The sequence below is a fragment of the Haemaphysalis longicornis genome, unplaced genomic scaffold, assembly GCF_048455015.1.
Source record: "Haemaphysalis longicornis isolate Haplotype H1 unplaced genomic scaffold, Haemaphysalis longicornis Haplotype H1 scaffold_1, whole genome shotgun sequence".
NCBI lineage: Eukaryota > Metazoa > Arthropoda > Arachnida > Ixodida > Ixodidae > Haemaphysalis > Haemaphysalis longicornis.
Genome location: NW_027526203.1, coordinates 148,337,056 through 148,409,144, shown reverse-complemented (window position 1 = coordinate 148,409,144; position 72,089 = coordinate 148,337,056). Strand labels below are relative to the sequence as shown.

Sequence of the window (72,089 nt, the reverse complement as noted above, 5' to 3'; positions counted from 1 at the left end):
GGGCGGGGGCGGGACCAGGTCCGACTCGCGGTACTGGGTCCCTGCCGAAACTAGACGCCGCTCCGCCCCCCGGCGAGCTGCGTCGGCATACCTCCCCAGGGGGAAAGAGGCGAACCTCTTTCGCGCCTCTGGGAAGGTAAGATTCTCAGTCACTTTAACCTTGATGATCTCCTTCTCCTGTTTGAATTTCTCGCATGTTCTAGAGTAGGCCCCGTGGGGTCCCTTGCAGTTCGCACAGATGAGGGTTTGCGATGGGCAGTTGTCAGATGCATGATCATGTTGTGCACACTTGGCGCATGTTAGTCGACCACGACAAGCATTAGTGCCATGTCCAAACCGCTGACACTTGTAGCAGCGGCGTGGGTTCGGCACGTAGGGTCGGACCGGACATCTCAGGAAACCTGCGCTGACCGACTCAGGAAGTGTTGAGCGGTCAAATGTCAAGATTATGTGTTTAGTTGCTATTATTTGGTCGTTTCGGCGTATCGTGATTCGCCGCACTGCTGTCACGCCCTGATCACGAAGGCCGTCGAGCAGATCTGCTTCAGTCTCATTTATTAGATCTCTATCAGAGATGACGCCCTGGCAGCTATTCAGACTGCGATGGGGCGTGATCTTGATGTCGACATCGACCATGCGCGTTTGCTTCAAGAGGTTACAGGATTGTTGTTTGTTTTGGACTTCAATTAGGACTTCTCCGGTTGTGAGCTTTTTAGCCTTGCACGATTTGCCTACAAGGCTTTCAAGAAACTTGGAAATGAGAAAGACAGACTGGGACGTGACGGGTTTTGATTTATCTAGGGATTCCATTACCAGGAAGCGCGAGAAATTATCGGGCTTTGGAATGGAGATCGAAGACAAAGGAGGAAAAGATACTTCGGTGCGGCCCCTTTTCAGGGACCGATCACGTTTGGAGGGGGGGGTTTGAAAATGCCATATGATACATTGGAAAGCAGGGGACGGGGGTACTTTCTTCCACAACCTTACCCTGATAGCTGAGGAGGTCCCGGAGCTCCCTGCCTGGTAAACAGACAGGGAGCCCATCCGCCGGAGCTTGACCTGGGCTCCGACGGCCACCGTTCGTGGTTTCTAACCCTCCACCTATAAACACATTGCCACGGTTGGATCCAGCGTATGTTTGGGGGCTCGGGGTCCGCGGTATCGCCAGTACCGTCACCAAGATTGCTCAAGGTGCCCCGTGCGGGGCACTAGGACAAATATTTTGTGATATTCACCAATACTTCCGATTACTTATGACGGCGCCTGTACACTGATGAATTAAGCTGCACTACTCGCCCTAGTTCTGCACCTGAGAAATGTTTTTGCGCTGTGTGACTGTACCACGAAATCGAACTGCTGTATAGGCAGATCATAATCGCAGATCGCTAACACCCGTTCTCCACTCATATGCTTATCTGCTATAATGAAAAAGAAAAAAAAATGACCGCTCACTTCGCTACCAGTGCCGTCAATCTGCTGACTTAGTTTCAAATGTCTTTGAAATATGAAATTCTCCTGCCGGCCCTGCCACGTAAATTCCTCCCTTCTGTTTTCTGCCTACCTTTCCACACCCTTTCCCCCCTGCCTCGCTCCTCCCACGATAAGGTTCGGCCACGAGCCCTTTTTGTATGTTGTGGTTAAAACATGCTTTCTACCGCTTTTCTGACGGAGGCGAAAAGCAAAAACGCCCGTGTGTACGAGATTTCGGGGCACGTTAAAGGAGCCATGAAGAGAAAATACAACTTCGTTTAATTTGAAAGAACTAGGATTCAGTATCTCACTCAGCTCCATCACAGCCCCAAAAGGTGTTTTTTAACGAAAGAAAAAGCAAGAAGTATTTAAAAACTTTCAAATTTTGCGCCACAGTGACGTGTTATGAGCAAGAATGACGTCATACGGGCCAACAATAAAACAATTTTCAGTGCGTTAACTGCACGTTAGCATTCAAGTGATGCGGTCAAATGGAACTAGAGGCCCCATTACAGACGTACAGTCATGTGTCGTCGCGACAGGTCAGTTAGGCGGCCGCCAATCGCACAAACAAGGTTCCGTGACGTCATAGAAAAGTTGCGGGAAATTGGCTAGGGCGTCGCGACTGCTTCACACGTTTCCTTTAATACCTGCATTATTTGTTCGAAGATTGCGATGATATTGGTATCATTGTTATCGGGACTAAGCAGTCTTTCTAATAAACCCAACTTGTATTTTGTCTTCATGGCTCCTTTAAAGATCCCCAGGTGGTCAAAATTAATCCGGAGCCCTCCACTACGGCGCGCCTCATCGCCTGCGTTGCGTCGGCGCGTTAAACCCTACAATCAATCAATCTTCACTGCTATAGTACCAGCCAATTATCGGAGGAGCGCGAATTGTACTCCTACCTTAGCGTTCGGTTTCGCCGCGTTGTTCTGCTCCTCACGGGGATTGCTTGGTTAGATAGCGGGGAGAAAAACCTGCCTCTACTGCGAGGGAGAGCCTTGCGGCCGGCGAGGGCGCGCAGGATGCAATCGGGGGGATTCCAAAAGGACTTGTCTGCCTATCTCCTTCCTTCAAATGTCGGGCGACGACGACAAAGGCCGCCGTCAACCGTGAGCGGGTCCCGGATCTGGCTGTTGTCGCGGTGAGTCGAACTCCTCGATTCCCAGGCGGGGAAATTGATCCTTGCTGTCAACCAGACAGCGTTCATGCTCTTTGGATGTTCATTATTGAGCAATAAATACCACTGAGCCGGCGCATATAGACATATACACAGACTCGCTCAGTGCGGTGAAGCACCTGAAGCAATTAGGTGAAAAAGACTCTCCTAATCTGCCAGCAGATCCACAGCCTCCAAAGACAGCACAGCTAATGATACGCGTACATTTGGTACAGGGGCGCGGTCAGAATTTTTTAACCAATTAGAGGACAAGCTTTCGCACTCCTTCCCCACCTGAATCTGAATCCACCTCTAGCCTACTTTCTTGTGATCCACGCTCCCGTCTTTTAGCGGGGAAATCTCTCCTGAGAAGGGACGCACGGGCTCTAATTCCCCCGTACGTGTCTGCTCCCTGCCCCCTAATCTTTCCCGGGCGGAGGAAGTTTCTCAGGAGACTTCGGGCTGGGGTGGCCCTCACGCCTTCAGTCACCTGGACTTGGGAACCTGCACCACAAGGCCCAGGAACTTGTCCCAGTTGAGTCCCGGATGTCAAGCTTCTCATGTGGATGTGCACAGGAACAAGGGCAGCTCGGGGCAATGCGCTCAGAGTGGTTGGTCTTCGGTGGAATAAACCGGGTGACTGCAACCACTGGGTGCAAGACCGCTATTGCAGGTCGCTGATTAACTTTCTGCACGAAACAGGACTGCATGCCTACCTGTCGACTTGACCAGTGTTATCGATTTCTTGACTACCTGTGGTTTTGTACCCCTTATTTCTCTTCTTTCCTACTTTCTTATCTCTCCCTTCTTCCCTGGCTACTTTGTTGTCTTTCTCTTACTTTCATACTGCCTTCACTCTTCTCATTTTTAGACCTTCTTCATATGCCACATGGCGAAACCACGAAGTAAAAAGAAAAAGAAACCGCTTCTCGCTTCCTTTCTCAACCCACGGCCATTATAGTGCTGGTGCATTATTGTAGCGCGCAGCCGTGGGGTTAGAGATAGCTTGCTGTGAAGGTGGGCAAAACGAGAAAACACGGGCAGATAATGTCTCGTCGCCGGTGTTGGCAGTACTAATACCTACTTTAAAATCCCTTAGTATTCGCCTCAAATATGCTCCTTCCTTTTTTGTCGACAATTGGCATCCTCGATCTACCGGTCCGCGGGCCGTCGGAGGACTGCCCTCGGACCGGAAGTCCCATAGGAAAATTTACGTGGGAAAATCGAGCGCCGGATCGCGTCCCGGGAAATCCGGGGACGATCTGGGACTGATAATGGAGGAGGCCCAATGTTGACAAGTGTGAAGTACGTACCAGATTTCATCATCATCATCGCAATTCTTCGGTCTATTGGACGAAGGCCTCTCTCATTGACATCCAACCGCTCCTGTCCTGCGCTGCTCGAGTCCGCTCTTTGCCCCCGAATTTCTTTATTTCGTCCCTCCACCGAGTTATTGGCCTCCTCCATCTTCTAGATCCGTCTCTCGGTACCCACTCAATTGCCCTTGTGGTCCACCGGTTACCACCAGGTTGGGTAACTTTTAGCCGGGTGGGCGAATAGGGGGAAGGACGGACGGTCGGACAGGCAGATACAGACCGAGACAGACAAAGCGGAATTTTGGGGTTTAAGTAGCTCTTTAAAACTCCCGCCATACACCCTAAATATTCATGCAACAGAGCGTGAGTGGCACGCGCTTTCTTTATTGCGCCACACGGTGCATTATTCCCTACTTGCAGTTCTCCAGTCTTCGCGGTGCTCTTGCCAGGGCTACGTCCAGCCGCTCAGCTCTATATTTGCATCAACGGAAGACGGCTTCACCGCTTTGGCCTGACGTGCTTTTCAACGGACAGAGGAGACGCCCGTTGACGTACTAGAGTACACGCGCACATGCGTACGTGGATGTTTAGCGCGCCGTGGGTGACGAGTGGTTACGGGAGGGTCAGCCTTCCCCGGCGATCGCATCCCGCTTCTTGGGTGCCATTTTTCACGGCGAATCCATCCGCAGAGCCGCGGGTACTTTTCTGGCCCATGATGGCGTAGAAGTAGTTGCTGGGATCCCAGCTGGCGCCCATCTTGACGTAGGGCGTGGCCACACAGATCTTACCCCCGGTCGAACACCGAATGACCAGCTCACCGGAGCCACGGGACACCTGCACGTCACCCCGGGGCGTCTGCTTAATGCGCACTCCACCGACCATCCAGATGTCGTCGCCGTTCTCGGTGGTGTGCGACCTCGAACGGTTCATAAGTTCGACGCAGTCTCTGAAGACGCCCATTTCTCGGTCCGAGTTGGACCAGAAGACGCGCATCGAGTGGTCATAGTTGATAGTCTCGATCCTCTCAGCCGTCGGCTCTAATCCCGATGCGTCCACGAGGTACGCGAGGCGATGGTTCGGGGTCGTGAAGGTGACGCCGCGGCCGGAGATCTTGGCTCGAAAGGGACCAGTGGCCACGTCCGTGTGCATGCGCTTTTGGAACGCGCAGCCGCGCTCGTGACACACGCTGCAGCTCTCGCCCCAGGAAATGATAGCCGCCGAGCAGTGCCTTGCCAAGTTCACGACCCAGATGGCGTAATCCACGGTGATATCGACGCGCATCCTGTGCCTCAGCACGAGGGACAGCGTGCCGTAGTTGGTCACCGCGGGGCCGTAATACACGTCTTGCAGGCTGTCCCAGACATAGCCCTCGTAGAGCCCAGTCGCTGTCGTCAAGGCGCCGTAGGGATCATCGCTCACAAGGGGCACCCGGTCGACGACGGAGGTGGGAATTGCTGTCCCCAGAGGAAACGCTGCCCGCAGCAACTGGGAGTACTCCCGTTCCTCGTCTGTCTGGCCTGGCACGTTGGCTTCGTACCCGTCAGGTACGGCTTGGTTCGGCGGGTTAAACTGGTGACGGTCGCCATACCCGTGGTTCGGGGAATGGCCATAAAAGTCCCTCTGTCCACCCTGTCCATGTAATCTGTTCAGGTACTCGGTAGGGTCGCGATATCTTCCGTCGGCACCAACCTGGTCGTGCATCTCTCCGGGTAGATCAAATGTTGGCACATTTGCCTGCCCATTCCAAGTCTGGTGTGCCGGATGAAAATACGCCTGCTGCTGATGATGACGCCATGGAGACCCGCGGCTGCCTTGATCGCTTCTACGTGTGAGAGGGCTGGTGTTGCGGGGCTGTCGGGTGGCCATCGTCACGTGGTCTTCCTCGTCGCCTGCGGAAAGGAGAATGAGAGGGTTGAAAATCACGCCCATAAATGCGGTCATCAGACACGTCAGGAATGCCTAGATTGAAGGAGTGGTACAGAATGCCTCCTATCATGAGACAGTGGCGGAGACGATAGTAGCAATGTAAAATGAGTCGACGCCACTGTTCCTCTTGAGCCAGCGGGACTGTGAACCTCCTCCTCAACAGGGACAATCTTATCTAGTGAAAGAAATGAGGAGCGGAATTGTGATTCCTCATCCGAGACAATGTCGTGCCACCCATTCCTTAGTGATGCGAGGACAGCAGCGAGGTGCTTGCAAATACACCTGTGTCCTTGCCGACTCCTTTGATACAAAAGTTTATGTCGAAAGGGATGTGGGACGAGGTGGCACAAAAATTAAACATGTGCAACTGGTCGCAATTTCGGTTATTTATGCTATACAAAAAAAAGCAACATAATGACCTGGCACAGCGCCGCACGAGTCAGGTTTCGCTAATTTTTGTTACGGCGGCCGTCACTGGAGCCTCTCCTGTGGTTGAAAACATTGAAAACCAAGACGTCGCATTCACTATGAATAGCAAATGGAGCCAGTTAGCCCCTATAAGTAGTGGGAATTCCTAGATTTCCTGGCCTGTGGCCGCAGGCAGTCCCGCAGCTACCATGCACGGAACTTTCCTATTAAAGTACACGCGACTAACGAATGTCTGATTGAATGCTTACCAGCGTGTGGACACTCGAAGGCTTAGAATCGAAGGAAGCCATTGCTGCAGTTGTACCGGACGCGCGCTCGAGCGTTCTTTGAGTACACAGATGCAGCCACGCGTGCGCTGCAAGGTTAAAGCCGACGCGAAGCGCACTCTAGGCAACACGTGGTATTACGAATGGCACTATGCGTAAACCAGGCATCGGTAGAACGTTGCAGGAACCTTTACGTTTGCGATTTCCCCCACACATTCTGGCAATACTGCTGAAATATGGTATGTCGGCGTTTTCTTGGAGCCACATCGTGCGTCGCAACCAACGGATTTTTATTGCGGCCGATGCATGAGCCTCATATCACTTTCACTTAGAAGGTCTGGTAGGGATGCATAGCTGTGCCATGCACTACTATGCATCACAATAAAAGGTAGTGGACAGCACAGCACGGAACACCCATGATACCAATATTGGCGGTGAGCGCGAACACGGGCGGCGCTGCGGAGCGCGCCTCCATGACGTCAGCTTAGGGATTCTGGCATTTGTCGTCTGCTTCACTCAGGCTCGCTCTCCCTGCTGTTTCTTTGCGCTCGGTCAACGTCCGATGCTTGTCCGCGCCATAATTGGCGTGTAGGTAACTTTTTATCATAATAATAGGCTTAAAGTGTCGGTTAAAGTATAGTTTTAGATACCGCTACGGAAGAAACATTGCCGGCGTCGCCCCCTTCCTTGCGAAGCCGGTCCTGTGCGGAGCGAGACGAGTCGGAGCTAGGCGTCAGCTTCTGTATTAAGCAATCTTTCGAAAAGGGAACAGTCAGCTGCTATAACAACCGACAACAGCGAAAATGAAAGTCCAAAATAAATTCTAGGCCTTCAGGGCTATCGGCTTTGGCAGAAGGCATTAGGATTCCCGGTAATCATATGTAAGGTAGAACAGTTTTTGCGACCTTGCCGAACGCTCGAAAGTATCACATCACATTGTATCACACCACTTTACGTTGCATGGCATGAAAGTTTGCCGACATGCACTATAGGCAGCAAAAACTAGGTTGAGTTCCAAATAACCCACTGTGTGTATAGGCGCGTGCTGGTTTTGTACGAGGCTTCTAACCAGTAGGAGGTTTATTGAGCAAAACGAGTCACGTGTACGTTAAAGATACAATAACACTATTTGTTCAGGCCTGGAGGGCTATTTCGGTAGAATTTCCACAGGCATATCCTCCCGATATTCGGATATATGCGTTATAGGAAAACTGCACTCAAGAGAAGGAGGAGTGAGGAGAGGAGGAGAAAACTTTATTTAACAATGAAAACGAGCTGGTTAGTGGGCCGGGTCCTCAGTCCAGGACAAGAGAGTAAAAGTAATTTTCTTTAATTCATATAACCCCATCCCGAGTAGAATAGGATTTGTTCTTTGCGCCTGGAATTGTTGGAAAACAATAAAGACCTGCCTAGAAATATTCATCGGTTTCGATTCTTGTGTTATTTGCAGGTATTTTATTTATTGCGTTAGTTAGCGAGTATATAATGCCTTCAACACGGTAATCATGTCATCATTGTTCGGGTTGAGAGTCAGTTCGTTATGAAAACAATGGTTACGATAGAAATTCGGGGCACAAAAGCCGCCTTCGTGTACTGTGTACAACGTTGTTTGGGGCGCGATCGCGGTGGCGCAGCACAAACCTCCGCATTGTATTTGCATGTGAATAAACAAAGCACGCTGCGGATACGCATATTCTTGCACGCAGCCGTAGTGAAAGCTAATTTGTGAAGAAGGGAATGTATGCCATACAACCTGAACAAAATATCCACAGTATCTTTGTGAGACTCCCAAACATCCCCAAACCTCCTTATAAGACGTTCGTGATGGTGCAGAAACATTAATGTGTTGGTCACAAAAAAAAAACACGAAACATTCATCTGGTACAAGACAACGACAACAAAAGAAATAGAACACAACCGTTTTATTTCCTGCTGTGCGATGCCCGTGTAGGGGCCGGCTGCTTGGTACGTAGCATAAGACTTTTGAGTCTTCATAAGAGCATCTGAAAAATACTGCAGGGAAGCCTTCGCACTTTGAATGCTTATCGAGGAGCTAAGAGCGCCGATCCTCGCGAATAAGCTAGAAATGGCGAGTTACACGCGATGCTCTGAAGAAAGTTGTTCTCCATCTCCGCGTGTGTTGCAAACTTGTGAAGGAAACAGCTTCAAATTATTCAGATGATCAGATGAGGCAGAAGCTGGCAAAATGACTGAAGCACTAGAAATACGCTTTTTAATGCACTACAGCAACAAAACGGGTGATTTCTAGCACAGACACTGCTGCCCCTCACAAGCGGAGTGTAGCAGACGACAGCGGCGCGAGTCCCTAAGCCGACGTCAGAGCCAGGGGGCGCCACTCAAACATCTCACCGCCAATAGGGTGTTACGTTAAACATAAGCAATGGTTCATCAATCGCGACCGCATGCACGGGGAGAACGTTATTTAACGATGCAATGGAGCACGTTTCTGGGTGCTCGCCTTGACGTGACGAGTGGGTCTCGCAATAATCAGTAAAAAAAAAGATAAAAGCTCATCAAAGAAACATATAGGTCCGTGGTATAAGCTTTGGAGTCAGTCGCTGACCCGCTGATAAAAATTACGAAGCCGCAGTTTTAGAATCCGCAGAGAACCACTCTGGGGCCTCGATCAGGTTCACGAATGCGATCAAGGGACAACATCTGTCGCAAGCGCCTCTCTTCGCGCTACAATAAAGCTGCCCGCGTTCCGAGCCCCCTCCGCGACTCTAGGTAAATGGAGCCCAGCAATTTAAGGCCGCTACTTACAAGGAACTTCGTCGTTAGGGGTCAGAGAGTGCCTGGGCTGCCAGCAACGGACCAGCGATGCTCGCGACCGGCTGCAGTGAAACGATCGAGCCTCGCGTTTCAGCGCGTGCCATGCCCGGCGACCAACGTTAACTAGAACAATGTGACCACTTTAAGCTAACTGAAAATGGGCTGAAAAATTACCCTTATTCTCTTGTTTTCTAGTCAATCTTACTGCATTGCTCGGCTTTTTTTCAGGAAGTTCGTGTAATATTTAAACCATCTCGGGAATTCCGGAAATTTGAGCACGGTAACCTCCTGGTTTTCTTCAAACCTTGCCGTTTTTCTTTTTCTTCTAGGCTCCGAGAAGAAGAAGACATTGTAAACTTATTGGTTTTTGTCACACTTTTAGCGGCAACATCCCCAGTGTGGATTTGTCTTGTATAACAAAACGATGCAAGAATAAAAAAAGTATAATCTCCATGCTGCGGGCATTTATCCAACCCCACTTCGTACATAAGCCACATTTGGTGACCTCTGAATAAAACGTAAATATAAAGGGGTGTAATTTGGATGAACGTGAGTGGAGATTTTTCGCACATTTACCACGTTACAACGAAGCTGTTATGTCACTTCCATTGCGGTCTTACGTGACATGGGCATTCACAGAAACCCTTTCCGTAATCCGCCCATAGGAATCTCAACAATGATCATTGATGACAACGGCTGCCATCAGTAGATGAAGTTAAGCAGTTCACGGCCTGTGCTTCATTCCTCTATGAACATCATCGCCATCATCATCATAATCTTCGTCGTCGTCAGTACACGACGATGATGATCAGAATAACCACTGTATATTTAGTCTGCTCCTGCTGAGAATTTGAAACTTCTTTCCTGTGAATATCGATGGTGGTCATAACAGAGTTGAGCTTCAAGAGGTACAACGCCGATTACAATGCTGGTCGAGTAAGTGAAGAGAGGATGAGTGACGCCCCTTTCCCCCCTCCTTCCAGGTTACTTCACCTCCTCAATCCGACATATACGCACCCGAGGAAATTCCGTTCGTCTCTGGGTTCAAGCCAGGTACTTGCTGTAAGGCCCCTAACTTTAGGGGCCTTAGCTTCCTGCACTCACTAGCGCCATCTGCTGATATAACTTGGGACACTCTTATTCTCTTGAGCAACGGCTAAAAGAGCTTCGAAGTCTGGCTGAGTGACGTAGGTGTAACGTCGTATGTTTAATGCTGACGGCTGGGGTTTGAGCTCCAGCGATTCTAACATTTTTGGGTAGGACACAGTATCTTTTTTACTGTAAAATGTTCTTTTAGGACAATTTAGCGATACTTTTCGAAAACAAGGCCGGTCTGGTATCTTTTACGTTGGTTTCGGGAGCGGGGCGTAGCTTAACAACACGTCTAATTAACGTTCTGCTTCGCACCTGAAATGCCTGCTTGTACGCCTCGGTAAACGGAATGTCGCTTACGGGGATATCCCTCTCTCCAAGAAGAAAATCCACCAGTGAGGAGTGGAATGTCCACCGTTACATCTTATCATTTTTTTTATTGTATAGGTGTAAGAGTGTTTCAAGAGTGTCTGGGTGTAGGTGCTGTATCATGGTATATGTAATCTTATCTGCGCCTGGAGCTGAAGGTTTGCACGTGCTCAGGGCAGCCCTCAACTCATAGAGAGTGAATTCAGAGTTGTAAGAAGTTTTTGATTTGTCTTTGTCGTGTAAGGGCTTTTTTTCTGCAGATGCTTTGTGTTTCATGAAAGTGTTTGTGTAGTGTGCTGAACTAGACACGTGTTCGAAGTGTTGTGCAAGTGTGTTAGCCTGGTCTTCCAGTGTGTCCCTTGTTGTGCTAACCAGGGGCAGGCTGTGTGTCTGTTGTCCTTTGAGCTTGCGTATACGTGTCCAGACGCGTATACGTGTCCACACTTTGTGTGTGTCCGTGTATGAATTAATGGAAGTAAGGAAGGTGCGCCAACTATCTCGTTTTGCCTCACGGCGCACACGTTTTCCAAGCGCCTTGGCCCGTGTAAAACAAATTAAGGTTGCCCGACGTGGGGTACCGTCGAAGGATACCCCACGCGTTGTTCTGGGCCTCTCGCGCCCGCCTACAGTCCTCATTCCACCACGGCCTCCTCTTGTTGCGCGGAGCACCAGAGGCCTGGGGAATGGACTTTTCGGCGGCGTCGAGGATGTGCGCCGTGAGCAGTTGCGTAGCTTCTTCAACGTGTAGGTGTCCTATGGATGTGTGGTGTAGTTTCGATGTCTCTGTAAATGTGTTCCAGTTAGCTCGTGCTTCATTGAACCTATTATGGGAAGATGAACTGCTTGGGCCTTTACCTATATATGTTAGTGAAGTGGGGAAGTGGTCACTGCCATATGGGTCAGTGCCCACTCCCCACTCAAGACATGGAAAGAGAATTGCCGAACCAATAGCCAAGTCAAGATTTGAGTATGTATTGGGTCCTATGTTATGGTATGTAGGCTGTTTCTTGTTGAAAAGGCATGCTCCAGAGGATGTTAAAAACTTCTCTATCAGGCGACCTCGGGCATCCCTGCGAGAAGAGCCCCAAAGAGAATTGTGTGCATTGAAGTCGCCTGTTAAGATGTACGGTTCAGGAAGCTGGTCGACCAGCGCCTCAAAGTCAGAGCTCAGAAGTGCAAGATCAGGAGAGATGTGGATGGAGCATACCGTTATCAACCTATTAAAAATTATCGTGCGGACGGCTACAGCCTCAAGGACGGTGTTCAAGGTGACAGGGTGGCATGCTAAGGATTTGCGGGCGATTATGGCCACACCGCCAGAAGAGTGTGTGCAGCCATCCCTGTCTTTCCTGTATACCAGGTAACTATTCAAGAAATTTGTGTGTTTAAAATTCAGATGTGTTTCCTGGACACACATTAAACTTGGCTGGTTGGCATGCAGAATCTCATGCACGTCGTCAAGATTATTCAGAAGGCCTCTGCAGTTCCATTGAACTATGTTTTCTCTTCCCATTATGATGTGTTAGAGCTACTGGAGTGTGATTATTTATGTAGGGTCTTTCGGGGCTTGGACTCTTGGGAGGGGCTTTCTGGCCTTCTCTACTGACCTGGACGTCGCAGCCCGTTCCTTCCGCTGCGATGAAAGCCGGAAGGGCTCGACGTCCATGTCGTCATCTGATGGCAAGGGGGTGCCCAGCGGACTGGGCCCCCTTGACGTGGTACCCTTTCGGGAGTTCTTTGCCTGCGCTGCCAGTGCCGAAGGTGTGGGGAGCACCACAGATGGCACAGGCAGTGAGGCGGGGGAGGGGGTCGCTGCGACTGCCTCCGTCTCCATCTCCGTGCCCTCGCGTGGGGTTTGGGACGGTGGAGCGGAAGTGGAGGATGCAGCATCACTCCCACCGGACGTGGATGCCACCACAGCCGCTGCTGGCCCAGCAAGCGGTGCGGAGGCGGGTTGGGCTGCAAGAGGCAACCCAGGGGGGGCGGGACCAAGTCCGACTCTCGGTACTGGGTCCCCGCCGAAACAAGACGCCGCTCCGCCCCCCGGCGAGCTGCGTCGGCGTACCTGCCCAGAAGGAAGGAGGCGAACCTCTTCCGCGCCTCTGAGAAGGTGATGTTTTCGGTTACCTTGATGTTTATGATTTTCTTTTCAAGTTGAAATTTTTCACATTTCCTGGAGTAGGCCGCGTGTGGACCCTGGCAGTTTAGGCAAAGAGACTGTTGCACGTTACAATTTTCGGACGCGTGGTCGTGCTGGGCGCATTTCGCGCAGGTAAGTCGGCCGCGACAGGAGTTCGTGCCGTGCCCGAACCGTTGGCACTTGAAACAGCGACGCGGGTTCGGGATGTAAGGCCGGACTGGACGTCGCACGAAACCTGCATTGATATATTCCGGAAGGCTCAACCTGTCAAAGGTTAGGATGAGGTGCTTTGTTGGTATGTGTTTATCATCTCTTCGTATAGTTATTCGCCTGACCGCTGTTACGCCCTGGCCACGAAGGCCCTCCAGCAAGTCAGCTTCAGTTTCATTCAGTAGGTCATAGTCGGAAATCACGCCCTGGGAGCTGTTTAGGCTGCGGTGGGGCGTGACTCGGATTGGCAGATCGGCGATGCTGGTTTGAGCAAGAAGTTTTTTGGCCTGATCCTGGCTACTGACCTCGACAAGAATTTCACCGGTTCGATGTTTTTTGGCCTTATACGACCCTCCAACAATACCGTCAAGAAACTTTGAAATGAGAAATACCGACTGTGAAGCAAGAGGTTTCGATTGGTCTACAGATTCCATCACGATGAAGCGAGGATAGTTGTTCGGTTTCGGAGGACTCAAGTCAGGAAGTGGTGGAAAAGAAACTTCGGTGCGGCCCCTTTTCGGGCGTCGATCACGTCTGGGGGGGTTTGGAAAATGCCATATGATACATTGGAAAGCAGGGAGACGGGGGTACTTTCTCCTTTGACCTTACCCTGGTAGTCAAAGAGGTCCCGGAGCTCCCTGCCTGGTAGACAGGCAGGGAGCCCATCGGCCGGAGCTTGACCAAGGCTCCGACGGCCACCGTTCACGGCTTCTAACCCTTCACCTTTCAACTTCTAGCCACGGTAGGTGACAGCATAAGTATGGGGGGCTCGGGGTACGCGGTGTCGCCACTCACCGTCACCAAGATTACTCAAGGTGCCCCGTGCGGGGGGCATGAAGATCGCTTCGAGACCCAGCGTTAAGATTCTGGGGCTCACCATACAGTCAGACAACAAGGCAACTATGTCCTTGCGCAAGCTCAAGCACTCCATAGAACAGGTCCTGCACATGCTTCAGCGGTACGTGGCAACCAGGCGGAGAAGAATTTCATGAGAACGACACTGAGGCATGGTACAAGCCTGGTATCAAGAATAACGTACGCCACACCTTACCTCATGATGAAAATCATGCACTTCTAGCCACTCTAGTGAGGCGAAACATTCCGGCGATTCGTCATGATGCCGGGGTGGGTGCGTCGTCTGCGGCTCACATCCTTGTTGAATTAATTCCAGACAGCAAACACAGAATACAGAGCATATTTATACTTAACATATACAGCTCTCCTCGAAACGCCCACAAATTCGGTCAACTTTTTCGTAAAACCCTCGAACTGGCCAGGGGAAACACCCTAATAGTCGTCGGAGATTTCAGCGCTCACCACACCGAGTGGAGATATAAACGGGACACAATTAAGGGGCGAAACCTCTGGCTCGATGCGCATAGAGAGGGTCTCACCTTGATCACTGACCCCACACGGCCCACCCACATAGGAAACAGCGTGAGTGGCGATATTACTACTGACCTCGCCTTCACGAAAAACGCGCAAAGATGCCACTTGGTTCAACAGTCAAGAAAACCTCGGCAGTGACCACTACATCGTCGTGATTGGGCTCGAATCCAGAATTACTAAATAGCCGTACGGTAAAAAAACTCCACCTTATCGATTGGGACGCCTTCCGCAAAATACGGGCCGCCGAACGTACCTCATCTGAAGTTGCGGGCAGCCCTGCCATCGAAGAGATATCTGACATTCGGGAATGGACAGAACAACTCTGCAGGGATGCCAAGCACGCTACTAAAGAAATACCGGCAGATGCAGGCCTTTATCAAGCCGATGCAAAGCCCCTTCACATGTGGGAGGCCCAGCACAGTTTTCACCAGAGACTTCGGAAACAAAAGCTAAATCGCAACCTGAGGCGGCGCCTCGCTACTCTCAATCGCGACATTGAAGATTACACAAGTCAACTAACACGTTATAATTGGCACAGCACGTGTAATGGAATGGAATATGAAATTGGACTGTCAAAGACCTGAAATATTCTACGCTGTCTCATCGACCCCGACAATAGTAAAACCACACAGAGAAACAACCTCAACATACTTCTACACAACTTTAAGGGTTCCGACACCGAGCTAATCAAGACAATTAAGGATAGATACTTCGGAGACTCCGCACTTGAGGTCCTCCCTCGCTACACGGGACAGGAAAATGACCTCCTTGATCGACCCATCACGGTAAGCGAAGTACGAAGGGCCATCGTACCCCTACGAACCCGCTCGTCGCCAGGTCTAGATGGCATCACAAATAAAATGCTCCGAAATCTGGACGATGAATCAATTGAAGCCCTCACCCGCGATCTGCTGGGAGCGGGGCCAAATACCCGACATGTGGAAAACGGCAAAGGTGATTATGATTCCAAAACCAGGCAAGAAACTGCAGCTCGAAAACCTCAGACCGATTTCGCTCACATCTTGTGTAGGGAAAATAATGGAGCACGTCATACTCAACAGGCTCAACAGCTACATGGAGGACAGCGGTCTTTTTCCGCACACGATGATCGGCTTTCGACCAAAACTCTCTGCGCAAGACGTGATGCTTCGCCTCAAATACGACGTCATAGACGGGACGCGCTGCTCACCAGTTGACACTCGAGCATGATGATGATGGTTTGATTTTATTGGCACAAGGCCGACATGGGCAAAGAGAGCCAGACACAAAGTTATTTGATGATGAGAGAACACGAAATAAAATCAGTTAAAAACTATGAGCACGGCTGGTGTAAAGGGCCAGGGTGAAGAACAAGAGTGGTTAAAAGATAAATAAGGTGGCTGGTGTATAGGACCAGGGATAAAACTATGGGTGGTATGTGATGAGTTGTAAAAAGTGAACTTCTGATAGGAACTTAAAGGTGCGCTGAACAGAAAACATGGCATCGTCTCCTAAGAAGTATGACGGGTGTGGTGGAATATGTCGTGTGTGTAGTTGTGGGAAGTGTTTGCGTCGTGTAATGTCGAGTGCCTTACATTGTATGAGAATGTGGATCACGGATAGGGCCTCTCCGCACCTGCTGCACAGAGGTCTTGGAGATCCAGTGAGCAGGTGCGAGTGCGTTGCATGCGTGTGCCCTATCCGTAATCTAGCCAAGGCGACTTCTATGTATCTGTTGCGTTTATCGGAGGTGTACGGTCCCAAGTGTGGTTTTAGTACGTGTAACTTGTTGTCTGTTTGTTCACTCCAATGTGTTTGCCATGTTTTGCGAAGTTGTTGTTTGATGTGTCGCTTCACGTCGGTGTAGGGTAATGTGGTTATATCTACTGCATTCGAGAGTGTAGCAGAAGCGGCCATTCGATCCGCGGCTTCGTTCCCGGCTATACCACAGTGGCCAGGGACCCAGCAAAGGACGAGTTCAAATTTGTGGACATACACCGACATAATACCTTTGATGATAAGATTTACAACGTGATTTTTTGAAGACTTTGTTGATGACAATGCCCGCACAACATTGAGTGAATCTGTATAGATAATGGATTGCGGGGTGTGGCTTTGGGGTATATGATTAACAACAAGAAGTACACCATAAGCCTCTGCCGTAAAGATGCTAGTATAACTGTTTAGAGTTTTAGTGACATTAAGGCCGGGTCCATGCGCAGCGCAGGACACAGAGGTGGAAGTCTTAGAGGCATCCGTATAAAACTCAGAACACTGATACTTCTCCTGCAAATACAAGAAGTGCTACTGAATTGCACACGTGGGAGCTCGGTTTTTATCTACATGTGTAAAAGATGTGTCGCATGACACAGGGCGGAGATGCCATGGTGCTATGGAATCTGTTACAGAACTTTGAATGGTGTCTAAAAAGGAGACAGCAAGCTCTGACGCTTCCGCTCCAACTCTGTAAGAGAAGGGCGCAGAGAACGATGGTCGATTTAAAAGGAGTTCACTCATGGATCTATCATAACAAACTGATTTAAAAGGATGGTGAGGCATGGATGAAATTTTAAAAGCATAAAGGAGGTCTGTGTATGCTCGCTGACGTTGAAGGTTCCATTTGTTGCACTCGACATACAGGCTTTCAACTGGACTAGTTCGGAAGGCGCCACACGCCAAGCGGAGCCCTAGATGAAGCACAGGGTCCAGCATTCTGAGGGATGTTTTACTTGCTGACCCATAAACAACACTACCATAGTCCAATCGTGAACCTATCAAGCTGGTAAAAACACGTAAAAGAAGTTGTTTGTCAGCACCAAAAGAGATGTGCGACAGAACCTTCAGGATATTCATTGTTTTTAGGCATTTATGCTTTAGCTGTTTTATGTGTGGGATGAATGTAAGCTTTTCGTCAAAGATTGTGCCTAAAAACTTGTGTTCCTTTTTGACAGGAATCAAGACACCATTGAGTTGAATGTCAGGATCCGGCCGGATACCACGCCTCTTGGAAAACAAAACACAAGTGCACTTTCCCGGATTAAATTTAAAACCGTTGCTATCTGCCCAGCCGGCAAGCTTGTTCACACCAAGCTGGACTTGCCGCTCGCAGACTGACAAGTTACAAGACTTAAAAGGTAATTGTACGTCGTCTACATAAATTGAACATGAAATCGACGGTGGCAATGCCTTCGGAAGAGAATTCATTTTTACAATAAAAAGGGTGCAACTCAAAACTCCACCTTGTGGCATGCCGTTTTCCTGCACATGAACCCTAGAGAGTGCAGTTCCAACTCGCACGTGAAACGTTCTTTCAGACAGGTAAGTGGCAAGCGTGTTCATCATGTTACCCGACATACCAAAGGACTTCAAGTCACTAAGGATGCCGTACCGCCAAGCAGTATCGTATGCCTTTTCAAGATTAAAGAAGACTGTCATACAGTACTGCTTGTGGAGGAAAGCATCTTTGATATAAGACTCTAATGCAACCAGTTGATCGTTGGTAGATCGCCCCGCCCTGAAGCCTGCCTGGCAGCTCTCGAGAAGACCATTGTACTCTAAGAAGTACACAAGTCTCCTGTTTATCATCTTCTCGAAGAGCTTACACAGGCAGCTTGTCAGGGCAATGGGGCGATAACTGGCAGGAGAGGAAGGGTCCTTCCCTTCCTTTAGGAAAGCCACTACTATGGCCTCCCTCCAAGAGCGTAGAAAGTGCCCCGAAAGCCATATTTTATTCTATAGGTGTAAGAGTGTTTCAAGAGTGTCTGGGAGTAGGTGCTTTATCATGGTGTATGTAATCTTATCTGCGCCTGGAACTGAAGGTTTGCACGTGCTCAGGGCAGCCCTCAACTCATAGAGAGTGAATTCAGAGTTGTAAGAAGTTTTTGATTTGTCTTTGTCGTGTAAGGGTTTTTTTTTCTGCAGATGCTTTGTGTTTCATGAAAGTGTTTGTGTAGTGTGCTGAACTAGACACGTGTTCGCAGTGTTGCAAGTGTGTTAGCCTGGTCTTCCAGTGTGTCCCCTGTTGTGCTAACCAGGGGCAGGCTGTGTGTCTGTTGTCCTTTGAGCTTGCGTATACGTGTCCAGACTTTGTGTGTGTCTGTGTATGAATTAATGGATGTCAAGAAGGTGTGCCAACTCTCGTTTTGCCTCATGGCGCACACGTTTTCCAAACGCCTTGGCCCGTTTGAACAAAATAAGGTTACCCGACGTGGGGTACCGACGAAGGATACCCCACGCCTTGTTCTGGGCCTCTCGCGCCCGCCTACAGTCCTCATTCCACTACGGCCCCCTCTGGTTGCGCGGGACACCAGAGGCGTGGGGAATGGACTTTTCGGCGGCGTCGAGGATGTGCGCCGTGAGGAGTTGGGTGGCTTCTTCGACGTGTAGGTGTCGTATGGATGTGTGGTGTAGTTTCGATGTCTCTGTAAATGTGTTCCAGTTAGCTCGTGCTTCATTGAACCTATTATGGGAAGATGAACTGCTTGGGCCTTTACCTATATATGTTAGTGAAGTGGGGAAGTGGTCACTGCCATATGGGTCAGTGCCCACTCCCACTCAAGACATGGAAAGGGAATTGCCGAACCAATAGCCAAGTCAAGATTTGAGTATGTGTTGTGACCTATGTTATGGTATGTAGGCTGTTTATTGTTGAAAAGGCATGCTCCAGAGGATGTTAAAAACTTCTCTATCAGGCGACCTCGGGCATTCGTGCGAGAAGAGCCCCAAAGAGAATTGTGTGCATTGAAGTCGCCTGTTAAGATGTACGGTTCAGGAAGCTGGTCGACCAGCGCCTCAAAGTCGGAGCTCAGAAGTGCAAGATCAGGAGAGATGTAGATGGAGCATACCGTTATCAACCTATTAAAAATTATTGTGCGGACGGCTACAGCCTCAAGGACGGTGTTCAAGGTGACAGGGTGGCATGCTAAGGATTTGCGGGCGATTATGGCCACACCGCCAGAAGAGTGTGTGCAGCCATCCCTGTCTTTCCTGTATACCAGGTAACTATTCAAGAAATTTGTGTGTTTCGAATTCAGATGTGTTTCCTGGACACACATTAAACTTGGCTGGTTGGCATGCAGAATCTCATACACGTCGTCAAGATTATTCAGAAGGCCTCTGCAGTTCCATTGAACTATGTTTTCTCTTCCCATTATAATGTGTTAGAGCTACTGGAGAGTGATTATTTATGTGGGGTCTTTCGGGGCTTGGACTCTTGGAAGGGGTTTTCTGGCCTTCTCTACTGACCTGGACGTCGCAGCCCGTTCCTTCCGCTGCGATGAAAGCCGGAAGGGCTCGACGTCCATGTCGTCATCTGATGGCAAGGGGGTGCCCAGCGGACTGGGCCCCCTTGACGTGGTACCCTTTCGGGCGTTCTTTGCCTGCGCTGCTAGTGCCGAAGGCGTGGGGAGCACGACAGATGGCACAGGCAGTGAGGCGGGGGAGGGGTTCGCTGCGACTGCCTCCGACTCCATCTCCGTGCCCTTGCGTGTGCTTTGGGCCGGTGGAGAGGAAGCAGTGGATGCAGAGGCATCCCCAACAGACGTTGTTGCCACCACAGCCGCTGCTGGGTGAGCGAGCGGTGCGGAGGCTGGTTGGGCTGCCAGGGGCAACCCAGGGGTGGGGGGGGGCGGGGACGGGACCAGGTCGGACTCGCTGAACTGGGTCCCTGTGGACACCAGACGCCGCTCCGTCCCCCGGTGAGCTGCGTCGGCGTACCTCCCAAGAGGGAAAGAGGCGAACCTCTTTCTCGCCTCTGGAATGGTATGTTCTCAGTGACCTTTACATTGATGATTTGTTTTTTCTGCTTAAATTTCTCACAAATTCGGGACCACGCTGCGTGGGGCCCCTGGCAGTTGGCACAGGTGAAACTCTAGGTGTTGCAGTTTTCGGACGGGTGGTCATGTTGGCCGCATTTTGCACAGGTAAGGCGGCCGCGGCAGGAGTTGGTGCCATGCCCAAACCGTTGGCACTTAAAACAGCGCCGCGGGTTAGGGATGTAAGGCCGGACCGGACATCGAACAAAACCTGCATTGATGTATTCTGGAAGGCTCGACCTGTCAAAAGTTAAGATACGATGCTTTGTAGGTATTTGTTTGTCCCCTCTACGTATGTTTATGTGACTGACCCCTGTTACGCCCTGGCCTCGAAGGCCCTCCAGCAGGTCGGCTTCAGTTTCGTTGAGTAGATAGGGATCGGAGATCACGCCCTGGGAGCTGTTTAAGCTGCGGTGGGGCGTGACCCTGATGTCAAGATCACCGATTCGGGTCTGGCTCAAGAGTTTTTCTGACTGCTGCTGCTTGGTGACTTCGACCAGCAATTGCCCAGTTCTTTGTTTCTTGGCTTTGTACGCCTCACCAATTATACTTGTCAGGAACTTCGATACCAAGAAGACAGACAATGAGGCGACAGATCTTTCTGTGTCAGTTGACTCAATTACAAGAAAACGGGAATAGTTGTTTATGGTTGCTGGAAAGACAGTTATTGGAAGAGGTGGAAATGAAACTTCGGTGCGGCCCCTTTTCGGAGGCCGATCACGTTTGGGGGGGGGTTTGGAAAATGCCATATGTTACATTGGAAAGCAGGGAGACGGGGGTACTTTCTCCTTTGACCTTACCCTGGTAGTCAAAGAGGTCCTGGAGCTCCCTGCCTGGTAGACAGGCAGGGAGCCCATCGGCCGGAGCTTGACCAAGGCTCCGATGGCCACCGTTCGTGGTTTCTAACCCTCCACCTATAAACACATCGCCACGGTTGGATCCAGCTTATGTTTGGGGGCTCGGGGTCCGCGGTATCGCCAGTACCGTCACCAAGATTGCTCAAGGTGCCCCGTGCGAGGTTGACACTAGAGCAATTTTGGGTCTTGACCTCACAAAGGCCTTTGACAACGTCAAACACTCGGCTATCTGCACGAACCTGAGCAAACTCGGTGTCGGGACAAGAGTCTACGAGTACATCAGCAACTTCCTTTCAGACCGCACAGCTACCCTTGCTGTCGGGGGAATTGAATCCGATGCGATAAAGCTAGGGAACAGGGGGACGCCCCAAGGCTCTGTCCTATCCCCTTTTCTCTTCAACGTCGCCATGATTGGTCTTCCCGAAATTTTAAACCGAATTTACAGCCTTCAACATAGCCTTTACGCAGATGATATTACGCTCTGGGTCTCCGGAGGCAGCGACGGCCACATTCAGGACACGCTACAACAGGCAATCGAATCAGTCGAAGATTACGTCGGCCCTCGCGGTCTCAACTGCTCTCCGCAAAAATCGGAGCTTTTACTATATCGACCGACCAGTCGAGGGCGGCGCACAGATAAGACTCCTCCGGAAGTCAATCTCTTCGCTGGTGGTGGATTCCAACGCATCCCCATAGTGACAAGCATACGGGTCCTTGGCCTTCGCATACAGGCAAACGGACACAGTTCCGAAACCATCCTCGCTCTCAAAAAGGTCTCTCAAATCACCCGACTCATCTCCCGTATTGCAAACCGCCATCACGGCATGAATTAACGAACTCAATCTAGTAATATTAATTGAAACTTTTGTTCTAAGCAGGATAACGTATATCACTCCGTTCTTAGACATTAAAAAGCACGAAGAACACAAAATCGACGCTCTCATTAGGCGAGCTTACAAGCAAGCTATCGGGATACCGCTTACCGCATCGACCGAATGCTTCGAGGCACTTGGGCTACACAATACGCTAAGCGAACTCACCGAAGCTAAACGCTTAGCGCAACGAGAACGACTTACGTACAGCGCGACTGGACGGCACATCCTCGACTCTATTTGCATCACTTACCCGAGTACTGCCCCAACCAAGGTCCCACTACAACCAGCCATAAGAGAAGGCATATCCATACCACCTATTCCAAAAAAACATGGATCCCGTGCACAATCTGGAGCGAAGACACGCGCGGGCCAAAGCCCTCCACAAACAGTACGAAAAATCAGAGAACGTGGCATACGTGGACTCAGCCGATTACGAAGGCCGCGACGCCCTGGCGTTCGTGGTAGTCGATGGGCAGGGAAATTCCATAGCTTCCGGCTTGATTCGCACTAAGGATCCGGAAGTGGGAGAAGAGGCGGCCATAGCACTGGCAATGACGGCCTCCGCAAATATCAGTCAGTGATTCTAAATCTGCCATTATAAATTTTTCGAGAAGGCGGATCTCCCCAGAAGCGTCTGCAATTATTACATCTGGCTTCCGTCGCGATGCGCGGACCGGCAAAATCTACCTGATATGGGCACCTGCCCACTCCGGCCTTGCCGGGAACGAGTGCGCGCACGATGCTGCTCGAGGATTCACCGACCGAGCTGACATCGACCCTAACACCCCATTCGCCCATTCGCTCCGATGGTCGGGTAGGGATCGGCTCGTGTCCTACAGGGACATAAAAAATCACTATCGTCTGGAACGGGCCCGTTTCCCCCCCGCTCACCCGTCACTCAACAAGAGGCAATCCGTCGTATGGCGGCTACTTCAAACGAACTCATATCCAAATCCGGTTATGTATAGCTACTGCTATCCAGGGCAACATTCGGACAAATGCCATAAATGTAAAGAAAGGGCAGATCTAGCACATATGCTATGGGCCTGCCCGCAGGCGGCTATACCCGCGCGCAGAATCACTCGGGAGGAGCAATGGGAGACCGTGTTGCTCAGCCACGACCCAGCGGATCAAGTCTGGGCCGTCCGGCTGGCCGAAGACGCTGCTAGAGCACAAGGGCTCTTGGCCGACGCCTAGGATAACCAGCCTCTCCCAATAAAGTTATTTCTCTCTCTCTCTCTCTACGTCTAACGACAACGACGATGGTTGAACGCGAAGCTTGTTCGTGAGGGATTGCTCGATTGCCGAATGAGTTTGGACTTTGACTCGCACGCAGTTTGACTTTTAATCGCAGCGGCTTTGACTTTGACCATTCGCCATTTAATTTCGCACGAAGAAGAAAGCTTCGTGCTGTACTATCGTCGTCGTTACACGGAGGAGTGCATCTATTCTCCAGGAGGGAGGCCATCACCTGGTAACTCGGAGTCAATCTGTCCACTGCGGCACAGCCATTGCCCATCGCAGGCAGTCGAAGCTGGCAGCCCCTTGTAGGAAAATTGAGCCCTGGATAGCGCGACATATCGCCTTTTTCCCAAGGGCACATGTCTGCAATGCCGTGTTATACCCGGCCATCTTGTACGTCCATAGCCCGAGTATCGACCTTCGACGCAGGCTCAGTTGCCAAGTTTCACAGGACGTTCTCTTTATTTATCTGGCAATCCACCTACGAGCCTATGCGTCGCACTGACATTTTCTGGAGTGCAAAAGTGCGTGGTCTTGGGCTTGTTAGCGTAGAGCTCAAGCTCAGAGTGCAGTATTTCATGTTCTTCCGTGATCGTCACGACGGTTTCCTCCAGAAGGCCACTTCTGCCCATTAACGACTTTTCACCAGAACCTCTATGCCCATCCCCTTTCCCCTCTACCCCGTTCCCTTCGACTGTAAACAAATGACACCATTGTTGATTTATTATTCAACCTGCTTAATAAATGTCGCATAAACAGATTTACAAACACGGCCAAATGTGCAGATTTTTTACCTCAATATTTGCACGGATGTATGCATAGTATTTCAAAATTTCTAATTGTTTGAACAATTTTGAACAATTGAACATTGAACAATTTTGGACGAGTTAGAATTTGAGCTACATTTATGACATGCTTCTCGGATGTGTACTTCCCCAGTCCAACGTCATTGCCGTTGTTCTGCACAGAAAAAAAGCAGAATGTATGAAGGTAGACAGAAAATTTATTACGAAATCACTGTTTCATACAGCAGTGATGATGATGATGATGGTTGGATGTTTATGGCGCAAGGCCAACTAGGGCAAAGAGCGCCAAAACAATAGTCATATGAGGGTGAGACCTTAACCACTATGTAAAGTCAGCAAAAACAAAAGTAAAATCAGAAAACGGCAATGGGCATGGCTGGTGTGTAGGGCCAGATTTCATTATGCATGATAGGAAATGAGGTTTAAAAACTTGACTTCTGACAAATACTCAAACACACGTTTCACTGAAACAATGGCATCGTCACCTAGAAAAAACAATGGATGTAGGGGAATATGTTGTCTGTAGAGTTCTCTGAAGTGTTTGTGTCGTGTTGTGTGAAGTGCCTTGCATGTTATTAGTATGTGCACTACGGATAGGGCCTCTCCGCACCTGCTGCACTGGGGTCTAGGAGATCCCGTCAGCAGATACGAGTGAGTTGCATGCGTGTGCCCTATGCGTAGCCTACCCAAGGCGACTTCCGAGTGTCTGTTGTGTGAGTCAGATATGTACCGTCCCAAGTGTGGCTTTATTACATGTAGTTTGTTGTCTGTCTGTTCGTCCCAGTGTGTTTGCCATGTTCTTCGCAGGTGTTGTCTTATGTGTGGCTTGAGGTCTGTGTAGGGTACTGTTGCTATGTCCGGTGTATTTGTATGTGCAGCAGCAGCGGCCATCTGATCAGCGGTCTCATTTCCCGCAATCCCAGAGTGGCCTGGAACCCAACACATGATCACCTCGAGATTTAATGCATACGCGGACATAATGGTTTTATAGACTACATTAAGAACATGGTTTTTAGAAGACTTGTTGGATGACAATGCATGTACAACACTCAGTGAATCTGTGAAAATGATAGACTTGGGTATTTCATGTTGCACTATGTGATTTAAAACAAGCAAAACGCCATGGGCTTCTGCCGTAAAAATGCTGGTCTTCGAGTTCAAGGTCTTAGAGACTCTAAAATCGGGTCCGTGCGCCGCACAGGACACAGTAAGGGCAGTTTTTGATGCGTCACTGTAAAACTCTGCACATTCATACTTGAACTGCAGGGACAAGAAGTGCTGCAAAATAGCAGTTTGTGGTACCCTGGTTTTATCAATTTTCACGAAGGACAAGTCACAACACACAGGTTGAAGCTCCCAGGGTGGTAAGACGTCAGTAAAAGAAGATGTGTGAATGTCTAAAAAGGAGATGTCGAAATTTGAAGCTTCCTGTCTCACTCTAAGTGAGAACGGCAAAGGAACAGACGGGCGATTTACAAACAGTGGCGATGTGGATGTATCATTAAAAACACGTTTAAAAGGATGGTCCTTCAAAGACGAAATTTTAAAAGCGTAGAGAAAGTCCACATACGTCCGTTGGTACTCAAGGCACCACTTATTACATTCAACATATAGACTCTGGGCCGGGCTAGTGCGGAACGCACCCGACGCAAGGCGCAGACCCAAGTGCAGTACTGGATCAAGACTTTTTAGCGTTGTTTTCGATGCCGACCCATACACGACACTGCCGTAGTCTAATCGAGACCCGACTAACGCGGTGAAGACCCGGAGAAGCAGTTCTTTGTCTGCACCATAGGATTGGTGGGAGAGGACCTTGAGAATGTTTAGTGTTTTGAGGCATTTATGTTTAAGTGTTTTGACGTGAGGTATGAACGTGAGCTTGTTATCAAATATGACACCTAAAAACTTGTGCTCCCGTTTAACAGGAATAGGTGCACGGTTAAGCGTAATCTCAGGGTCGGCGTTAATCCCGCGCTTGCGGGAAAATACAACACAAGTACTCTTGGCCGGGTTCAGTTTAAACCCGTTAAGGTCCGCCCAGCCAGCTAGTTTCTTAACACCGAGTTGTACTTGACGTTCGCATATTGACAGGTTACAGGATTTAAAAGATATTTGCACATCGTCTACATAGATGGAACAGGAAATGGTCGGCGGCAATGACTTTCGGAGGGAGTTCATCTTAACTATAAACAAGGTGCAGCTTAGAACTCCACCTTGCGGCACACCATTTTCCTGCAAATATACAGTGGAGAGTGCACCACCAACCCTCACTCGAAAGGTTCGTTCGGCCAAATAACTACAAAGAGTGTTCATCATGTTGCCAGAGACACCAAATGACTTGATGATGATGATGGTTGGTGTTTTATGGCGCAAGGCCAACGAGGGCAAAGAGCGCCAAAACGGTGGTTAGGTATGAAGGATGTAACCGTAAACGCTAAAACCGTTCAACAAAAACCAAAGTGAATTCAGTAAAAGACAATGAGGATGGCTGGTGTAAAAGGCCAGGTTGTGATGGTGCGCGGCATGAGATCGGGTTTAAAAGCAACTACGCGTGATATGAAACCAGGTGTAAAAACTTGACGTCTCTAAGAAACTTAAACGTGCGTTGTACAGGAACCATGGGGTCATCCGCTAAAAACAATGCTGGGTGTAGTGGAATGTGTTGTTTGTAGAGGTCGGCGAAGTGTTTCTGTCGTGTTGTGTGGAGTGCTTTGCATTGAAGTAACACATGGATCACGGATAGGCCGTCTCCACACCTGCTACACAAGGGTCTTGGAGATCCCGTGAGCAGGTATGAGTGTGTTGCATGCGTGTGGCCTATCCGTAATCGAGCCAGGGTAACTTCATTGTGCCTGTTATGTGTGTCAGTGGTGTATGCTCCCAAGAGTGTCTTTATAACGTGTAGCTTGTTGTCTGCCTGTTCATTCCAGTGTGCTTGCCATGTATTGCGAAGGTGTTGTCTGATGTGTGACTTAAGGTCAGTGTACGGTATTGTTGTTATGTCAACCGTGTTTGCAAGTGCAGCAGCAGCGGCCATTTGATCTGCTGTCTCGTTTCCGGCGATCCCCGAGTGACCTGGCACCCAGCATACAGTTACTTCAAGACTTAATGCATAAGCTGACATAATGGTTTTGTAAACTAGATGAATAACATGGTTTTTACAGTACTGCTTAGATGACAATGCACGTACTACACTCAAGGAATCTGTGAAGATGATGGACTTGGGAATTTTATGATGAACTATGTGCTTTAAAACCAGAAATATCCCATAGGCTTCAGCAGTAAAAATGCTGCTTTTCGAGTTTAAAGTGTTAGATACCCTAAAATCAGGTCCGTGCGCAGCACACGACACGATACGGGCTGTTTTTGACGCGTCGCTAAAGAATTCTGCACACTTGTATTTATCTTGAAGGAACAAGAAGTGCTGAAGAATTGCAGCTGTGGGTACTCGTTTTTTATCAATTGCTACAAAGGACAAATCGCACGACACGGGGCGCAGCTGCCATGGTGGTAAAAAGTCGGAAAGGGTTGATTTGTAGGTGTCTGAAAAGGTGACCGATAATTCTGACACTTCCTGTCTCACCCTATGTGAGAACGGAGCAGAGATAGATGGACGATTAAGAAGAAGTTGGGACATGGGTGTATCACAAATAAATGGTTTGAGAGGATGGTGGGTTATTGACGAAATTTTAAACGCGTACAGAAGATCTATGTATGTTCGCTGATGATCTAGGGACCATTTGTCGCACTCGACGTATAGGCTTTGTACGGGGCTTGTACGGAAGGCGCCTGACGCGAGGCGAAGCCACAAGTGAAGCACTGGGTCTAGCATTTTCAGCGCTGTTTTTGTTGCCGCCCCATAAACCACGCTCCCATAGTCCAAGCGGGACCCCACCAAGCTTGTGAAGACACGTAAGAGGAGTTGCTTGTCCGCGCCATAGGAGTGGTGTGAAAGGACCTTAAGTATGTTTATTGCTTTGAGGCATTTATGTTTTAGTTGTCTGATGTGAGGGATGAACGTGAGTTTCTCGTCAAACACCACACCCAAAAACTTGTGTTCTCTTTTTACTGGAATCGAGTCACCAAAGAGTTTTATGTCGGGATCGGGCAGGAGGCCCCGCCTTTTTGAGAATACAACGCAGGTACTTTTAGAAGAATTAAGTTTAAATCCATTTTCATCTGCCCAGCGGGAAAGTTTGTTTACCCCAAGCTGGACCTGACGTTCACAAATGGATATGTTACATGATTTGAAAGATATTTGAACGTCATCTACATACATCAAGCAGGATATGGTTGGCGGCAGTGCCTTTCGGAGAGAGTTCATCTTAACTATAAACAAGGTGCAGCTCAATACGCCACCTTGAGGCACGCCATTCTCCTGCACGTGAACGTTTGAGAGTGCCGTACCGACTCTGACACGAAATGTTCGTTCAGACAGGTAACTGGAAAGAGTGTTCAGCATGTTACCTGTTACACCATAGGATTTTAGGTCTGCAAGAATGCCATAACGCCATGCCGTATCATAAGCTTTCTCGATATCAAAAAATACGGTCATACAGTACTGTTTGTGTATAAAGGCATCCTTAATGTAAGATTCCAGTGCAACTAATTGATCGTTTGTGGATCGCCCTGCCCGGAAGCCTGCCTGGCAGCTCTCGAGAAGACCATTGTACTCAAGAAAGTACATGAGCCTCCGGTTAATCATCTTCTCGAAGAGCTTGCACAGGCAGCTGGTCAGGGCAATAGGTCTATAGCTTGCGGGAGAAGAAGGGTCCTTCCCTTCTTTCAGAAAAGCCACAACTATGGCCTCCCTCCAAAGCCTTGGAAGGTGCCCCGATAGCCATATTTGGTTGTATAGGTGCAGGAGTGTCTCAAGGGTGTCTGGGTGTAGGTGTTGAATCATAGTGTATGTAATGTTGTCTGCACCTGGAGCAGAAGGTTTACAAGTGGAAAGAGCAATCTTCAGCTCATGGAGTGTAAATTCACAGTTGTATCCAGACTTTGATTTGTTCTTGTCGCGTATAGGCTTCTTTTCGGCAGATGTTTTGTGTTGCATGAAAGTGTTTGTATAGTGCACAGAACTAGACACGTGTTGGAAGTGTTGTGCAAGTGTGTTAGCCTGATCTTCCAGAGTGTCCCCTGTCGTGCTAACCAGGGGCAGGCTATGTGTGTGTTGTCCTTTTAGTTTACGTATTCGGGTCCATACCTTGTGGGTGTCCGTGTATGAATTTATGGATGTGAGAAAGGCGCGCCAGCTCTCCCTTTTTGCCTCACGGCGCACACGCTTACCTAATGCCTTCGCTCTTTTGAAAGAAATAAGGTTACAACTTGTGGGGTGTCTACGGAGGATGCCCCACGCCTTGTTCTGGGCCTCTCGCGCCCGCCTGCAGTCCTCGTTCCACCAGGGCCTCCTTGGGCTGCGGGACCCACTGGAGGCCTGGGGAATGGACTTTTCGGCGGCATCGAGGATGTGCGCCGTGACGAGTTGGGCGGCTTCCTCCACGTGTAGGTGTTCTATGGATGTGTGGTGTAGTTGAGATGTTTGTGTGAATGTGCTCCAGTTTGCTAGTGATTCATTAAACCTTTTATGGGAAGATGGACTGCTCGGGCCTGTACCTATATACGTCAATGAAGTGGGGAAATGGTCACTACCATATGGGTCTGTGCCCACACCCCACTCAAGACATGGAAAGAGAACTGCGGAACCAATAGCCAAGTCAAGATGCGAGTATGTATTGTGTCCTATGTTATGGTATGTAGGCTGTTTTTTGTTGAAAAGGCATGCTCCGGAGGATGTAAGGAACTTCTCTATCAGGCGACCTCGGGCATCCGTTCTGGTGGAGCCCCAAAGAGAGTTGTGCGCATTAAGGTCGCCTGTTAGTATGTATGGTTCGGGCAGCTGGTCAACCAGTGCCTCGAAATCAGAGCTCAGAAGTGCAAAATCAGGAGAGATGTAAATGGAGCATACCGTTATCAACCGATTAAAAATTATGGTACGGATCGCTACAGCCTCGAGGACAGTGTTTAAAGTGACAGGGTGGCATGCTAATGATTTCCGGGCGATAATGGCCACACCTCCTGAGGAGTGGGTGCAGCCAACCCTGTCCTTTCTGAATACCATGTACCTATTTAAGAAATTTGTTTAGAGTTGAGGTGGGTTTCCTGGAGACACATAATACTTGGCTGACTGGCATGCAGAATCTCATACACATCGTCAAGATTTTTAAGGAGGCCTCTGCAGTTCCATTGGATGATATTTTCTGTTCCCATTATTTAAATTTAAGAATTACTGGAATGTGTGTGTTCGTGTGTGTTCATGTGTCGTCTTTCGGGGCTGTTACTCTTGGATTCGGCTTTTTGGGCCTTTCTGTAGGCTTGGAAGTCGGTGGCCGCTCCTTGCGCTGCGTTGCAGGCAGGAACGGCCCAACATCCATCTCGTCGTCGGATGTCCGAGGGGTGCCCGATGGACCGGGCCCCCCGGACTTGGCCCCCCTTCGGGAGCCCTTCGTTTGAGCCGCCACCGTCGGGGGCGCCAGAGGTGGCACAGGCGGTGCGGTGGCGGTGGGAGCCGGTGCGGGGCCCGTGGTGTCCATCACCTCGGTACCCTCCAACGGACTGGAGGACGGGGAGACAGAGGCGGGAGCGGCACCGGTCCCGACAGAAGTGGTTTGCACCACAACCGCTGCTGCCTCAGCAAGCGGCGTGGTGCCGGGTTGGGCTGCATGAGGCAACCCAGCGGGGGGCGGGGGTGGGACCAGGTCAGACTCGCTGAACTGGGTCCCTGTGGAAACCAGACGCCGCTCCGCCCCCCGGCGAGCCGCGTCTGCGTATCTTCCCAGAGGGAAAGAGGCGAACCTCTTTCGCGCCTCTGGGAAGGTGATGTTCTCCGTGACCTTGATGTTAATTATCTTCTTTTCCATTTGAAATTTTTCACACTTGCGGGAGTAGGCTGCATGCGCCCCACCGCAGTTCACACAAGAGAGGGTGTCGGATGTACAGTTGTCACTCGGATGGTCATGCGACGCGCATTTTGCACACGTCGTTCGGCCACGGCAGGAGTTTGTACCGTGCCCGAACCGCTGGCACTTAAAACAGCGTCGCGGGTTCGGGATGTAGGGACGGATGGAGCAACGGATAAAACCTGCATTGATGTGTTGTGGCAGAACTGCGCGGTCGAAAGTCAAGATAATGTGCTTGGTGGGAATCTCCTTGTCGTCTCTGCGGATAGTGATGCGTCTCACGGCAGTGACGCCCTGATCCTTCAAGCCGGCAAGGAGATCCGCATCCGTTTCGTTCAAGAGATCTGTCTCGGATATCACACCCTGGGAGCTGTTGAGGCTCCGATGGGGTGTGACCCTGATGTCTAGATCAGCCAGTCTAGTCTGAGCTAGAAGCTTCGTGGACTGCTGCTTGTCATTTATTTCGATGAGGAGTTCACCAGACCTTTGTTTTTTGCATTTATATGATTTTCCTACTATGGCTTCAAGATACTTGGCGATCAAGAAGACTGACTGAGATGCTAGAGGGTGGGTTGGATTGAGCGATTCCATCACAAGAAATCGAGAGAAATTATCCGGTTCAGGAAATGTTAAAGATGGCAATTGGGGAAAAGATACTTCGGTGCGGCCCCTTTTCAGGGACCGATCACGTTTGGGGGGGGTTTTGAAAATGCCATAGAGCATAGTATAAAAGCAGGGAGACTGGGGTACTTTCTTCTTTGACCTTACCCTGGTAGCCAAAGAGGTCCCGGAGCTCCCTGCCTGGTAGACAGACAGGGAGCCCATCCGCCGGAGCTTGACCTGGGCTCCGACGGCCACCGTTCGTGGTTTCTAACCCTCCACCTATAAACACATCGCCACGGTTGGATCCAGCTTATGTTTGGGGGCTCGGGGTCCGCGGTATCGCCAGTACCGTCACCAAGATTGCTCAAGGTGCCCCGTGCGGGGACACCAAATGACTTAAGGTCCCTGAGGATGCCGTAGCGCCAGGCTGTATCATAAGCTTTTTCAATATCGAAAAATACAGTAAGGCAGAACTGGTTATGGACAAATGCATCTTTTATGTAGGATTCCAGTGCAAGAAGTTGATCATTGGTAGATCGCCCCACCCTGAAGCCTGCCTGGCAGCCCTCGAGAAGACCATTGTACTCCAGAAAGTACACTAGCCTACGGTTTATCATCTTCTCGAGGAGCTTACACAGGCAGCTTGTCAGGGCGATGGGACGATAACTTGCGGGAGAGGAAGGGTCCTTCCCCTCCTTCAGAAAGGCCACAACTATAGCCTCCTTCCAAGACCTTGGAAGCTGCCCCGAAAGCCATATTCTGTTGTAGAGGTGTAGGAGTGTCTCAAGAGTGTCTGTGTGTAGGTGTTGTATCATGGTGTATGTAATGCTGTCTGCCCCTGGAGCTGAGGGCTTACAGGTGGAAAGAGCAACCTTCAGCTCATGAAGTGTGAATTCAGAGTTGTAAGCAGAATTCGACTTGTTCTTGTCTCGTAAGGGCTTCTTTTCTGCATTAGTTTTGTGTTGCATGAAAGTATTAGTGTAGTGTGCTGAGCTGGACACGTGTTGGAAGTGTTGTGCGAGTGTGTTAGCCTGGTCTTCCAGTGTGTCCCCTGTTGTACTAACCAGGGGCAGGCTGTGTGTCTGTTGTCCTTTTAGTTTTCGTATTCGTGTCCAGACTTTGTGAGTGTCGGTGTATGAGTTTATGGAAGTGAGGAAGGCGCGCCAACTCTCCCTTTTTGCCTCACGACGCACTCGCTTCCCCAAAGCCTTTGCCCGTTTAAACGAAATGAGGTTATCTGACGTGGGGTACCGGCGAAGGACACCCCACGCCTTGTTCTGGGCCTCTCGCGCCCGCCTGCAGTCCTCGTTCCACCAGGGCCTCCTTGGGTTGCGGGACGCACTGGAGGCCTGGGGCATGGACTTTTCGGCGGCGTCGACTATGTGCGCCGTGACGAGTTGGGCTGCTTCCTCCACGTGTAGGTGTTTTATGGTTGTGTGGTGTAGTTTAGATGTTTCTGTGAATGTACTCCAGTTTGCTTTTGATTCATTAAACCTTTTATGGGCAGATGGACTGCATGGGCCTTTACCTCTGTATGTTAGGGATGTGGGGAAGTGGTCACTACCATATGGGTCCGTGCCCACGCCCCACTCAAGACATGGAAAGAGAATTGCAGAACCAATAGCCAAGTCGAGATGTGAGTACGTATTATGTCCTAAGTTATGGTAGGTAGGCTGTTTTTTGTTGAAAAGGCATGCTCCTGAAGATGTAAGAAATTTCTCTATCAGGCGACCTCGGGCATCCGTTCTGGAGGAGCCCCAAAGAGAGTTGTGCGCATTAAGGTCGCCTGTTAGTATGTATGGTTCGGGCAGCTGGTCGACCAGCGCCTCGAAATCAGAGCTCGAAAGTGCATGATCAGGAGGAATGTAAATGGAGCACACCGTTACCAACCTATTAAATATTATTGTTCGAATTGCTACAGCCTCGAGGACAGTGTTCAGAGTGACAGGGTGGCAGGCTAAGGATTTCCGGGCGACAATTGCCACACCTCCTGAAGAGTGTGTGCAGCCAACCCTGTCCTTTCTGAATACCATGTATCTATTTAAGAAATTTGTCTGTTTGGAATTGAGGTGAGTCTCTTGGAGACACATGAGACTTGGCTGATTGGCATGCAGGATATCATACACATCATCAAGATTTTTAAGGAGGCCTCTGCAGTTCCATTGAATGATGTTTTCTGTTCCCATTATTTAGGTTTAAGAATGAATGGAGTGTGTGTATGTGTTCATGTGTCGTCTTTCGGGGCTGTTACTCTGGGGTTAGGCTTTTTAGGCCTGTCTGTAGGCTTGGAAGTCGGTGGCCGCTCCTTGCGCTGCGTTGCAGGCAGGAACGGCCCGACATCCATCTCGTCGTCGGATGTCCGAGGGGTGCCCGACGGACCGGGCCCCCCGGACTTGGCCCCCCCTCGGGAGCCCTTCGTTTGAGCCGCCACCGCCGAGGGCGTCCGGGGCACCAGAGGTGGCACGGGCGGTGCGGTGACGGTGGGAGCCGGTGCGGGGCCCGTGGTGTCCATCACCTCGGTACCCTCCAACGGACTGGAGGACGGGGAGACAGAGGCGGGAGCGGCACCGGTCCCGACAGAAGTGGTTTGCACCACAACCGCTGCTGCCTCAGCAAGCGGCGTGGTGCCGGGTTGGGCTGCGTGAGGCAACCCAGCGGGGGGCGGGGGCGGGACCAGGTCAGACTCGCTGAACTGGGTCCCTGTGGAAACCAGACGCCGCTCCGCCCCCCGGCGAGCCGCGTCTGCGTACCTCCCCAGAGGAAAAGAGGCGAACCTCTTTCGCGCCTCTGGGAAGGTGATGTTCTCCGTGACCTTGATGTTAATTATCTTTTTTTCCATTTGGAATTTTTCACACTTGCGGGAGTACGCTGCATGCGGACCGCCGCAGTTCACACAAGTGAGGGTTTCGGATGGACAGTTGTCAGTCGGATGATCGTGCGCCGCGCATTTCGCACACGTCGTTCGGCCACGGCAAGAGGTTGTACCGTGCCCGAACCGCTGGCACTTAAAACAGCGCCGCGGATTCGGGATGTACGGACGGATGGAGCAACGGATGAAACCTGCATTGATGTGTTGTGTTAGAACTGCGCGGTCGAATGTCAAGATAATGTGCTTGGTGGGAATCTCCTTGTCGTCTCTGCGGATAGTGATGCGTCTCACGGCAGTGACGCCCTGATCCTTCAAGCCGGCAAGGAGATCCGCATCCGTTTCGTTCAGGAGATCTGTTTCGGATATCACACCCTGCGAGCTGTTGAGGCTCCGATGGGGTGTGACCCTGATGTCGAGATCAGCCAGTCTAGTCTGAGCTAGAAGCTTCGTGGACTGCTGCTTGTCATTTGTTTCGATGAGGAGTTCACCAGACCTTTGTTTTTTGCACTTATATGATTTTCCTACTATGGCTTCAAGATACTTGGCGATCAAGAAGACTGACTGAGATGCTAGAGGGTGGGTTGGATTGAGCGATTCCATCACAAGAAATCGAGAGAAATTATCCGGTTCAGGAAATGTTAAAGATGGCAATTGGGGAAAAGATACTTCGGTGCGGCCCCTTTTCAGGGACCGATCACGTTTGGGGGGGGGTTTTGAAAATGCCATAGAGCATAGTATAAAAGCAGGGAGACTGGGGTACTTTCTTCTTTGACCTTACCCTGGTAGCCAAAGAGGTCCCGGAGCTCCCTGCCTGGTAGACAGACAGGGGGCCCATCCGCCGGAGCTTGACCTGGGCTCCGACGGCCACCGTTAGAGGTTTCTACCCTTCACCTTAAAAACACATCACCACGGTTGGATCCAGCTTATGTTTGGGGGCTCGGGGTCCGCGGTATCGCCAGTACCGTCACCAAGATTGCTCAAGGTGCCCCGTGCGGGGTTTCATACAGCAGTGTTTACGGCTATATTCGCTGCATTCTCCGTGTCACCAAGAGTCTGTAATGTATTTATTTATTATTTCTTTATTATACCCTCAGGGCAAGAGGCATTACAGAGGGGAGTGGGTTACAAAAACAAAGCAATAACACATGAGAATACAGCAACTATGGTAACAAAACAAATTATCCTGGTTATACAATATTAACGTACCCATTGTGAAATAAACGGTTATCATTAATGGCCACGAAGCTTGGGGGAAGGCGGTTCCAATCACGTGATGTTCTGAGGATGAACGATTCGGAAAAATGTCGCGTGCTGATATATGTTCGATGCCAACTTTGTGAGCGTGATCGATTCGGCGAGAAATGTATTGTGGTTGATTAATGAGTTGGTTGTGTAGGGTGGGATGATGGTATAGTTTGTGAAACAATGTAAGACGAAAAGTGGTCCGACGGGAAGCTAAAGACGAAAGCCCGATGATGGATTTCATGAACGAGATGCTTGCAGTACGGATATAGTTGGAGTGAATGAAGCGAACAGAGTTATTTTGTACCATTTCAAGAGCAGTAATTAGATTATCGCGGCAGGGGTCCCAGACTGGCGTAGCATACTCGAGTTTTGACCTGATTAGTGTTTTATAACGCAAAAGTTTAATTGGGGATGGGCAGTTTGAGAAGTTACGGCGCAGATAACTCAACATGCGGTTAGCTTTGCTAATGATATGTTCTATGTGGAGCGTCCAATTTAGGTTAGCTGAATGTTACACTCGGAATTCATTCGTCTTTACGAAGCCATCTTTACACTTCGCTCTTAGATTCGTCTTTGGAATTCCACCTGAGTTGTAGATTTCCACACCAAGGTATCTGTTTTAAACAGGACTAACAAGTTTTTAGACAGACTATCTGTCTTTTGGACAAAATTTTTACGGCACCTGTAAGTTCCTGCATCAAAATAGGCACTTGGAAAATGCAGAGAGATAAGCTTGGCATTTTATGTAGTACACAAGCTGGAACGAGATCAGGGCACGCTGACGATTTCCCTAGGTCATCTGAATAACTTGTTCCCGGCTGCCGTAGATGGAGGTATACATGTGAGTGGCCGTCACTTGGATTTCCCCACCTTGCAACGCCATCTTCAGAAAACATCAGAAAAAGAACAAAATTCAGTGCTACCATAGGCCCCTCAAACCAAATTACAGGCGTGTGAAATACCAAAAATCTATTGCATGGAAGTCAAGACGCAGACCAGAGAATGAAATGAAACGCCACACCGGAGATAGAGTAATTTATGGCATTTAGAATAATTTCACAGCACTTTAGTAATAGTTACATAAAGTAATTCTGCAGCATTGTTCAGAACATGCGAAAATGTATACTGTAGTCATACCGGCCAACCCTCTCGAACTTTATGCGTGCTGTGTTCCAGTTGATCTTGACCCATGTTTCTGCATGATCACGCAGAGCAGGCAGAAACTTTGGGAAGGACTTGCTGCTGGACGAGTTGGTGTAAACTTTGCAAACATGGCTTTAGCGCTAAAAATGGACGAACACGAGAAAGAGGACAGGACAGGCGCTAACTAACAACTGGTTTTATTGCGATGACGTGCAATGGTATTTATAGGAAAAGAAAGAAGGAAGATGCGCAGATGAGCTGTGCGCAAAACTTCACTAACAACTTTAGGAGGCTACGGGTGGGCGGTGTCAAACCAACTAATTTCGCAGGCATACAGAGATATAGACGTATGGTTAACACAATCACATCCTTTTTTCTTTATGTGATAGGCCTCCAAAAGTTCACGGTCTATTTGGTCACGGCTTCTGCCTAGAATTTTGGCCTGGCGAAACATCGGCTCGAACGCCGTGCATTTATTGGAGTGAGAAAAAAGATGAGCCCCATCAACTGAATTTGAAAAGCGGCCGGTTTGCCATATGTACGACCTGCCGCATTCCAGCGGAATGTCGTACACTACTTCTTTTGCGCACTGCACATACGGAGTGGCAGGCTTCTGTGAGAATCCTGACTTTTTCTTTACCGGCTTGGTTGTGCGTGGGCGCAAGCTTGTTTGGTACCGAAAACACTAGCGGAACACCATGCCGATTTGCAACCTTTTTTAGGTTATGTGACACCCTGTGTACATACAGTACAAGTTCATGATGATGATCGTTGGATGTTTATGGCGCAAGGCCAACTGGGGCAAAGAGCGCCAAAACAATAGTCGATGATAGGGGTGAAACCTTAAACACTAAGTAAAATCAGCAAAAACAAAAGTAAAATCACAACACGACAATGAGCATGGCTGGTGTATAGGGCCAGATTTCATGATGCGTGATAGGAAATGAGGTTTAAAAACTTGACGTCGGACAAATACTCAAACACACGTTTCACGGAAACAATGGAATCATCACCTAGGAAAAACGATGGATGTAGGGGGATATGTTGTCTGTAGAGTTCTCTGAAGTGTTTGTGTCGTGTTGTGTGAAGTGCCTTGCATGTGATTAGTATGTGCACTACGGATAGGGCCTCTCCGCACCTGCCGCACTGGGGTCTAAGAGATCCCGTCAGCAGATACGAGTGCGTCGCATGGGTGTGCCCTATCCGTAGCCTTGCCAAGGCGACTTCTGTGTGTCTGTTGTGTGAGTCAGTTGTGTACCGTCCCAAGTGTGGCTTTATTACGTGTAATTTGTTGTCTGTCTGTTCGTCCCAGTGTGTTTGCCATGTTCTGCGCAGGTGCTGTTTTATGTGAGGCTTGAGGTCTGTATATGGTACGCTTGTTATGTCGACAGTGTTCCTGAGTGCAGCAGCACCGGCCCTCTCGTCCGCCAACTCGTTCCCAGCGATCCCAGCGTGTCCTGGGACCCAGCAGAGGAGCAGCCGATGCTTCTCCGCATACACCGACATGATAGTGTTGAATACAAGATTAATTATGTGGTTTTTGGGGGGTTTATGCGATGATAATGCGCGAACAACACTCAAAGAATCTGTGTAGATGATAGAATTGGGAATTTGATTTTCAAGGATATGTCGTACAATCAGTAAAATTCCGTACGCCTCTGCTGAAAAAATTGTTGTGTGCACGCTCATGGTTCTGGCTGCATTGAAATTTGGACCATGAGCAGCGCACGACACCATAGTGGAGGTTTTAGAAGCGTCACTGTAGAATTCAGCACGTGGGTATTTGAACTGCAAAGAAAGAAAGTGCTGAAGTATTGCAGCTCGCGGTAGCCGATTTTTGTCAAGCTTTATAAAAGAAAGGTCACAGGACACAGGGCGAACTTGCCAAGGCGGTAAAATGTTTAAAGAGGATGACCTGTACACGTCTAAAAACGAAGCACTCAGATCCGAGGCTCGCTCTCTCGCTCGAAGTGAAAAAGGCGGAGTAATGGACGGTCGATTTACAAACAGCACAGATGTGGATGTATCGTTAAGGACAGGATAAAAAGGGTGGTTATTCTGAGATGAAATTTTAAAAGCATAAAGCAAGTCCATGTACGTTCGCTGGTTCTCAAGGCTCCACTTATTACATTCAACATATAGACTCTCGACAGGGCTAGTGCGAAAAGCACCCGACGCAAGCCGTAGCCCCAAGTGTAGTACTGGGTCAAGCATTCGCAAGGCTGTTTTACTCGCCGACCCATATCCCACACTGCCATAGTCCAAACGAGACCCAACCAAAGCAGTATAGAGCCGTAGTAGGAGTTCTTTGTCAGAACCATACGAATGATGGGAGAGAACCTTCAGGATATTCATTGTTTTAAGACATTTTTGTTTTAGTTGTTTCATATGAGAAATAAAGGAAAGTTTTTCATCAAGAATTATACCGAGGAACTTGTGTTCTTTTTTGACCGGAATCGAGACACCATTCAGTTTGATGTCTGGATCTGGCCTGATCCCACGCCTTTTGGAAAACACAACACAAGTGCTCTTGACTGGGTTCACCTTAAAACCGTTCTGATCTGCCCAGCCTGCTAGTTTGTTGACACCAAGCTGGACTTGGCGTTCGCAGATTGACATATTGCATGATTTAAAAGATATTTGCACATCATCTACATATATTGTACAGGAAATGGTTCGTGGCAACGCCTTTCGAAGTGAGTTCATCTTGACAATGAACAATGTGCAGCTCAAAACGCCGCCTTGAGGCACGCCGTTTTCCTGCAGGAAAACATTTGAAAGGGCAGTGCCAACTCTCACACGAAAGGTTCGCTCCGCCAGGTAGCTACGAAGTGTATTAAACATATTTCCCGAGACACCGAAGGCTTTTAGGTCGCAAAGTATCCCGTATCGCCAAGCGGTATCGTAGGCTTTCTCGAGATCAAAAAACACCGTAGCACAAAACTGCTTATGGACAAACGCATCCTTGATATACGACTCAAGGGCGACGAGTTGGTCGTTTGTGGATCGCCCCACCCTGAAGCCGGCCTGGCAGCTCTCGAGAAGACCATTGAACTCTAAGAAGTACACAAGTCTCCTGTTGATCATCTTCTCGAGAAGCTTGCCCAGGCAGCTTGTGAGGGCGATGGGTCGATAACTGGCGGGAGAAGAAGGGTCCTTACCCTCCTTCAAGAACGCCACTACAATAGCCTCCCTCCAAGATTTTGGGATGTGCCCCGAAAGCCATATGTTGTTGTATAGGTGTAGGAGTGTTTCAAGAGTGTCCGGGTGTAGGTGTTGTATCATGGTGTACGTAATCTTATCTGCGCCGGGAGCTGAAGGTTTACACGTGCTCAGTGCAGCCCTCAACTCATAGAGTGTAAATTCAGAATTGTAACCAGATTTTGACCTGTTATTGTCATGTAGGGACTTCTTTTCACAAGTATTTTTATGTTTCAGGAAAGTGTTTGTGTAGTGTGCAGAGCTGGAAGCGTGTTGAAAGTGTTGTGCAAGAGTGTTAGCCTGGTCTTCGAGTGTGTCCCCTGTTGTACTGACCAGGGGCAGGCTATGTGTATGTTGTCCTTTAAGTTTGCGTATTCTTGTCCATACCTTGTGTGCATCTGTGTATGAGTTAATGGATGTAAGGAAGGTGCGCCAACTCTCTCGTTTTGCCTCACGGCGCACACGTTTGCCGAACGCCTTGGCCCGTTTGAACAAAATGAGGTTACCCGACGTGGGGTACCGACGAAGGATACCCCACGCCTTGTTCTGGGCCTCTCGCGCCCGCCTACAGTCCTCATTCCACCACGGCCTCCGCTGGTTGCGCTGGGCTCCAGAGGCGTGGGGAATGGACTTTTCGGCGGCGTCGAGGATGTGCGCCGTGAGGAGTTGGGTAGCTTCTTCAACGTGTAGGTGTCCTATGGATGTGTGGTGTAGTTTGGATGTCTCTGTAAATGTATTCCAGTTAGCTCTTGCTTCATTGAACCTATTATGGGAAGATGGACTGCTTGGGCCTTTGCCTATGTATGTGAGTGAGGTGGGGAAGTGGTCACTGCCATATGGGTCAGTTCCCACTCCCCACTCGACAAGAGGAAAGAGAACTGCGGAGCCAATAGCCAAGTCAAGACATGAGTATGTGTTATGACCTATGTTATGGTATGTAGGCTGTTTATTGTTGAAAAGGCATGCCCCAGAAGATGTAAGGAATTTTTCTATCAGGCGACCTCGGGCATCCGTTCTGGAAGAGCCCCAAAGAGAGTTGTGAGCATTAAGGTCGCCTGTAAGGATGTATGGTTCGGGCAGCTGGTCAACCAGCGCCTCGAAGTCGGAGCTCGTAAGAGAAACATCAGGAGGAATGTATATGGAGCATACCGTTATCAACCTATTAAATATTATTAAGCGTATTGCTACAGCCTCAAGGATAGTGTTCAAGGTGACAGGGTGGCATGCTAAGGATTTCCGGACGATTATGGCCACACCGCCAGAAGAGTGTGTGCAGCCATCCCTGTCTTTCCTGTATACCAGGTAACTATTCAAGAAATTTGTGTTCTTGGAATTCAGGTGTGTTTCCTGAACACACATTACACTTGGCTGATTAGCATGCAGAATCTCATAGACGTCGTCAAGATTATTTAGAAGGCCTCTGCAGTTCCATTGTACTATGTTCTCTCTTCCCATTATGAAGTGTTCGGAGCTACTGGACTGTGTTGTTTATGTGTCGTCTTTCGGGGCTGTGACTCTCGTCTTTTTTGGCTTGTCGGAAGGCTTTGGCGTCGGGACGCGTTCCTTGCGGTGCACCGCAGACAAGAACGGACCGACGTCCATTTCATCCTCGGATGTCCTCGGAGCGCCTGAGGGATCAGGCTCCTTGGACCGCGAACCCTTTGGGGCGCGCTTTTCCTTGCCCGCAACCACCGAGGGGTTCAGGAACGCCTCGGATGGCACAGGCGGTGCGGTGGGGGTGGGAGCTGCCGCTGGCTCCCCCAAGTCCATCTCCTCTGCGCCCTCGCCTGTGGCTTGGGACGCTGGAGTTTAAGTGGAGGATGCAGCATCGCTTCCACCAGACGTGGTTGACCCCACAGCCGCTGCTGGCTCAGCGAGCGGTGCGGAGGCGGGTTGGGCTGCCCGAGGCAACCCAGGGGGGGGCGGGGGCGGGACCAAGTCCGACTCGCGGTACTGGGTCCCCGCAGAAACCACACGCCGCTCCGCCCCCCGGCGAGCTGCGTCGGCGTACCTCCCCAGAGGGAAAGAGGCGAACCCCTTCCGCGCCTCTGGGAAGGTGATGTTTTCAGTGACCTTGATGTTAATGATTTTCTTTTCTAATTGGAACTTTTCACATTTTCTGGAGTAGGCCGCATGTGGGCCCTGGCAGTTTACGCAAAGAAGTTGTTGAACGTTACAGTTGTCAGACGGGTGGTCGTGCTGGGCGCATTTTGCGCAGGTAAGTCGGCCGCGACAGGAGTTTGTGCCGTGCCCGAACCGTTGGCACTTGAAACAGCGCCGCGGGTTCGGGATGTACGGCCGGACTGAACATCGGATGTAACCTGCGTTGATGAATTCTGGAAGGATGGACTTGTCAAAGGTTAGGATGAGGTGCTTTGTCGGTATTTGTTTATCGTCTCTGCGGATGGTTATGCGCCTGACCGCTGTTACGCGGTGACTACGAAGGCACTCCAGCAGGTCAGCTTCAGATTCATTTAGCAGGTCATACTCGGAAATCACGCCCTGGGAGCTGTTTAAGCTGCGGTGGGGCGTGACTCGGATTGGCAGATCGGCGATGCTGGTTTGAGCAAGAAGTTTATTGGCCTGATCCTGGCTACTGACCTCGACAAGAATTTCACCGGTTCGTTGTTTTTTGGCCTTATACGACCCTCCAACAATACCGTCAAGAAACTTTGAAATGAGAAATACAGACTGTGAAGCAAGAGGTTTTGATTGGTCTACAGATTCCATCACGATGAAGCGAGGATAGTTGTTCGGTTTCGGAGGACTCAAGTTAGGAAGTGGTGGAAAAGAAACTTCGGTGCGGCCCCTTTTCGGGGGCCGATCACGTTTGGGGGGGGGGGGGGTTTAGAGAATGCCATACATCATAGTATAGAAGCAGGGGACGGGGGTTCTTTCTTCTCAAACCTTACCCTGATAGCCTGAGAGGTCCCGGAGCTTCCTGCCTGGTAAACAGACAGGGAGCCCATCCGCCGGAGCTTGACCTGGGCTCCGACGGCCACTGTTCATGGTTTCTAACCCTCCACCTATAAACACATCGCCACGGTTGGATCCAGCTTAGGTTTGGGGGCTCGGGGTCCGCGGTATCGCCAGTACCGTCACCAAGATTGCTCAAGGTGCCCCGTGCGGGGAAAGGTCAGGATAATGTGTTTTGTGGGGATTATCTTGTCATCCCTGCGCATCGTGATGCGGCGCACAGCTGTGACGCCCTGATCCTTTAGACCTTCGAGAAGGTCGGCATCTGTTTCCGTCAGGAGATCCGTCTCAGAAATCACACCCTGGGAGCTGTTTAGGCTCCTGTGGGGCGTGACCCTGATGTCCAGATCATGGATGCGGGTTTGTGCAAGAAGAGTGCGGGCTTGTTGTTCAGCATTGAGTTCTACAAGGATTTCTCCGGTCCTGAGCTTTTTAGCTTGATATTTGCCACCTATGGTGCCTTGCAGAAATTTAGAGATCAAGAATACGGACATGGAAGCGACAGGTCTTGCTGAGTCAGCTGACTCAATCACAAGAAAACGAGCATAGTTATTCACGGTTGTTGACAAGACAGTTGTTGAAAGAGGTGGGAACGAAACTTCGGTGCGGCCCCTTTTCGGGGGCCGATCACGTTTGGGGGGGGGTTTGGAAAATGCCATATGATACATTGGAAAGCAGGGAGACTGGGGTACTTTCTTCTTTGACCTTACCCTGGTAGCCAAAGAGGTCCCGGAGCTCCCTGCCTGGTAGACAGACAGGGAGCCCATCCGCCGGAGCTTGACCTGGGCTCCGACGGCCACCGTTCGTGGTTTCTAACCCTCCACCTATAAACACATCGCCACGGTTGGATCCAGCTTATGTTTGGGGGCTCGGGGTCCGCGGTATCGCCAGTACCGTCACCATGAATACTCAAGGTGCCCCGTGCGGGGCAGTACAAGTTCAGCTTTTTGGTGCGCGCTTCTACATCCGCGTTTTTGCAGCGAAATCTACACTACGCTACCTCGGGCGCTTTTCGTGGGGGGACCAGTTTTGACCTCGAGAGCTAGAGGTCAAACCACATACCCTTCCGCAAGGGCCCCTGCTCCGCGCGGGACGCGCCCCCCGCACGGAGCAGCGGCACTATGGCGGGGAGAGATAGGGGGAAGAAGAGAGAGAGAGGCTTATTTCTGGATGAAACCAGCGCGAACTAAACAAAGACAAAGGAAGTGGAACCCAAAAACAGCCGCGGGTTAAAAACTGAAGTTTAGTATCAAGAAGGATGAATATACACAGAACACAAAACAATAAAAAACACTCCGCATGAGCAAAACAAGTTTGCAAAATCCTCGGTGATGAGGCAACTAGATAGACACCGGTTACAGTCAAGGCCCACGGAGATATGCAATCTCTTTGGGATGAAGACACACGCTTTCTTGGCTGACACACTTGTCTTCTCTTTCTGTTATGTGGAATGCTTCCATAATTTAGCGGGGCGTTTGTTCACGGTGCCTAAATAAAATCTCAGTGGCAGGAAAATTAGGTTTACATCCGCGCCACTTAGTACAATGTGGACAAAGATGGGATGATGGTGGCCCTTTAATGAGAATTCATGCTCTCTCAAACGCACGTTCATACAACTTGTGTTCCACTTCCTTTGTCTTCGTTTAGGTTCGCGCTGCTTTCATCCAAGAATATATCTTTCCAACTATCCCAGCTTGCTACCGTTCTGGCGACAAATAGGCTAGGAGGGAACGGGGACGTGCGCGCGCGGGAACCCGTGTCGCCACCTGGCGGAGCGCCCGGCACGGAGCAGCGGCCCGATGGCGGGGAGAGGTAGGCGGCAGGTTAGAGATAGGCGAGTCTGGTATTGTACACTAAGCCAGTGCCAGTTTTACTTTTTCTTTCTTCCAATCTCTTTCTAGGAACCTTTTTTCCTCTTCCCCAACCTTTTGCAGAGAGAGAACCGTGTAGGTGATAATTAGTGCTGGCAAAACTTTGTTTTCTGATAAAGAGCCGTCTCTTTCTATGTCTTTCCTTCGTGTCTTCAGGGGATCAGGGGAAAAAAGCTTCGTCAGTAATATCTAGTGTATTTGCTTACAGGTATTCAGGTTAGCGGAAGCTGCACTGATAGTGTGGCAACCCAAGTGGATATGGTGCGAGATGATGCAGACGAAGAGGACGGCAAATGCAGACATTACTTGGATGACGAAATGCCGGTCCCTAACCTTCATGACCCTGACTACAGCCCTCTGGATGAACAGAGTTGACAGTAGGTTATTTTTCTTTTCCTAGTCATCATTTCTTTTACTGCAGACGTAAATGACAAGTTAGTACTGTCGTGACTGTATACCCTCAATTCAGCGGGAAACACTTGGATATTTTATCTTGAAAGAGGTACTACAGTCTTGGGATATATTTAATGGTTTGATTAGTTGATTGATTGATTTATTGATTGTCGGGTTTAATGTGCTGAAGGTACTCTTGGGGCTATGAAGCGTGCGGAAGGGGAGGGCTCTCTATCAATTTTGACCACCTGGGGGTATTTCGCGGTCCATGCAGGTCTTATGGACCAAGCCCTCCAGATGAGGGCAGGGTTTTTTTGGTTCAGGAGAAGTTACTGAAATCACTCCTGCAAGTTTGCCACCAGTGCCTTTCACCGTGCCAGTTCACGGTTTTCTGCGAGGGCATTCAAGTGAAAGTGCACGTACAGTGTGCTGCTGGGCATAATTTGTTTTGGACGAATCAGGATGTCGTCCGGCAGCAGCCTGTCCTCAAACAGCAACTTTGCGCAGATATTATGCTTTCAGGCGGCAACTCAACTGCTGCGCTTCGAATGCTGGCCTGCATTGGGGTGCAAGTTGTCACCGCACGCACCTTCTTCAGTATTCAGCATTACCATCTGTGGCCAGCAATCGACCGGGTATGTTTACACCACGAAAGGTTTGCATGGTTATGTCGGGTTCGGCTCTTATTTTTTTCCCACTTCAGGTTTGGAAAGCTGAACAGATCCACTTGCTCCAGGAGGCGCAGGGACGGCCTGTGACCGTAGCCGGCGATGGACGAGCTGACTCGCCGGGATATTATGCCAAATATGGCACATACTCGCTCCTTGACGTGGAGAACAACAAAATTCTTCATTTTGAAGTTGTCCAGGTAATCCTAATATAGATCAGTTGCTGAACCATGGGCAACGTCATTGTCCACTGCATTTTTAGGGGCGAAGCTCCTTAGGGCGTGGGTCTGTCCATCCTCGACGTATGTATGTAGCCACCTCTAGTTTAGTTCTTGGATTGTTTACTAGATGGCGTGGCTACCTCTAGTTTAGTTCTTGGATTGTTTACTAGATGGCGGTACTTGTATATGATGAAAAGATGCGCTTGGATTGTTTACTAGATGGCGTGGCTACCTCTAGTTTAGTTCTTGGATTGTTTACTAGATGGCGGGGAGCGTTGTAATAAAATCCGTTCGCTGTTGGCGCGCGCTCGGAGTCGCCCGATGGATAAGGCTGCAGATGTGCGAGCCCGCGAGGCAGAAGCGCTCCGTGAAGCTGCGCGACGCAGCCGCCAAGAACCTGCCGTACGAGAGCGGGAGGCCGAAGCGTGTCGTCTGGCTGCGCGACGACGCCGCCAAGATCCCAGCGTTCGAGAACGAGAGGCCCAAGCGTCACGGCAATGGCGCGAGGACCCTGCCGTACGCGAAGCGGCACGGCTGCGGCGCGAAGAGGATCTCCAAAACGTCAGAGAACGGGAAGCGGCGAGAAAGCGCGCGTATCGGCAGGCAGACCCCGATGCAGTGAGAGCTCGTGAGGCGTCTGCAAAACGCATCAGGCGAGCTCAGCCCCAAGGTGCCGACGCGCGGTTTAAGCGAGACTTTCTAGACGTTACGTTCGGACACAGATGTAGTGGGCGAACTTTCACTGAAGAGGCACGGTTTTACCGATGATTTCCCCTCAGGAGCTTCGCCCACTCATCATCATTCACCCCGTGGATATGCTGTGAATTTTTTTAAATTTTTTTGAGCAATGGACTGAAATGTTCCCATATTGCAGTCTTTAGTCAAATGAAGTTGGTGGGAGCTGTCGCATTGAGCTGGAAGGCCTCAAACGTGCCCTTGCATTCCTGGAACAAAATGGTGTGGAGGTGGCTGTTCTTGTCACAGACAGACATGTTCAGACCAAATGCTTCCTTCGCCGAGAAAAGCGCAACATCAAGCACGAGTTTGATGTTTGGCACGTGGCGAAAGGTACGTTGTAATTTAATAATAATTGTGCTGGGAATATATGTTCTCTAATTTATGTGTATTAAATGAGAAAACCAGGTATAAACTGACGTTGCATGCAATTTTAAATGGGGTTTAATTTTAGGTGTCTTGAAAAAGCTTGAGGCCGGAGCCAAACAGTCCGGATGCGATGCACTGGGGCCGTGGGTGAAATCTATCTCCAACCACCTCTACTGGGCCGCTGCTTCAAGTGCTGAACACCCTTAACTTACTGTGCCCAAGTGGACGTCCATCCTCAACCACATCCGGAACGTCCATGTTCACGAAAATGATCTGTTCCCGAAGTGTGCTCAAGGAGACGTCCAACCAAAGCCATGCATGGCTTGTTGTAGGTAAAAATCTTATTGAATGGTTTTTGCAGGCCTTGTGCAACAATATAGTCAAACCAATTTCTAGCAATACATAAAATGTAAGAGGGCACACATGTAGAGTTAACATGGCTGCTGACAGCACTATGAAAGCACTGGAACAGTAGACATTTTTGTAATAATTACTAAAACTGCATATTCAACTGCTGACAAATGTTTTGCTTCAAATTTTTATGGTTCCAAGGCATTCAACAAGCTGAGAGAAGTAGCCACAGCCAGAATGCTGCTAGCTGACATGCCCCAGCTGTCGTCGTCGTTTCAGACGTACGGCCTTGAGACCTATCACAACCTGCTGCTTCGCTTTGCACCCAAGTTCTGCCAGTACTCCTATGACGATATGAAAGCCAGGTAAGCTTATGCCATCATGATTTTGTCATTGATTTTGTTTGCCATCATGATTTTGCCTGCGGCAGTTAAAATTGTGATTAGCTGCAGGCATGAGTAGGCACAGAAAAAAATTATGCCCTCTCCTGTCTAACGACAATGATGGTTGAATGCGGAGCTTCTCCTGAGGGTTGCTTTGGTTGTCATCTGAGTTTGGATTTTGGCTCGTTAGGCTTTTACATTGACTTGAATGCAGCTTTGACTTTCGTCATTCGCAGTTTGATTTTGCACGAGGAAAGCTTTTTGTTCAAGCATTTGTTGTTAGACGAAGGGGGTGAGGTGGTTGGTATGCGTTTTTTGTATAATTTTGCACATCCATGCACCTCCCTCCAAATATAAACTGCTTTGACTGTTTGGAATGGCGCGTTCATATAGAAATCGGCTTCATAACGCGAAGGACCGAGGTTCAATTCCCGCCACGGGAAGCGTTTTTTTCTTTTGCTTCACCAGAACCATCAGGGAAGGTTGACTTTTCTGCAGTGTGCTCTTGACGCAACATACACCACCAGTGAGACTCAGAAAGCTTCGCTTTAAAAATTTTCCCCACATATGTGAACATGCATGGATCCCTAATGCTGTTTCCTGATTTCTCGGCTCAAGCTTGGGGTGTAAGGCTAGTGAAGTGTACTGGTTAATAAAATGGCATTTACAGGACACAACTGGCAGCACTCCACCACAATGAAAACAGTGAAAGGAAGCAAGCTACGACAAAAGATGGCACTCCACGATTCACAGTGAAGTTCCCAAAGGGCACAGGAGGGGATGCTGTTGCTTGAAGAAGACTCCAGCTATGGTAAGCTGAAGAAATCGATCCCTCTATGCCAAGGGTCGCGGCCGCATGTGGCCTGTGGGTCGCTGGTTGGAGATTTCTTACAATTTCATTCCTCAACATTTTGAGTGCGGCTCGGCCCGTGGAACAAATCATTGTGGAACAAATACTTTATATTTCAGAGTTGGTGTTCAGATTTTCAAATCAAAAATGTTTTTAGTGGGACTGATGGTGTCCTGTCAAAAAACAAATGCCTTTTCCAATAGACCTATTGGCCAACCGAAAGCTCTGATAAAAAATCTAAAAGAAAGGGCTTAGGGCCTTCATATTTTTATAAAATACGGCCTAGATGCTCATGAGAAAGGTTCCCAACAATGCATTCATGTTTGGAGGTGAAGCCGACTTTCAGCGTATCAGTATAAGCTTTGTCTTTGTAATCTGGCTTCCCAACATTCCTGTTCTGTATAGAAGCATGGCCATCTACAAAGGAAGTATGATTAGAAAAAGCACCTCTAACTCTTCTGTTATCAGACGTATCGCGAAACAAATTACATGGAAATTACTCGCTAAAACAACTCTGCAAGCGTGAAACTGAGCTTCTATTTTGTTAAAACGGTTACTTGAAAATCGCCAAAAAGGAACTGTTCTGGATAAGACAAAACATGCATCGATCATGAAGGAGTACAATACTATGTGTCCTATAAATCACGTATCAGTGTTCATTTCTGTCATTTGTAGGTGCGTTTACTTAGTGCCTGAAAAATCATCGCCTTCGCGCTTCTGTCAACTTACTTCAGGAAGGGATGGCAGCGTTTTGTCATCATGGAGACCATTATCTATGTTTCTCGAATTCCGACACCAAAGTTCATTCAGAAATTACCTGTATATTTACAAGATGTGGAGAAGGACTTGTTTCTTTCTAATGACAGTGCTATCTGACATTTCATTATTTTGGCTTCAAACTTTTTCACTGTCCCATCATTTGCGGGACTAGATTTCGTGACTGTGACCACTCACCGATGTGAGTTTGAGACCCCTGCTCTACGCAAATATTGCAACATTCTTATTTCAACTGAAGCATAAAAAAGAATGGGTGAAAGAACGCATAATATCAACACTAAATCTGTTGGTATGCGTCGATTTTCTCCTTGTCTCTCTTGGCTGTGCCAGTATGGCATCTTACAAGCCAGCCTTGCTTGCATTGTATTTCTATGGTACGATCTTTGTAGCCTGCATGCAGGCTACGTCCAAAGGCTGCTAAGCGTCATCTTGCTGGAAGCCAGCGAGCCAGGCCCTAAGAAGCAAAAGGTTGCTACTCCGAAGCCCCCACCACTTAGCAGCAGCTTTGCTAAGGTGCAAAAGGAAGTGGTTGTTGCCAGCCACACAACAAGGTTCAACATCTAGCCGAAGCAGAAGGCGCTGTACCTAAACATTGAAAAGACTGTCAAAGCTCATTTGCTATTGGGAGGGTGGTGCTACGCAGCCTCTGCTTTATTCTTAGCCTCGGATGTACTTTGTGCAGCTTGAATGTACTAGGTGAGGCCACACTAGCATAGGACAAAGGAACACCCAAGGGGTGATAACATTAATGCCTTTGGTGCTGCATAGATCCCCTCTGAGCACGCAGCATAAGTAGATGTGTGAATTGGAAAGTGCAAGAGGAAGCAAGCAAAGCAGCGTGACATCCAGAAGGTGTAGGAAAAAGAAAACAAGCAAAAAAACACATGAAAGTTGCTCACAAGCTGCGTACGGGAGCGTATGGGGTCAGTAGAACTCTGTCAAAGTCCAGTGGGCAATCTCAGGGCGAAAAGGAAAAGGCTGCTGTAGATGTGCGCCATTGAAGTCTTTAATAACAATTCATTCACTTATATTAAGAAGGACTCGAATGGTCTGAGCTGGCTGTGTTACAAAAGATGGGGAAGAGGGAGTGCCATCAGTAAGGTTAGCAAGAGGATGCTTGCCAGGGTGGGGGGCTGACAGAGTGCGCATTAGTTGACAAATTACGTGCTTGGTGGCCTACTGCAATGCGTGTTGCAGTGAGAAAAAAACTAGCTCCAAAAAAGTGCCCTTCACAATCCAGTATACCAGAAAATTTCTCAACCCACCTAGCAACTGTGACACAACAAAACTACTTGTCTATCCTGGCATGGCAGCATACCATAACATACATAGTACGCGTCTACCTAAAATTTGTAAGTACATAATACTTGTATAACTGCGATGGGAGGGGGGGGTGCAAGAAAGGGAAGGAGGCTTGCTTGGGCGAGCATAAAATTTGAGATGGTGGCTTGTGAAAGCAATGGAAAGCTGCCATGTTTGCTGTATTTCAGGAAAAGTTTATTACCAGTTTCCATTAATCACATGAAATGATTCCGCCAAACTAAGTAGGGGACTGAAGTGCTTGTGTTCGGTTGCTTGCAAGCATTTGCTGGCATTGCTTGCTGGCATTTCTTTTGTTCTTGAAACCCCAGTCAGCCTTCTGAAACCTGAGGTATAAAAAGATCTTTCTCAGTTTGTCATGGTTTTATCTGAATAGTGTAATTGTATATTGAACTACTTGCATTGTTAGACATATGCCTCCAGCATGTCTAGTAAACTGCTGCCTAGTGTAATGATGGCTGAGTAAGCTGCTATGACCAGGGGGCAGTGTGACATGCGGGGGTGATAGTGCAGTTTTTTTTTTGTCAGAACTGCTTTGGCCATGTTTGGTTGGCTGCGGATATTGGCAGTTAATTTTGTGGTTCTGGCTATGTTAGGAAAAACCTTAAAGCATGCTGCTGGTTCACAATGTATAATATCAAGAATGATGACAGCGACAGTGACGCAAGGACCTGGCTAAGTATCAGCAGTTGTGTGCAGCGCGGAGTCCACATACCGGAGTAGTATACTTGTTGTTGATGTAGCTTCTGTTGCACTACTTTACTCCTTATGTGTTTCGAGGTCCTCTATGTGCAGGTAAATATTTGGTAAACTGTGTCACCTTGTTAACTGCTGATATTCGAGGTCTGGCATGTACCGAAGCGGCAAAGGGCAGCATCAGCAGATACTTGTTTGGCAAGGCTGCTCGGTTAGCACTGAATCGTGGGGATTCCTGAGGTGAGCGTGTCATTTAACTACACTGGAGAGGTCTGGAGGTTCGCAGCAGTAAAGCAATGTTATATACTGCGTTTTGTGGTTGCAGGAAAGAGTCCAGTGTCACCGAGTCATCTCCTGGGGCCCCTGTTATGGCTGGTGTAATTGCCTGCTTTGGTACATCAGATGGATGGATTGTCAAGATTTGAACTTGATTATGTTGTGCAAGGTACCATGTCAGCTGTCACACATGGTTGTAGTTACACAAGTCGAAGAATACAGGACAAAAAGAATGGAGCCCCACCGCACAAGTGCCCCTGGCTGTAGTTACACCCCCAAAAAAGGATAACATGACCTCCTTTGCTCATGTGTGGTTACATCAGAATTAAAGGAAACTTTACAGCTGTCTAATGACTTGTGCTTAACTGAACAACTAATGTTACATTAAGCATGCCTGCGCTTGAACATGAATAGTGCAACCATCTAATGGGTAACATATCTGCGTGGTTTGCGAAGCGACCTGAAGCATCCTTTGAGGACTTATGCTTGCAGTGCAAGAACATTTACTTGCAATGTTCGTGGTTAACAAAAGAGGCAAGTTCTTAAGTTCAGAATTGTCTAAACTGAAAATGAGAATGCAGAAGATTTCCCTATTGACATTGCTATCAACTCTAAAGTGATAATAAATTCAGAGCTGCAAACATTGAAACTTTTTAGATGCGACGCATCTCTTTCACCCGCCTTGTCCCTCCGGCGTAGTCCGGCGGCGTCCGCACACCACCTGCGCATGCGCATACTCTCCTCCGTTCTTCTCGCCAACAGCTGTGTGCAACGCGCTCTCTGTCTCATTATCATAACAGCTGTGCGCGCTTCGCTGACGCTTCTTTCTCGCATTTGCTCTCGCTGCGCATTCGCAACTCTCCTCCGTTCGTCTCCTCTCCTTCAAGTGCTGAATATAAAGCGGTGAGCGTGCTGCGCCGGTTCAGTCAAGTGCGTTCGCTTGACTGCGCTTGCCTTTGCTTGTGCTTCGCTTGACGACGACGACTCGGTTGCTTCTTCCGATGTAGTGCGATGGAAGCAAGTCTTGTCAGCGAGTGGTTTGACACAATCGAGTACCAGCGTCAATCCAAACGCTGATGGCAACTCTCTCATGTCGCGCATGCATGTGCATGAAAAGTAAAATTACGCCCATCTTCCCGCGTATGAGAACACCCGCATGTGATGGAATGCATCATACGCGTTCACAACACGTTTCACGCGATTTAGAGAATCAACCCAATGGAAACGCCAATTGAACCCCCCCCCCCCCGATGCGTCGCATCACATCAGGGTTCCCTCGCGGGAAGATGGGCGTAATTTTTCACCAGCTCTAAACTTATCAATTAAGAGCTGCTGAACAAATTTGGATGTTTGCTCTCGTGTCCAAGAAGAAATTCATCAGGCACTACAATAAATTTTGGTAACAACTTTACTGTAACTGAGTCTGCAGGTTCAGTAGGCTTACCTTAGTTGTGTAGTATCACTGTTGCCTCAGCCATAGCCTCCTTTATAACGGCTTGTGCCTGCTCAGTGCCAGAAATACCGCCGTTCTCTCTGGTGGCGCCCTAATCCCAGGTTGTCCTGTGTTGTCGAGGGCACAGTCAACATTTGTTTACAAACCTGGCAACAATGAGTGGTTTAAAAAGTTGTTACGGCCCTTTGCAAACAAAAAATACGGGTTGTATAAAGGTGACTCTGGCTTCAGCACGGACGAACAACTCCGGTTTGAACAGAAAAGGTATTGAAATTCACGAGGCTAGAAATAAAACCATCTAGCTAGGGTGACGCTAGAACTTAACAGCGTAATTATAAAAGAGATGGTCTTTCTCGGGCTACCTTGTTCGTTCGTAAATAACTTAACGCGAAAGATTTTATTTCTGCGTTTCCCTCGATTCAGCCAGAAATGTTACGGGTGAATTTACTAGTGGGTTTGTGACCCACTGGGAATTGATCGGTTATTCGGTATGTGATTGGTGAGGGAAGAATGAATGTACCGAGGAGAAGTAGCGAGAGAAACAAGTGCATGCTGAATGTTTATCCTAAGCGTATATAGGGGCTCTCAAATACTGAGCATCGCCTTGAGCTAAAGCTTGAAGTCGTCATTCTTTGCGCAGCAGCCAGGCATTGCCGATTACCGCGTCGTCAATGCATCTACTACATGCGCGATGGCAACGTTGCTGGAGCAGCAGCGACGGAGAAATAGGGAAGGAATGGAGGAGGGTGGGCGCGTACCCTTTCGGGGACCCTAAAAAATATTAGCTGCAGAACAAGACTTAATGGACTCGTAAGTAAAAAAGGGGAGCTCAACTGTTTGGACTTCTTGAAACAAAATTTAATTAGTATGACTCAATTATCACTAAACATCGCATCTAGAATCATTATTTTTTACTTATCAGCGGGAGAAAAGTTAACTGGCTCGTATCGCAGTGACAACCATTAGGTCATGTATACATTTTGTTGGGAAACTGCCGTAGCGAATCCAAAAGGGCGAGCGTGCAGGCGGTAATAGGGCACTGAACGCAGTGTAGTAGTTCTGCGACGCCGCCCACAAAGCTTTGGTCTTTAATACTGGCTCATGAAGTTCAAGCTCGCCGTTTTGCGGACCTTTGTAGACGCCTTCGTGTAGCAGACGGCGCCGAGGTGCGTTTCAGTTCACCTCCGCCTGAAACAGTAGTTCGCATCGGCATGGCCATCGAAAAACCTGGGAACTTGGCGCCCCACAGTGAACGGGCTGCTGCAATGGGTTTCGGGGCGATAGAGCAGGCACAGTAGGTTATATAGGAGGCTATGCCTCAGACAACGGTCACTTCTCATAATGCCGCATGTTATGTTCCTTATAGGAAAGCAGAACATGGTGTTGCGCTTTACTAGCTCTTAATAATTTTTTTGGGTTGCTGGTCATGCGTTATTTCAAAAAGCAATGCAATGCCATCAATGCAACCACACAAATTTCTTGCTTTGTTTTCGGGTTGCAGCTGGAAAGAGTGAGTGCTTATTTTAATTGTATTTTATTTTAACGTGCTTTCCATTCTTGCTGTGAACCATAGAGCTATTTTCGCTTGTACAGCTTTCTCTCCCTTTTTGAAAGCATTATTGCACGTTGCTGATGATGATGATGGTTTGATGTTTTTGGCGCAAGGCCAACTGGGGCAAAGAGCGCCAAAACAATAGTCATATATGAGAGGTGATACCTTAAACACTAAGTAAAATCAGCAAAAACAAAAGTAAAATCACAAAACGACAATGAGCATGACTGGTGTATAGGGCCAGATTTCATGATGCGTGATAGGAAATGAGGTTTAAAAACTTGACTTCTGACAAAAACTCAAACACACGTTTCACGGAAACAATGGCATCGTCACCTAGAAAAAACGACGGATGTAGGGGAATATGTTGTCTGTAGAGTTCTCTGAAGTGTTTGTGTCGTGTTGTGTGAAGTGCCTTGCATGTGATTAGTATGTGCACTACGGACAGGGCCTCTCCGCACCTGCTGCACTGGGGTCTAGAAGATCCCGTCAGCAGATACGAGTGCGTCGCATGGGTGTGCCCTATCCGCAGCCTACCCAAGGCGACTTCCGTGTGTCTGTTGTGTGAGTCAGATGTGTACCGTCCCAAGTGTGGCTTTATTACATGTAGTTTGTTGTCTGTCTGTTCATCCCAGTGTGTTTGCCATGTTCTACGCAAGTGTTGTCTTACGTGTGGCTTGAGGTCTGTATATGGTACGGTTGTTATGTCTACAGTGTTCCTGAGTGCAGCAGCAGCTGCCCTCTCGTCTGCCAACTCGTTTCCAGCGATCCCAGCGTGTCCTGGGACCCAGCAGAGGAGCAGCTGATGCTTCTGCGCATACACAGACATGATAGATTTAAATACAAGATTAACTATGTGGTTTTTGGGGGGTGTATGCGATGACAGTGCGCGAACAACACTCAAGGAATCTGTGTAGATGATAGACTTTGGAATTTGATTTTCAAGTATGTGTCGTACAATCAATAAAATTCCATATGCTTCTGCTGAGAAAATTGTTGTGTGGACGCTCATGGTTCTGGCTGCACTGAAATTCGGACCATGAGCAGCGCAGGAGACCATAGTGGAGGTTTTAGAGGCGTCACTGTAAAATTCTGCAAGTGGGTATTTAAACTGCAGAGACAGAAAGTGCTGCAATATAGCAGCTCGCGGTACCCGATTTTTGTCAAGTTTCATAAAAGAAAGGTCGGAGGAAACAGGACGAACTTTCCAAGGAGGTAAAATGTCTGAAAAGGATGATCTGTACACGTCTAAAAACGAAGCGCTCAGATCCGAGGCTCGCTCTCTCACTCGAAGTGAAAAGGGCAGAGGAACGGATGGGCGATTTACAAAAAGCACAGATGTGGATGTGTCGTTAAAGACAGGATAAAAAGGATGGTTATTCAGCGATGAAATTTTAAAAGCATAAAGTAAGTCCATGTACGTCCGTTGGTTCTCAAGGCTCCACGTATTACACTCGGCATACAGACTCTCAACAGGGCTAGTACGAAAAGCACCCGACGCAAGCCGTAGCCCCAAGTGTAGCACTGGGTCAAGCATTCGCAACGCTGTTTTAGTCGCCGACCCATATACCACACTGCCATAGTCTAAACGAGACCCAACCAAAGCAGTATAAAGCCGTAGTAGTAGTTCTTTGTTGGATCCATATGATTTATGGGAGAGAACCTTAAGTATATTCATTGTTTTCAGACATTTATGTTTAAGTTCCTTGATGTGTGGAATGAATGTGAGTTTCTGGTCAAACACAACACCTAAGAACTTGTGCTCCTTGTTCACAGGAAGCGACACGCCATTCAGAGTAATGTCTGGGTCCGGATGTACCCCGCGCTTCCTAGAGAACACAACGCAGGAGCTTTTTGCAGGATTCAATCTAAACCCATTCCTCTCTGCCCAGCCGGCAAGCTTCTTGACACCGAGCTGGACTTGACGTTCGCATATTGACATATTACATGATTTAAAAGATATTTGCACGTCGTCTACATACATGGAATAAGAGATTGTTGGTGGCAGTGCCTTTCCAAGAGAGTTCATCTTTACTATGAAGAGAGTGCAACTCAACACGCCACCTTGCGGCACGCCGTTTTCTTGGACGTGAACCTTTGAGAGTGCACAACCAACTCTTACTCTGAACGTTCTCTCCGACAAATAACTTACAAGGGTGTTCAACATATTACCCGAAAGACCGAATGACCTGAGGTCACTAAGGATCCCATAACGCCAAGCGGTGTCGTAGGCCTTCTCGAGATCGAAAAAGACAGTTACGCAATACTGCTTATGCACGAAGGCATCCTTGATGTATGAATCAAGTGCAACCAGTTGATCGTTTGTCGATCGCCCCACCCTAAAGCCTGCCTGGCAGCTCTCGAGAAGACCATTGTACTCAAGGAAGTACACGAGCCTGCGATTGATCATCTTCTCGAAGAGCTTGCACAGGCAGCTCGTCAGGGCTATTGGACGATAACTTGAGGGGGACGACGGGTCCTTTCCCTCCTTCAAGAAAGCCACTACAATGGCCTCCCTCCAAGAGTGTGGAATGTGCCCCGAAAGCCATATTTTATTATATAGATGTAGAAGTGCTTCAAGTGTGTCTGCGTGTAGGTGTTGTATCATTGTGTATGTAATGTTGTCTGGGCCTGGAGCTGAGGGTTTACACGTGCTCAGAGCAGCCCTCAGCTCATGTAGTGAAAACAGGGAGTTGTACGATGTCTGTGATTTGTTGTTGTCGTGTAGGGACTTCTTTTCACAACAGGCTTTATGTTTCAGGAAAGTGTTCGTGTAGTGTGCTGAACTGGACACGTGTTGAAAGTGTTGTGCGAGTGTGTCAGCCTGGTCTTCCAGAGTGTCCCCTGTTGTACTGACCAGGGGCAGGCTGTGTGTCTGTTGTCCTTTGAGTTTACGTATACGTGTCCATACTTTCCGTGTGTCTGTGTAGGAGTTTATGGATGTTATGAATGTACGCCAACTCTCTCGTTTTGCCTCACGGCGCACACGTTTTCCTAATGCCTTGGCCCGTTTGAACAAGAGGAGGTTTCCCGACGTGGGGTACCGACGAAGGATACCCCACGCCTTGTTCTGGGCCTCTCGCGCCCGTCTACAGTCCTCATTCCACCACGGCCTCCGCTGGTTGCGCGGGGCACCAGAGACGTGGGGAATGGACTTTTCGGCGGCGTCGAGGATGTGCGCCGTGAGGAGTTGGGTAGCTTCTTCAACGTGTAGGTGTCCTATGGATGTGTGGTGTAGTTTGGATGTCTCTGTAAATGTATTCCAGTTAGCTCGTGCTTCATTGAACCTATTATGGGAAGATGAACTGCTTGGGCCTTTATCTATATATGTAAGTGAGGTAGGGGAAGTGGTCACTGCCATATGGGTCAGTTCCCACACCCCACTCGAGAAGAGGAAAGAGAACTGCGGAGCCAATCGCCAAGTCAAGACATGAGTATGTGTTGTGTCCTATGTTATGGTATGTAGGCTGTTTACTGTTGAAAAGGCATGCTCCTGAAGATGTAAGGAATTTCTCTATGAGGCGACCTCGGGCATCCGTGCGAGAAGAGCCCCAAAGAGTGTTGTGAGCATTAAGGTCGCCTGTCAGGATGTATGGTTCGGGCAGCTGGTCAACCAGCGCCTCGAAGTCAGAGCTTAAAAGTGAAACATCAGGAGGAATGTATATGGAGCATACCGTTATCAACCTATTAAATATTATCGTTCGAATTGCCACAGCCTCCAGGATAGTGTTCAAGGTGACAGGGTGGCATGCTAAGGATTTGCGGGCGATTATGGCCACACCGCCAGAAGAGTGTGTGCAGCCAACCCTGTCCTTTCTGTATACCAGGTAACTATTCAAGAAATTTGTGTTCTTAGAATTCAGGTGTGTTTCCTGAACACACATCACACTTGGCTGATTAGCATGCAGAATCTCATAGACGTCGTCAAGATTATTTAGAAGGCCTCTGCAGTTCCATTGAACGATATTTTCTCTTCCCATTATTATGTAGTAGAGCTACTGGAGTGTGACTATTTATGTAGGGTCTTTCGGGGCTTGGACTCTTGGACGGGGTTTCTTTACCTCCTCCGGAGGTTTAGATGGGGGGACCCGTTCCTTCCGCTGCGAAGCAGACAGGAAGGGTCCCACATCCAAGTCATCATCTGATTTGGAAGGGGTACCCGGCGTACCGGACCCCCCGGACCTGGCACCCTTTGCGGTGCCCTTCGTTTTGGCCGCGACCGCCGAGGGCGTCAGGAGCGCCCCGGGTGGCACAGGCGGTGCGGCGGAGGTGGGAACTGCTGCGGTTTCCTCCAGCTCCATCTCCTCCGGGCCCTCGCATGTGCTTCGGGCCGGTGGAGAGGAGGAAACAGAGGGTGCAGCAGCATCCCCAACGGACGTGGATGCCACCACAGCCGCTGCTGACTTAGCAGGCGGTGCGGTGGCGGGTTGGGCTGCCAGAGGCAACCCCGGGGGGGGGCCGGGGGCGGGACCAAGTCCGACTCGCGGTACTGGGTCCCCGCCGAAACAAGACGCCGCTCCGCCCCCCGGCGAGCTGCGTCGGCGTACCTCCCCAGGGGGAAAGAGGCGAACCTCTTCCGCGCCTCTGGGAAGGTGATGTTCTCTGTTACCTTGACATTAATTATCTGTTTCTCCTGCTTAAACTTTTCACATTTTCGCGAGTACGCTGCATGGGATCCCTGGCAGTTGGCACAGTTGAAGGTTTCGGATTCACAATTTTCTGAGGGATGGTCATGCTGACCGCACTTAGCGCAGGTAAGTCGGCCACGGCAAGAGTTTGTGCCATGCCCGAACCGTTGGCACTTGAAACAGCGCCGTGGGTTCGGGATGTACGGGCGGACATTGCAATGTATATACCCGGCATTTATAGATTCTGGAAGGATGGATCTATCGAAGGTCAGGATAATGTGTTTAGTGGCTATTTGTTTGTCATCGCGGCGTATGAATATGCGCTTTACAGCCGTGACGCCCTGATCCCTTAAGCCTTCCAAAAGGTCGGCATCGGTTTCAGAAATGAGATCTGCCTCAGAGATCACACCCTGAGAGCTGTTGAGGCTGCGGTGGGGTGTGACCTTGATCTCCAGATCTGCCATGCGGGTTTGTTTCAGGAGGATTGCGGACTGCTTCTGAGTTTTTACTTCAACTAGTACTTCGCCTGTTCGTAGTTTTTTTGCCTCGAAAGATTTGCCAATGATTCCTTCAAGGAACTTGGAGACAAGGAATACAGACTGGGAGGAGACGGGTTTCGATTTATCTACTGATTCAAGGACCAAAAACCGGGGATAGTTGTCAGGTTTCGGAGTGTTGATGGTTGGTAGGGATGGAAAAGAAACTTCGGTGCGGCCCCTTTTCGGGGGCCGATCACGTTTGGGGGGAGGTTTTGAATTATCCATATGGCATAGAAAAAAGCAGGGAGACGGGGGTACTTTCTCCTTTGACCTTACCCTGGTAGTCAAAGAGGTCCCGGAGCTCCCTGCCTGGTAGACAGACAGGGAGCCCATCGGCCGGAGCTTGACCAAGGCTCCGACGGCCACCGTTTACGGCTTCTACCCTTCACCTTTAAACACGTCGCCACGGTTGGACACGGCTTATGTTGGGAGCTCGGGGTCCGCGGTGTCGCTGCTCACCGTCACCATGAATACTCAAGGTGCCCCGTGCGGGGTTATTGCACGTTGCTCTTGAGCCCTTGTTAGCACTGCTGCTGGACTGAACACAAACCAAAACCCAAACAAGTGTGTTCTTTTGTGCACCAGTGTATTGGTCTGCCATGTATTGCTAATAATTGCTGAATGTAATCAAGTGAGTGCTGCCCCCCTTGATTTTCATTTTGCTCTTTATTTTGCCCCCTACCCCAAGGACAGACCAATTCCCAGCTACTGCTTGGGCGCAAGTACCTATTGAAGCATGCTAGCAAAGCCTTTCATTGGTTTTGGCGTTTCATGGTACTTCTGCATCATGTAGTGCAGATTTGTTATAGTTGTGAATAGCATGCAATTCTTTTGTAAATTACTGAACTTTGTTTCTTTCTTGCATAAAGAGTAAATGTGGGTGCTTTATCAAATTGTACACTTCAATAAATATGAATAACGGGTACCAATTTTTAAATAAAATGAGCTTGTTGTCGGGTTGTAGAGAATGGTTTGTTATCTTTTCATGCACAAATCAGTAAACAGGACACAAGTAACATTAAAACAGACCAGTAGTGGCGATTATGCTACTTTTATTGATACACAATTCAGTGCCAAGTGAGAAACAACACACTAACACAGTCTTGCAAAACATGTTTCTGGTGATGAGAAGAAACCTTGCTTGCCGTCAAATCTGGAAATTGAAAAATAATGAGGTACAATTACTAGTTGGGCAGGCAACCTCAGTATCTTTCAGAAGTGCTTGAAACCAGTGTAGGTCCCATCTGCCGACGCAAACCTTTTCCGAATAGCTACAAGCACACAGCTGTGCAGAATTTGGCGCCTGTTCTTTGCCTGTTCCTTCCACGTCATGAGAGCAAACAGATTGTAAACACCGTGCCTCAGTGCCCTAAAGAAGTGAAATGAAGCATATAAGTCTGCAGCAGGTACTGCATATATACTTATCTTACCTCTTCCTCGCCTCACTGCTGCTACCTGCAGGGGCGCTCTTCCCATGTTGAATGAGGAACACTTCCAGCAGTGTTTTTTTTTTAAGCACACATCCCTAAATCGTTTAGATGTTGTAATGCACACGGGCCGCTTTTGCTTTTTGGTAACCTCGGTGAGCTCCTGGCAGCAAGATGAACTCTCTTCATCCTCCATTTCTTTGCAGCACTTACAAGAACACCTGTTAGAAGTAAATGCTCAGCAATATCGAAGGACGGGCTTGCAAGATCAATTTTCCTTGCACCCATACGAAGAACCAGTCGTAAATCATAACACGCCTGGTTGCAACCGCGTGTGTTTTCAGACACCCGCCACTGATATGGATCCAGCGCAGCAAAATGCACGGTAAAGGCGGGAAAGGAGGGAGTGCGTCAGAAGGAAAATTCATGGTTGATCATCACTCCTAAAGGTGCTATTTTTCTAGTAAATTTACTAGCGATGTACACGACGTGATATGGGCGTTAGCTGGGCATGCAACGGGTTATAAACGGCGCCCTTTGGCAAGCGCAACACTCGCAATGTACGCTGAAAAAAAAAACACAGCTCTGCGTGTAGCCTCCTGTACAGGAGACTATGCTCTGCGTTATTCAGATCGCAATATATGCACGCGGACCAACGTCCTTTTTTATCTAACCCGTCTGAAGCTGCATCACGGCCGACATTAGCTTTCGTGACAGGCACGGCGCTGCTTCGCCGAATAAAGAAAGGTGTAACTAGAACATATTCCCGATGCACGTGAGTTGCTACAAATATTCTTTCTTAGACGTTAAATGGAATCGATACTACTTACCAGTCAACCTTTCCCGCTCGAGAAACTGCGGCCACCTCGCTCTCGCTGGTAGCTACAGCTCGGCTGTTGCTGGTTTCCGTGCTCTGCGATCACGATTGGAAAGTTGGCTCGAACATATAAGGACTGATACCGATGTCTTCAAGGTATCGTAATCCTTCCATTGTTAAAAATGTGCAATCGGGTGCAAAGTCGTAGCAGAAATTTAGCTTACAACCAACTGACCCCAAACAATGCTTGCAGTGGTTCGGCTGCGACGTCAAAGCCGACCAAGGGTGTCCATGGTTGACGTCATGAAGCCTGCGACCAATCAGATTCCCTGACGGAGCTCGGGAAATTGCCTGGGGTGGTGGGCGCACTTTTAATGAAAAAAAAGGCTTTTGCGTTGAGATATGACAAATTTCACCTCAATTTTCGGAAAGAGCGGGCGAAACACCATAAGAAACGACCTCTAGCTCGTTTTTTTAGAAAGCTCTTCACCTTCCCTTCAACAGAGCCTCCCTCTCACTTGTTCCAGGGCATCACCTGAATGTTGTCTGCACCTGGAGCTGAAGGATTCTAAGCATACCCCGGCGAAACTAACACCCCTCACTCACTCACCCACTCATAAAAATATATTTTCTTCACATTCATTCGTAGACCCACTTACATCTCGTCCTGACCCCCCGCGCTCCATCTGACCAGTCATCCTCACCACTCTCACTCAACCATTCTTGTCACCACTAGCACGCGAGGGCGCACAGCAGTCCCTTCATGAGTCATGCAACGAAAAAGTATCAGTGCATTATGGCGTCGGACGTCCATCCAATTCCTATTCCTAAAACAACACGCCACCAGAGAGTTAATTACATGGTGCCCGATAGCAGGAGGGCAGTGACGACATATTCCCGAAGCTAAACGCAATCTCGCAATTAACAACCATTACAGCGAGCGGCTCTTGCGACGAATAGCCAACGGCGAGTGCAAGCGCAAGAGTGGCGCTCACCGTGGTAAGCCCCACAAATCACGCGAGTGCACTTGCCACTCGTGAATGGGCTCACCTCGACTGGCCCTCGCACTCCCAAGTGGTGAGCGGGGCTCACCGCGAGTGGTGCTCACACTTACTCGCACTTACTCATCCATGGCGAGGCCCACTCACCCCTCACTCGTGAGTGGTGATAGGGGGGGTTGCGGGTGCACTCGTGAGTGAGCCTGCCGACCTATGATTACAAGTGGAAAGAGCCATCGTCAACTCACGAAGTGTGAATTCAGACTTGTAAGAGCAGTTTTTGACTTGTCATTTTTCTCTGCCGATGTTTTGTGTTGCATGGAAGTGTTCGTGTAGTGTGCTAGCCTGGTCTTGCAGTGTGACAACAGCTGTACTAACCAGAGGCAAGCTGTGTGTCTGATGTCCTTTGAGCTTTCGTATACCTGTCCAGACTGTGTGTGTGAAACGCGCTCGTTTTGCCTCACGGTGCACACGCTTTCCAAACGTCTTTGCCCTTTTATACAAAAGGAGGTTATCCGATGTGTGGCACTGATGAAGATAGCCCACACCTTGTTCTGGGCCTCTTGTGCTCACCTACAGTCTTCATTCCACCACAGCCTTCTCTGGTTGCGGCGGCGGCGGCGAGGATGTGCATCGTGAGGAGTTGATGATGATGATGGTTGGGGTTTTATGGCGCAAGGCTGACTATGGGCAAAGAGCGCCAGGGAAAAGTTGTTTTATGAGGACGAGGTGATAGTAAGTGTAAAACATTTACTTAAAAATACACGTGAAATAACATAAAAGGCAATGAAGATGACTGGTGTAAAGGGCCAGGGTGTCAACATTCATGGTAAATAATGAGGTGTAAAAACTTTACATCACTAAGAAACTTAAAAGTACGCTTTTGGGTGATTAGGGGGTCGTCCCCTAAAAGTACGATAGGTGTAGTTTGTATGTATTATCTTTATAGTTGTGTCAAGTGTTTGTGTATCATTAAGAGGGCACGGCGGGACCATCTCGGACACGACAATGAATCCTCTCCTGTTATTTGTACAGGTCACGTTATAGAACGTCACTGAATGCAGCCCACCAAGCGGGCTATCGGGGAGCGACTCCGTTATCGGCACTCAGCTCATCCCTGATGCACGGCATTACCCACGTGGTACAGCGACGTGTCCCGTAATCCAGCCATCGACAGCAGAGCCACCGCCACAAGCACATATAAGCCGCTTCCCTCGGCTACAGATCAGAGGGCATGGCGGGACCATCTCGGACACGACAATGAATCCTCTCCTGTTCTTTGTACAGGTCACGTTGTGGAACGTCACTGAATGAAGCCCACCAAGCGGGCTATCGGGGAGCGACTCCGTTATCGGCACTCAGCTCACCCCTCATGCACGGCATTACCCACGTGGTACAGCAACGTGTCCCGTGATCCAGGCATCGACAGCAGAGCCACCGCCACAGCAACATATAAGCCGCTTCCCCGGGCTACAGATCAGAGGGCACGGCGGAACCATCTCAGACACGACAATGAATCCTCTCCTGTTCTTTGTACAGGTTCGTAGGGTATATGATTATCCTTCTTTGCGAAGTGATTGTAGATGCCTTATTGTCCTGCCGTGCCCGGCAAAGTGTATCTCAATGATTGATGAAGTGTTTACTATGTTATTACTGTTGCTTGCCGGTGATGTAGAACGCAATCCAGGCCCATCGAACGCTGAACTTGCGAAACTTATTAGCGACATGCAAACAGCCCTGCAAGGCTCGATTGACACAGTGATTCAGTCGCAGAAAACATTAGAAAGCATGGTGAACGAAAAACGTTCCCAAATAAATGACACGTTAGAAACCATAGCTTGCCACACGGAGGAGATAGCTGAACTGAAATCTGTAGTTTTGTTGCTAAAGAAGATAATCGCGACACAGCAAAGAAAATTGGATGACTTAGAAGATAGGAGGAGAAGATAAGAGTCATTTTTGGGCTTTCTGAGCAGAAAGGTGAAACCCCTGCTTATCTAAGAGAGCGTGTGCTGAGCGAAGTGTTTCATACCAAACTGGGCGTGGCAACGAAATAAGTTGAAACGGTACACCGGATCGGTAAAAAGAGTGCGAAGAAGCCGAGACCTGTTATGGTGAATTTCTTTGACTACAACGAAAAAATGCTCATTATGCAAAACTGCAAGAAACTGAAAAGATCAACCATATCCATCAGCCATGATTTCTGCGAAGCCACGTTAGTGAAGCGCTCAAAGTTATGGCTACACGCGAAACAGTTCAAGGACGAAGGGTGTAAAGTGGCACTTGATTATCATAGGCTGCGCGTGGATAATGATGTTTACACATGGGACGAAGAAAACGCGCGCCCACTTTTATTACGCCAGCAAAAACAGGACAACCAAGAATCGGCCTCCTCTTGAACCGATAACAAACATTTGCGCATTGCCTTGTTGAACGCAAGAAGTTTGGTTAATAAGGCAAGTGAACTCGAGGAAGTATTATGTTTGCACGACCCACGCATACTTGGTGTGACAGAAACTTGGCTTTCCTCCAACATTGACAGCGAAATTATTCCCCCTTCCCATAAAATACTACGGAGACACCGTGATGGGCGTAGCGGTGGCGTGGCTATTATAACAAAAAATGAAGTCCATTTTACCGAATTAGAAAGGATCCCTAACCATGAAACTATTTTTTGCAAGATCAATTTTCGTGGACTTTCCACTTTATTTGGCGTCCTTTATAGGCCGCCGAGAAACCCCATTTCTGATTTGGAAGCAGTGACTGAATACTTGGGACGCGTGCTTAACGAGCAAAAATTGATACTAACGGGTAATTTTACCTTCCCGGGAATTGACTGGAATAATCTGGCCATCTCGGGATCGCATGACACTGATAGCACTAGGCTTCTGCTTAAGGCCGCATTTTCGCATGATATGCAGCAGATAGTACACGCACCCACACGTGTCACCGAAACTTCTCATTCAACTCTTGATCTTGTCTTTGTAAAAAACTTTTCCGAAAAACACTCTGTCACCACTGAAGACAGGATAGCCGACCACAAACTAGTTACAGTGGCTTTCGATGTCAACAAAACTAAAAGAAAGGCTACTTCTAAAACATTTCGTGATTTATTGGCTTCCGATGATGAATCCATTCTCGATTACTTGCACCTTGGTCTTTCCTACTTCGGCCACGGGGACAATGTTTCAACACTTTGGTCGAAGTTTAAGACGCTTATACTGTCGTGCATTGACCGATTTGTTCCACTTCGTCAGAGGACCACAAAGCGCAATAATCCCTCGATAACCCGTGAAATAATTCATCTGAAGTGCAGAATTGCACGAAGGCGGGAAAATAAATTCAACCATGGCAGCGACTTTTCAACTCTCAAACAAGAGCTGACTGCCAAACTACAATGTGCTCGTTCCAGATTCCACAATCATACTTTGCCTCTTTTTTTAAAAGAAGCCCCCTAAAAGTTCTGGCGATTCCTATCTGGCTCCAAGTGTGGCATAGAAAAATTAAACATTAACAGATTAGTTGTCACTAATACCGAAGCTATTGCCAATGAACTAAATTCTACCTTCCATGGCTCATTCACCGATCCCCTTTCTGTCGCTTCCATAAGTACCTCGTTGTCTCCTTGTGCCACCATGCCTGACCTGGGCTTAAGTCGTGAGGGAAGTTTGGATCTTTTATTGAAAATTAAAACTAAAAAAGCATCTGGTCCTGATGACTTACCAAATGCATTTTTGCACCGGTACGCGGAGGTTATTTCTGAGTATCTGTACATCATCTTTAATGCATCTCTTGATGAAGCCTCCCTACCGATAGACTGGCTGTTGGCAAATATTATACCTGTATTCAAGGCCGGGGATAAGCTGTCTCCTACTAATTACAGACCAATCTCTCTGATCAGCACATGCTGCAAACTAATGGAACACGTTATCGCTAGTCATATATCTAACTATTTAGAAGCCAAACAGTTTTTTGTTGAATATCAGCATGGATTTCGAAAACATGTTTCTACGGTTACCGAACTGGTATCTGTTATTCACGATTTTGCCTCCGCAATCGACAAGACACAGCAAATTGACGCCATCTTTTTGGATTTATCCAAAGCTTTCGATCGGGTACCCCATGTGCAGCTGGTTGAGCGGTTAAAAGAAGCAGGTATACCGCAAAAGTTGGTGCTATCGATTCAGTCCTACCTGTCAAAACGCATGGAGTTTGTTGAATGTAATGGTTACAGGTTTAACGTATTACCGGTTTTGTCAGGGGTCCCACAAGGATCGGTACTAGGACCATTATTTTTTCTGATATTCATAAATGACATTGGGAAGTATCTTGATGAAAATGTACATGCGAAATTGTTTGCTGATGACTGTGTTCTTTATTCTGTTATTGATAACAGCGATTCCCAAGTTCGTTTGAATAACAACCTGTGTAAACTCACGGACTGGTGCGGGCGTAATGGAATGTTAATTAACTTCTCTAAAACAGTTTCTATGACAATAACAAGCAGAAAAAATTCGTTGACTCATCGCTATCAAATCGGAACGCGGTATATTAACACTGTATCTTCTGTTAAGTATTTGGGCCTAACTATTACAAAAAGCCTTAACTGGGACACACATTACGACGACATTTGCAACAGAGCTTTTAAAAAGCTCTGCTTTCTGCGCAGAAAGCTGAGGCGCTCACCGCAAAAAGTTAAACTACAGGCTTACCGCACATTAATCCGACCAGTCCTCGAGTATGGATCAATTGTATGGTGTCCTCACTACACAAAACATATTGAAAAAATTGAGTGGATCCAACGGCTAGCTGCACGATTCATTGTTTCTGATTACAGACTCCGATCATCCGTTACTAATATGTTAAAACAGCTTGTGTTAGAACCACTCCAGAAGCGACGGCAGATTGCCAAGCTTAAGTTTTTGTATTTGCTTTATCACAAAAAATTGGCTTGAACAGTGATACATATCTACTCCCTGCTCCACACGGTTCAGCCAGACTGAACCACTCAAAAACGATACGACCATTCTTTGCCCACACTAAAATATTTCAAAAATCATTTTTCCCTTGAACAATTGAATGCTGCAATGCATTGCCATCTGATTTTGTGGAGTGCTGTGATGCAAATTATTTTGAACGCTTGTTGGCATCTTCTCTGTAACCCTCCCTGCTTGGACAGCATTGCTGTCCGCAGTATCTGGAAAGTAAAATAATAAACAAATAAATAAATAATGAGTTGGGTTGCCTGTTCAACGTGTAGGTGTCTTATGAACATGTTGTGTAGTTTGGATGTCTCTGTAAATGTATTCCAGTTTGCTCTTACTTCATTGAACCTTCTCTAGGAAGATGGACTGCTTGGGACTTTAACCATATACGTTAGTGAGGTGGGGAAGTGGTCACTACCATATGGGTCAGTGCACACAACCCTTTCAAGACATGGAAAGAGAACTGGAGAACCAATACCCAAGTCAAGGTGTGAATACGTGTTGTGTACTATATTATAGTATGTCGCCTGTTTCTTATTGGGAAGGCATGCACCCGACGATGTTAAGAATTTCTCATTGAGGCGATCTCGGGCATCCGTGCGAACAGAGCCCCAAAGAGAGTTATGTGCATTCCCGTCGCCTGTGAGGATTCATTGTTCAGGTAGCCGATCTACCAGGCCCTCGAAATCTGAACTCAAGAGCTGGAAGTCAGGAGGGATGTAAATGGAGCATACTGTTAGGTATTACCCTATTGAAGATTATGAATCTAAATCAGTCTCAAGGACAGTCTAATTGTATAGTGTGACACACCAAGGATCTTCAGACAATTATGGCCACACCACCTGAAGATGCACTGCCACCATCTCTGTCCTTCCTAAATCCTATGTAACTGTTCAAGAAATTTGTGTGTTTGGAGTTTAAATGTGTTTCTTGGAGGCACACGACACTTGGATGATTAGCATGCAGTATCTTGTACACATCATCAAGATTTTTAAGGCCTCCACAGTTCTATTACATGATATCTTCTCTTCCCATTATGAACATTTAAGAGCTACTGGTGTGTGTGTGTGTGCGTGCGTGCGTGCGTGTGTGTGTGTGCGTGTGTGTGTGTGTGTGTGTTCTTGTTTAGTATTTCAGTGCTCGTACTCTCGGAGGGGCCTTTTCATGCTTCTCTGTTTTCTTGGACGCCACAGCCCATTCCTTGAACTGCGATGCAGGCAGGAACAGCCCAACGTCCATGTCCTCTTCTGATGTCTCGGAGGTGCCCGGCGGACAGGGCCCCCTGAACTTAGCACCCGTTCGGTTGCCCTAGTTGTTTGAGTCGCTACTGCCGAAGGTGTTAGGAGCACCACCCTCGGTCGGTGTGGCACGGTCGGTGCGGCAGGGATGGGAGCCGATGCAGCCCCCCGTGTCCCTCTCATCGGCAGCTTCCAGTGGAAGCAGGGAGGATGCGGAAGCAGGGGCCGGAGCAGCATTGGTCCTGATGAGGACCGTTGCCACCACAAATGCTGCTGGCTCAGCAAGGGGTGGTGACGGGTTGGGCTACCTAAGGCAACTCAGCGGGGGGTGGTGGCGGAACGAAGTACGAATCGTGGTAGTGAGTCTCCGCCGATACCAGCAAGACGCCGCTCCACCCCCTGGCGGGCTGCATCGGCGTACCTTCCCAGAGGGTAAAAGGTGCACATCTTTTACGCCTCTGAAAAGATGTTCTCTCTTATTTTCGCATCGGTTATTTTCTTTTCCATTTGAAATTTCCCACAGGTGCAGCACCATGCCGCATGTGGTCCACGGCAGTTAGCACATGGGAAGGTGGTGGAGTCGCAGTTGTCAGTGGGGTGGTCCTGAGTGTCGCATTTTGCACAGATTGTTTTGCCGCTGCAAGAGGTCTTAACATGACTGAACCGCTGGCACTTGCACAACCTAGGGTTCGGTATGCAGGGACAAATGGAACACCAGATGAATCCTGCATTTACATGGTCAGGAAGCGGTCAGTGGTTGAATGTTAGGATATTATGTTTGGTGGCTATTATCTCTGTGCATCGTGATGCAGCACATGGCTGTGACACCCTGATGTTTCAATCCTTCAAGAAGGTCAACACCTGTTTAAGTTTGCAGATCTGTCTCGGAGATCACACCTTGCAAGCTGTTGAGGCAGCGGTGCGGTGTGACCCCGATGTCCAGATCGACCATTTTAGTCTGAGCAGGAAGCTTTGTGGCCTGTTGCTGGTTCTTCATCCCAACTAGAACTTCACCTGTTCATCCATTGTAGGCTTTCCCAATTATTCCTTCAAAATACTTTGTGATAAAAAATACTGATTTTGAAGCAACCAGACGGGCTGCTTCAAGCGATTCAATGACAAGGAAACGAGAGTAGTTGTCAGACTTTGGAAACGGTATGGTTGGGAGGTGAGGAAACAAGACTTTGGTTCGACCTCTTTTCAGAGGCTGATCACGTTATAAGAAGGGAATGAGGTGTATGGGTTGGAATTTTCTCTACAGCACAGAAAAAAAGCCGTGGACGGGGGTACTGTCTTCACTCGGTGTGCCCTGATGCCGAGACAGGTCCCAGAGCTCCCTGCCTGGTAAGCAGACAGGGAGCCCATCGGCTCGAGCTTGACCACGGCTCCGACTGCCACCTTTCGTGGTTTCTCACCCTCCACCTATAAACACATCGCCATGGTTGGCTACAGCTTACGTTTGGGGGCTTGGGGTTCGCGATGTCGCCAATACCGTCACCATGTACCCCGTGACTTATGTTCAAGGTGCCCCGTACGGGGTCTCGTTCACTTTCATTCCCAGCCACTGCCCACACACGAGCGAGACCCAACTTGCACTGCTTCTTAAAGCTCATGCCAGCCTTCTTCGAGCCCAGCTAGAAGTGCCCGCCACGGCTCCCGAAAAAGCATGGCCTCAGCTAGCCGAAATTCAGAGAGAAGGGTTGTAACAAAGACACTGCCCAGTGGGAACTTCCAGGGGGCGAAAGTGCGCCCCTTCCTCTCATACGCCTCTACATTTGCTTGCCGTGAAGACCCTAAGGCCTTCCAATACTCCATATGGCCCACCAACGGAGCACCTTGCATTACGGACTGACAGGCCAGTATCTGTGGGGAGTGGCCAAAGGGTACTCTGTGCACTAAAAGCAAGCTGACCTTTTCCAGAAGCATACCATGGCCAAGGCACTGGGTTCATTTCTAGGAATGCATAACTCCAGAACACACACTTGCAAACACAGCCCACACTAGCGAGCATTTACATTCCAGTCAAAGATAAAATTACTGCACCTCCGACAAGTCGAAGTCATAACTTACCCACACAAACTGTGGACAGTTAACTGCATACCGCTGGCAATATTCAACACAAGTATACATGCCAGTTTTTGTGTGGGGCCACAATGCTAAATCAGTGCTGTACATTAGGGCCTCAACTTGGGCTGCACAAAATAACCATAGTTACACGATTTTTTCACTGTCAACAGCGAGCGGATACTGTCTCAGGTTTAATGATGCTTTAAACGCTTTCGAAAACCAAGTGCTAAGACACATTGTGCTTCATGGTGAGCAACTGCTCCCACTAGTTTGAGTGACAGACACACGAGGAGGATGCAAGCTTTGCAAAGCACCAAGAGCTCAATTAAACTTATTAATGGCATA

General features: G+C 48.8%; 1 pseudogene; it reads left to right on the top strand.

Moving 5' to 3' along the window:
* Positions 1 to 14,006: 14,006 nt before the first annotated feature.
* On the top strand, positions 14,007 to 48,915 carry LOC144155073 (uncharacterized; annotated as a pseudogene).
* Positions 48,916 to 72,089: the final 23,174 nt, after the last annotated feature.